The following is a 67,997-nucleotide window of genomic DNA, read 5'->3' on the forward strand; positions in this document are numbered from 1 at the left end:
CCCTGTGAGATCACAAGGTGTTGAAGGGATCAAGGATCAGGCATCAAAGACCAAAAAAAAAAAAAAAAGATCATAGGTTTGTGAATGAGGGGGAGTGCCGAATGGGTACACAAAGTCCATCTGTGGAAAATTGGACATCCCCTCACAGAAGAGCCGTGGGGAGGAGATGAGCAGTTGAGGGTGCAGTGTAGCAATGATGAAATATACAAATTTCCCTCTAGTTAATGAATGCCTCATCTCCCCTACTATCATGATCCCAATTCTACCTTGCAAATCAGGCTGGACCAGAAGATGTACACTGCCACAGATAGGAACTGGAAACAGGGAATCCAGGACAGATGATCCCTTCAGGACCAGTGATGAGAGTGGCCACATGGGAGGGTGGAGGGAAGGTGAGGGAGAAATGGGGAACCAATTACAAGGATCTACATATAATCTCCTCCCTAAGGGAGACGTTGGACGGTGTAAGATATGACAAAATAATAATAATTTATAAATTATCAAGGGCTCATGAGGGAGGGGGAGGTGGAAGGAAGAGGAAGACATGAAGAGCTGATACCAAGGGCTCAAGTAGAAAGCAAACGTTTTGAGAATGGCGATGGCAACAAATGTACAAAAGTACTTGACACAATGGATGGACGGATGGATTGTGATAAGAGCTGTACGAGCCCGCTATAAAATGATTTTTAAATAAATAAATGTGTGTATGTACATATATATATATATATATATATTACCTGGGTCTTTATTAGTTTAGTTAAGTCATGGTTTCTAGAAATTGATCCGTGTCTTCCAGCTTTTCAACTTTGTTGAAATACAATTCCCTGTACTGTTCAGTTATTATTATTTCTATTTAGGATGGGTCTGTAAGGTGATATGCTATCTTGTAGGTAGCATATCAATGGATCCTATTTTCTTATTCTCTTCAGTGGTACAGTCATATTTTTCTATTCCCTGGATTAATGATAGATAACCTTTGGGCTGCTGGTAACAAAGTTGGCAGCTTAAATTCATCAGAAGCTTTACTGGAAAAACAGAATTTGCCCCTGAAAAATTTACAGTCTCAGGAATCCTATGAAGATGTTCTACTGTGTCTTATTAAAAAAATCACTTCCATTGAATCGATTATGAATCCTAGTGACTCTATATCACTTGGCCGAACTACCTTTGTGAGTTTCCAAGAAGAGTCCAGGAAGTAAAGAGCCTCAACTCTATGGAATTAAAAAGTCTCATTGTTCTCCCTCAGACCAGCTGCTAGTTTTGAAATTCTGGCCTTGTGGTTAGCATCCCAGCATGTGACCATGAAGCCTACAGGGCTCCTCTGTGTCCCTTTGGTCATTATAAGACAGAATTGACTCAGTGGCAGTGGATTTTGATTTTATGAGCTTCTTGCTTATATTCTTTTTTCTTTAGTTGTAAAACTGATGTCTTCTTTGTTCTGTTTTTGTCTGTGCTGAGCTCCTTTTATCTGATTTTCGTTGTTGTTGCTGATATTTACTGTCATTGTTTCTTCTTTCATATTTTTTAGAAGTGTATTAATAATTTTGTGATTAGCCTTTCGCTCATTTTTATCATTCTAGCTTTAAAACAAGCTTTTTATCTTGATACTATTCTGGGTCTTTTTATCATTAGAAAGTTCCATATTTTATAACATGTATTCAATCTTTTCCCTTAGTTGTCTGTCTGTTTGTTGCACTGTGGTGCTTGCATGTGGCTATGATGCTGGAAGCTATGTCACTGCTCTTTTCAGATTCCAGCACGTTCACCAGAAATTCACAGATTTCAGCGGAGCTTGCAGACTAGGAATAGGCTACAAAGAAGAAATAGAGAACTTAGCCACTGAAGACCCTGTCAATGAAATGGAAATGTCATCAGATGCTGAAAGCCTAATGAACAGCAGCAGAACATCCTCAGGGATATTGCCCCAAGATGGGCTCCTGAGGTCAGAAGGCACTCAAAATATGATTTAGGAAGAGCTGCCTTCTCAAAGTAGAGTCACCCACGATGATGTGGATGGAGGCAAGGCTGCAGGCATAGTCTTTGAGCCCTCCATCAGCGATGAGGCCTGACTCCAAATGCAAAGACGCAGCTGCAAGTATCTATCCATAAGTGGAACTTTGAATGTACACAGCATGAATCTATGAAAATTTGAGGTCATCAAAAATTAAATGGGATGCATAAAGACTGATATTCTAGAGATAGGTGAACTGAATAGACTGGCAGTGATCCCTCTGAATAAAAACATCCTATGGTTTACTATGCCAAGAATGAGTGATTCAAGATAAATGACTGCACTTACCATCGCTGTACAAACGCTGTCTGTGATAGGAGTCTATCTGTCCACATGCAAGGAAATCCTGTCAATATAACTATTATTCAAACTTGTGCACCAGCCACTAAAAGCAGTGATGCAGAAATTGAAGAACTATATCAACGTCTTTAATTGGAAATTGAAAATCATGCAATCCAGATGCATTGAGAATTATTGGTGATTGGAATGAAAAAGTTGGAAGTGAAGAGGAAGGACAGTAGTTGGAAAATAGGAACTTGGTGATAGAAAGGAACCTGGAGTTTGCTCGATAAAATTGTTCAAGGTCTTCATTGCCAATCCTTGTTTCCAACAACACAAATGGTGACTGCGTGCGTGGGCTTGTCCAGATGCAACACAGAGAAATCAACTTGACCACATCGCTGGAAGAGGTCATGGAGCTCAATATCAACAGCTACAGCAGGTCAGCGGCCAACTGTGGAACAAACCATCAATTTCTCATGAGCAAGATCAGATGGAAGCTGAAGGTATTCAACCATGTGCTTGAGAGCCCAAATATGAGCACAATGTAGTCTTCCAGAAGTCCCAGTTTTCTCAAGTTTATCCACAGTATATTTTGGTCTCCATGGGTGAATTCCTTTGCTTAGTAAATGAAATACAAGTAAACATATGTCTGGTCTTCTCTGCTTTGAGTGGAGATTGGTCTGGCATCAGGAATGATATTCCTTGTTCCACCTCCGTCCTCTTCTGAATCTGGCCTGAACTTCTGGCCAAGTTCCCTGACAGTGTACTCCTGTAACCGTTGTTGGGTGATCCTCGGTAAAATTTTAATTGAGGGCATATCATTGATATCATTCTACAGCTTGACCATTCTGTTGGGTAATCTTTCTTTGGAATGGACACTCTCCAGTCAGGGGGCCAGGTAGCTAGCTGTCTTCCAAATTTCCTGGCATAGATGAGTGAGTACTTCCAGGGCCTCTTCAGCTTTATGACACATTTCAAAGGGTATTACATGAATTCCTGGAACCTGTTTTGGGTCAATGCCTCCAATACAATTGGAAGTCCTTCCTTCAGCACCATTGGTTCTTGTGCATATACTGCCTCCTGAAACTGTACACTGTTGACGAGTTCTTTTTCGTACACTGATTTTGTGTATTCTCTTGATGCGTCCTTCATCATGCAATATTTTGCAATAGAATATTTCCAAAGATTCAACCACTTGTTTGTCAGTTTGTCTGTGGTGGCCTGTAATGTCGCTGTGATTCTGGAAGCGATGTCACTGGTATTTCAAATGCCAGCGGTGGCACCGCAATTGAACAGGTTTCAGGGCAGCTTCTCTAATGCCATTGAGTCACTTCCGACTCATAGAAGCCCAATAGCACAGAGCAGATCTGCCCGTGTAGGGTTCTGAGCTTATAACCTTTTTTTGAAACTCTTACCTGAAAAGCAACTGGTGGTTTCAAATGGGCGACCTTAAGCTTAGCAGCCCAATATGCTACCAATTCATAAGCAGGACTCTGATAAATTGAGTTGCAAATAACCGGCTGAGTAAAATCCTCAATTTCGCCAGCAGATGGCCATAGAAGGAAATGATTTTGATTACTTTTGTAGTTGTCCTACAAACACCTTTACTGAAATTTTAAAAATATTTACATTTAATCTTTTCATATTATATTGATGAATTCTGTGAGTCTCAGCTTGTAAGAAGGTGAATACTAGAACTTACAGCGAAGGTAAAAATCAATGGGCAGAAATTAACTTTGAACCTTGTTTATATCACAAAGTTCAGTCCCGTATGCTCTTCGATGTGTCTGACGTGACCTGTATTTTGGAACACAGCCTGTCATACAGCACCAGAGAGTGTAAATGAAAACACAGGAAAAGCAGGGCAGGGAGAACAGAACACTATAGTACTAGAGTAGTTCTATCCAAAAAGAACAACAAAAAACATTATCAATGTCTCGGAGGAAATACAGCCAGAATGTTCCTGCGAAGCAAGGATAGTGAGATTTCATCTCAAGTACTTCTGACATGTTATCAGGAGGGACCCGACACTATCGAAGGTCACTGAGAAAGAGGAAGGTCATCAACAGGATGGATCTGGCCGTGGCCACAACAGTGGCCGTGGCTACAACAAGAAGATAGAACACCTGTGAGGATGAGCCAGGACAGTGCCGGGTTTTTCTCCTTTGTACAAAGGGCCCCTATGAGTTGGCGCTGACTCCACAGCACATACAAACCAGACGCCTTCTACATTTTGTGAAAATTAATTAGTTACAAAAATCATTAACCTTTTATTACATTTGAATTCCTTCTTTGAACTAAGTAAACCATTATGATGTGAACCACGTGGCCAGAGTTGCTGTGGTTTGGTATGAGCCTGTCAGTGCTCTAACCAGTCACCATGGACAGCTCCTTATAGGCTGTCTTGTGCAGAGCACACAGTCTTGCTGTTTGAAAGCATAGAGGACTGGAAGAAAATGCTGATGATTTTTTTAAAATACACCCTTCCGTATGAATTACACAACATAAAACAAAAATTCTGACAATGGATGAATTTTTTAAACGTTGTATTAGGGGCTCATACAACTCATCACAATCCGTACATACATCAATTGTGTAAAGCACATCTGTACATTCATTGCTCTCCTCATTTTCAAAACATTTGCCCTCCACTTAAACCCTTGGCATTGGGGCCTCTTTTTTCCCCCTCCCTCCCAACTCCCCGTTCCCTCATGAGCCCTTGATAATTTATAAAATTATTATTTTGTCACATCTTGCAATGTCTGACGTCTCCCTTCACCCGCTTTTCTGTTGCCTGTCCCCCAGGGAGGAGGTCACATGTTGATCCTTATAATCGGTTCGCTCTTTCCAACCCACCCTCCCTCTACCTTCCCAGTATCGCCAAACACACCCTGGTCCTGAAGGTATCATCCACCCTAGATTCCCTGTGCCTCCAGCTCCTATCTACACCAATGTGCATACTCTGGTCTAGCCAAATTTGCAAGGTAGAATTTGGATCATGATAGTGGGAGGGGCGCATTTAGGAACTAGTGGAAAGCTGTATTCTTCATCGGTGCTACATCACACCCTGGCTGACTCATCCCCTCCCCTATACCCCTCTGCAAGGGGATCTCTAGTGGTCGACAAATGGGCTTTCGGTCTCCACTCTGCACTTCCCCCTTCAATCACTATGGTAGGATTTGTTTGTTCTGATGATCCCTTATACTTGATCCCTTGACATCTCGTGATCGCACAGGCTGGTGTGCTTCTTCCATGTGGGCTTTATTGCTTATGAGTTATTTGGCCTCTTGTTTACCCTCAAGCCTTTAATATCCCAGACAGTATACCTTTTGATAGCTGGGCACCATCAGCTTTCTTGGCCACATTTGCTTATGCACCCGTTTGTCTTCAGCAATCATATCATGGAGGTGTGCACCCAATGATATGATTTTTTGTTCTTTGATGCCTGATAACTGATCCCTTTGGGACCATGTGAACACACAGGCTGGTGTGTTCTTCCATGTGGGTTTTATTGCTTTTGAGCTAGATGGCTGCTTGTTTATCTTCAAGCCTTTAATATCCCAGACAGTATACCTTTTGGTAGCTGGGCACCATCAGCTTTCTTCACCACATTTGCTTATTCACCCGCTTTTTCTTCAGTGGTGTGCTGGGAGGGTGAGCATCATAGAATGCCAATTTAATAGAAGAAAGTATTCTTGAATTGAGGGAGTACTTGAGTGGAGACCCAATGACCTTCTGCTACCTTAACACTAAACCTATAAATATAGGCACATATAACTATTTTCCCATCTTCATATATATTTGCATGTGTACTTGTCTTTATCTAGACCTCTATAAATGCCCTTTGCCTCCCAGCTCTTTGCCCTATTTCCCTTGACTTGCCTCCTGTCCCACTATCAAAATGGATTCATTTTTAAAAGATCACAGTAAGTGAAAGAAAGATGAAATGACAGTGATTTCATTTTGCATGGATTCATAGCTTCAGCCCATGGAAACAGCAGTCAGAAGATCAAAAGAAGTATTTCCTGGTCAATCTGTTGCAAAGGACCTCTTGACCGCGTTCAAAGGGCAAAGGTGTCACGTTGAGAAGTAAGGTGCGCCTGACCCAAGGGAAGTCCATTTTAATCACCTCATTTGAATGGAAAACCAGAGGAGAATTGATGTGTTCAATTATGGTGCCAGGGAAGAATGTTGAAAATGCCAGGGGCTATCAAAAGAAGAAGCAGACCTGGCCAGTGCGATTATGAGGTGCCAAAGGGACCAGGTATAAAGGCATCATGCAAAAAAAAAAAGATATATGTGTGTATATGTATATATATGTGTGTGTCTATATATATATACCATATTGAATGAAGAGGAAAGTGCAGAGTGGAGACCCAAGGCCCAAGTGTCGGCCAATGGAGATCCCCTCACAGAGGGGTTCAGGAGAGGAGATGGGTCAATGAGGGTGCGAGATAGTACCAATGAAGAACACAGCTTTCCCCCGGGTCCTGGATGCTTCCTCCCCCAACTACCATGATCCGAATTCTACCTTGCAGGACTGGATAGGGCAGAGGTTTTACACTGGTGCATATGGGGGCTGGAGGCACAGAGAATCCTGGGTGGATGATACCTTCAGGACCAGGGGTGTGAGGGTCGATGCTGGGAGAGCGGAGGGCGAGTGTGTTGGATAGGGGGAACTGATTACAGGGGTCCACGTGTAACCTCCTCACTGGGAGAGGGACGGCAGAGAAGGGGGGGGGGCAGGGAGATTCCGGATAGGGCAAGATATGACAAAATAACAATGTATAAATTACCAAGGGCACATTGGGAGGGAGGAGCGGGGAGGAAGGGGGAAAAAAAAGAGGACCTGATGCAAAGGGCTTAAGTGGAGAGCGAATGCTTTGAGAATGATTGGGGCAGGGAATGTGCAGATGTGCTTTATACAATTGATATATGTATATGTATGGATTGTGATAAGAGCTGTGTGAGTCCATAATAAAATGTAAAAAAAGAAAAAAAAAGAATGACGAGTGCAACAAATGTATAAGGGTGCTTTGCTCAATTGATGTATGTATGGATTGTGATAAGGGTTATATGAGCCCCAATAAAAATCTTTATTAATTAAAAAAACACAATGATGGTGAGACTTAATCTCACATGCACTTTGAATATCTTCTCAGCAGAGACCAGTGGCTGAGGAAGGACATCAGGCTTTGTAGCAGGGTCAGTAAAAAGAGAAAGCCCTTCAATGAGATGGATAGACACAGTAGCTTTAACAACGGACTGATCCATAATACCAATTGTGAATTTATGATCAACATTATTATAATAATACTCTTATACTGACACTTGCCAATGGGTCTTTTCGGAATCATTGCAACTGTTTAGGACACGGTGGAACTGCCCTGTGGATTTCCAAGGCTCTAACTGTCCACGAGCGTGGGAACCTCATTTTCTCCCAAAGAGCAGTTGGTGTTTTCAAATTGCAGATCTGCGGGTCACAGTCTACTCAGTGACACCTTACTAAAGCAACACCATTCATGGAAAATATTGTTCATTTGTTGTGTGCCTACCAAATGTCATCCAGCTAATTACATTCTTTGCTTTCACGTGTGTTTGGAGGTTCATCTGGATTGGTATGTATGAATCTAGTCAACTCTAGCTATTGTATTCAATAAACATAGCACATTTGTTTTAAAACAGAGAAAGAAGTCAGTAACACCAGGATAAATAACTGTATGAAATAAACAAATATATGAAAACATACGTTTGTTAATGATTGCCAGGCATAAGGAGGAGGACAAAAAAGAAGAGCTTTGTTTGGGATGCAATGAGTTCATGTTCATGGTGGTCTGATGTTTTAGATGAGACTAGTGTTTATGATCATTAAATATGAAGAGAAATGTCACTGAGTTGCAAATGTGGAAGTTATGTTGGCAGGTAGTGTGTCCACATTTCCTCCAACATGGGAGACAGAGAAGAGAGTCTTCTGGAAGGAAATTTATTGTGGGCTTTTGTTTGCTTTTGTTTGGAATTAGGTGAAGGTTTAGAAAGCAGATCAGTTTCACATTCAACAATCACACATTCAGATTCAACTCCTCCATTGCAATCCCCTCCATTTTGATCTAGCAATTCTACTTGCAGGAATTAGCACCAAAAATATATGTAAACTCAATATAACATGTGCCAGGATTTTTCATTATATTATTTATAATGGTTAAATATTTATAAAAACCTTAAAATACATTCAAGGAAATGGGTTGAATAAGTTTTGTTCATCTATATGGGTTCACTATAAGTCACAATGAACTCAACACAAATGAGTTTGGGTTTTTAGTTTGCATGCGAACCACTCGATTAGAGATGAAATTCTATGAAGTTTCACAAAGGCTAAGTTTATCGTGAAAGTGTTGCAGAAAACAGGGGAATGAGATTTCCTGTTACTCTTTCAGCCAGAGACACAGACCAGATTGATTTGAGAAAGTCTAAGTTTATGTTGAAACATGGGACAGCAGGAAAGAGTGGGGCTCGCTACCCAGAAACTGTTTCCAAGATTCAGTGATAATCAATCGTAAGGTATGTGACGTTGAAACGGAGACACAGCACAAAGAGAGAGCACAGCGAGAAATAAAAGTAAAGAATAGCTTTATTGAGGGTAGGAGAAACTCCCGGGGAATTCCCACGACCCAGCGAGTTAGGTTGGAAAGTCCAGCTTGTGGGAGAGGTGGTGGGAGATATCGAGGGCTCGAGCCAAGGAGTGTAAGTGGACAACAGGAGGGGAGATTTTTTATCGCTTGCTGCTGCAGGGCCTTCAGTCAAGATGTGATTGTGGGAAGTCATCTTGTTGTTTGCAAACCTGCTCTCAGGAGTGCTGGGAAAGGGGGAATAGGAAGCAGGCCTGAGAAGATAAATTGCTTCCTGGGGTGCAGGGGAAGGGGCTACACCAACCAGGCTTGGAGAGACAAGCTCTTTGGAGTTTGGGGGCAGGAGTTGCATTGTTCAATAGGTCACCCATCCTCCTGAGAGGCTGGGAATGGGGGCTTTGAAGTTTCATCTTTTTGAGGACCCAAGAGGAGGTGGAGGCTGCACAGTCCATACCTGGCCCAAACAATATATAGTTTAAGCTATATGGCAAAGGGAAAAAAAAACCCACCAGGATTTACAATAATCAAAGGACGTTATTAGCAGGTTTTGCAATCATCACAGGATATAATTGATAGTCTAAACACCATGACCCTCAAAGCCTAGGGCAGGTTTTGCAATGACTATGGGAAATTATTTATACTTACTTTGTCCAGAGGTCATTAGAACCACCAAAGCCTGAAGCTGCATGCCCTCTATCCCCCACCCCCTTTTGGGGGCAGAATAATAGGGTTCATTATGAAAGTTAAAGCTAACTCCTGTCCCATTTTTTTTCCATCTAAATTGGAGGATGCTTTCTTCCCTGGCCTTATCAGACCACATCCCTCTAGGGATAGGCCACTCAATGGGTGGATACATGTCTTAATGACCTTGCTTACCACCTTCCTGAGTGAGAACCTCTCTACTAACTGGCCTTGAAATGGAGAAGGCTGTTACATTTAGGATTTCTAACAAAGGACACCATAAATTACACCACATTACTAGTATTTTGATTAACAACTGGCTAACTCTTTCACCCCCTCAATCAAAAGCCAGAGATCCACACTGATTCTCTGTATGGATTACAACTCGATCGACTTTCTGAATCCTCACGGACAATGTGAATAGGCAGAGTTCATAAGAAACTGGAATGCTACCACTTCCCAAGCCAGTCCAGGCATAGGTGGCTTGGCCCTTGTGGACTTGCCTGGGCATGTCCTCGATAGAATTTAGGGGTACTGGGGTCATATGATCATGAGTCATACATTGGTGCCTTGATCAGAGGGCCCTGAAACAGCCTTGTAAACTTTTCTGTTATTCATGATGTATGCGTGTCCCTATAAGAGTCCCAGGACTCCTACCTCTGTACTCCCACCAGCAGCTGTGATGTATTAATCTGCCACCAATCATACATTTGTGACAATGTCATTGACCTCACATGTAAACAGTTTCTGGTTGTCTGTCAATCATCCAAGTATGAGACTTCACACTAATGGCCCCCTAGAATTGTTTATGTCTTTATCCAATTTAAGACTTAATAAATGTATCTCTATAAATGATTGGCACGTAGCATCTCTTTGATCCTTTACAATATCATAAGGTAGGCAGTTCAAACCCGGTAGCAGCTCCACAGGGAAAGATGAGGCTTTTATACGGAATTACAGTCTGCAAAATAGATTGTGTGCTTCCACTGTCACGCATAACATTCTACAAATCAGGTTTTCTCAATTTAAGATTGATACAATTCTTTCCTTCAGATTTGGATTATATTACTTTTATTCCTTGGATCACATAAACCGGTGTGCTTCCTCCATGGGAACGTAGTAGAAGCTGTGTTAGATTCCTCGCTTGGGAAATACCGTACCTTGGTTCTCGGCTTTGCATGAGAAAGAATTCACACCAAAGCCTGGGCTGTGATCCACGTGGAATTTTGTAACGCATGAAGACGTTTCAGGCTTTACAGTTATGGAACCCGGCAGCCTCATGGGACTGTGCACCCACATGTGGCGGCCTGAGGCCAGAGAGGGAGACCGAGGCACAGCCAAGCAGAAAGGGGACAAGCCGAAGGGCAGGGGCGGTGGTCTCCAGGTTCTGGCCTTTGGGGCCTTCGGCTGGGAGCAATGGTCGATGGTGCTGGTTGCCAAATTAAGCTCACCTGTCCTAGTTTGAGCCAACCCAAGAGTACCGCCCACCTGGGGCTTGAATTGACACATTCCCCTGAGCCTGCATTGGCTTCCAACCTCCTGTAGGGGGTCCCTAGGCATGGAGAGGAACAACCCCCTTTCCTGCTACCTATCACCTTCACTTAGGAGGCTGCTTGTATGAAAACAGCCTTCAAGGGCCCAGACACTGTTCTTTCTAAGAGCAGGCCACAATCTGATTTCTTCACCAGATTTTGCTGTAGAACGTCTTTCAGGGATCTCTTCATGAGGGGAAGCATGAAGCACAGTAATGCCATAACCGACCTTTGCACTTTAACTGTTCTTAGAGAGGGACCGGAATTGAGTGAGTCAAAAATCCACTCATATGGATGTTAATGAATACACTAGTTTATATTATAAACATACTTATAATTTGATGATCACTCACTCACTGCCATCAAGTCGATTTTGACTCAGAGATCCTATAGGACAAGGTAGAACTCTCCTGTGAGTTTCTGAGTTGTAATTTCTTCTGAGGAGCAGCTGGTGGTTTTGAACTGCTGACCATGTGGTTAGCAACTCAACCTAAAATCTCATTTTATGATGAGGAACATTATCAATCATCCCCCCCCAAGACATAATGTAGTTTAACTGATAGTGACATTAATTTAGTCCATTAGTATATGTCATAAGAAAACAAAGAGGGCATTAAAATAGTAAATATATGACAGTCCAGGACCACCATTCATTGGGAACTTTGAAGGCCAATGATCCAAACCCAAGTCCAATCAGCGCTTGTAAAGTCTATTAGCTTCAAAGCCAGTCATCTGCTTTTTCTCACACGAGGGACTGTCAGCCTTGAATCGAAGGACTGCAAATGAGTTTGTGGTGACAGTTCACTTAGTGGGGCTTCCAGCTCGAGTCTTCCTGGGGTGGCCTGTGAAGCAGGTTGTGCACCTGACAGGAACAGAGTCGGAAGCCCCACCGCCCTGTAGCACACAGCCTGGGTCACCAAGCGCTGGAGAGAAACTAGGTTAAGTGTCCAATTAGGAACATAATACCAGGCATCTTCTCCCCCTGAGTTTTATATAAGTACTGTTCAGCGCTTTTCCCCTGATGGAGGTTGACTTCTCCCCATTTTCCCACCAACAGAAATGTAGTCACCTTCTCTGAGACATACATGTCCCCCTGCCTTGGCCTGAATTTCTAGTAAAGTGCTTATAACTCTTTCAAGAGTTTCTATTGATTTGGGATGGTCTCAGCACAATGCTTTTTGCCAGCCACTTCATGGTCTTCTCCCTCCATCCCACCCTTAGAAACTGGCCCTGGCTAAGGTGAGGTCTCCCGTGTGGAAGAGTAGGTGTTAAGATGTTCAGACAGAGGGAGCACCCAGGTTCATGGCTGCTGGGAAGACTCTGTCCCTCCTGGCTTGAGAAGCTGCATTAAAAGAATAGGATGCACGACCTGAGAACAGAAGTCTGCCTTCGTCTTTGGGTTCACCCTTAAAGCAGTGAGCTCACACAATATTTGCCTTTGGTGGTTGACTAACTTCAGTCACCATAATGGTTGCATAACGTATTTTATTCTTTCATTGCTGTTTCTCAGGGAGACATGATGTGTACAACACAAAGTATCTTTATCCATTTTTCTATTGATAGTTGTTTGAGCATTTTCCAGGTTCTTTCTGTTGTGAACTGTACCTCAGTGAACACGGGAGAGCCTATGTCTGTGTTTCATCTCATTTCTTTGATATATATGCCCAGCAAAGGTCTAGCTGGGTCCTATGATACTTCTGTTGCCAGTTGTTAAATGTATCACCATAATAGTTTCCACAATGTGTGTGCACACTTACCGGACACCAGCAGTGTCTTGGAACATGGGCTCCTGTCTCTACACAGCCTCTCCAGGACTTGTCCTCTGTTTTTGTTCCATTTGACTGTGAGTGTAAGGTTGTGAGTGTAAGGTCATCCCTCATCCTTATCTTGATTTGTATTTCCCATTAGCATTTCCTCATGTGCTTGTTAACCATTTGAGTGCCATCCTTTCTGAATTGTCTATCCATGTTCATTATCTAACTTTTAATTAGATTATTTGTTGGTTTTCTTATTGAGATGTTGTACAATTCTATCGATTTTAGCCACCAGTCAATTGCCATTGGGTCATTGCTAATGATTTTTTTCCCCAATCCACGGGTTGTCATTGTACACGTTTTTTTTTAATTAATTAATTTATTTATTTACATTTTATTAGGGGCTCATACAACTCTTATCACAATCCATACATATACATATACATACATCAATTGTATAAAGCACATCCGTACATTCTTTGCCCTAATCATTTTCTTTCTTTTTTTTTTTAATCTTTTTATTGGGGCTCATAAGGCTCTTATCACAATCTGTGCATACATCAAATGAGCAAAGCACCCTTATACATTCGTTGCACTCGTCACTCTCATAATTCACCTTCCACTTGGGTTCCTGGAATCAGCTCGGTTTCCCTATTTATGCATTTTTATACACATAACTTTTTTGTTTTTAATAGGTGTCAGAGATTCGCTTGTCTTCCTCTGTGTGTGCTTCTTTATTGTATTTGTCAGCCATGTATGCCCTTTATTAGGGACTTGAGATTCTCTCAGCTTCTTAGTTGATGATTCTGATAGGTCAGTGGTTACATTTAGGTCTATAATCCATCTCAGGTTCATTTTTGTGCATAGGGGGAGATATGGGTCCTGTTTCATTTTTTGCACACAGAGATCCAATTTTTCTAGCACCATTTATTGAAGAAGGTGTCCCTTTACCATTTAATGTTTTGGGGTCCTTTGTTAAACATCAGGAGCCTCTGGTTAAACGCTTTTATATTTTGGTGTTCTATCCTGTGCTGTTGATCCATGTATCAATCATTATCCCAGTTATTGGCCGTTGGATTACTGTCGCTGCATGATAGGTTCTGAAGTCAGGTTGCTTAAGGCCTACTCCTCTGCTCTTTGTGAGAAACGTATTGCTTGACCTCTATCTCGTTCCTCCCTGTATGGAACTGGCAATGTGGGATACTTCTTAGTATCTCATGAATAATGCAAGGCCAATCATCTCCACCCCAGCTATCTTGCCTACTCACTGTGTTATCAGACAGCCTGCACACCACCAATTCACCGCACGCCACCATAGTAGACCCCTTGCTTCTTGGCTTGCATCCTACCTAAGCTGACTCTTGGCCATTCCAAGCACATGACTTGGCAGATTCATTCCACCACGGATCACTGTTCGCAAGTGTTCATATACTCCTCACCTGTTTTCCTTGAACCAGTCCTGGGCCTACCTCAGGGCCCCATTCTTCTAGAGGTAACACAATTTTCTCTTGTCCACCCAAATTGTAATGCTCTAGGGCAGAGCTTAGATCCCAGCTAAACATAAGTGCTTTTTCCTTTTAAAATTAGTACTAACATTCTTTTTCTGTTTAAAAGTGTATTATGGGGTCTTACAGCTCTTATTACAATACATAAATATATCCATCATGTCCAGCACATCTATACATATGTTGCCATCATCTTTTTCAAAACACTTTCTTTCTACTGGAGCCTTGGTATCAGCTCCTCACTCTTTGTCCTCCCTCTCCCATACTCACTCCCCCATGAACTCTTGAAAATCTATGAATTTTTTATCATGTCTCACACTGACTGCTGTTTCCCTTCACCCACTTTTCTCTTTCCGTTCCCCTGGGAGGGGGGCCATACATCGATAACTGTGATCGGATCCCCATTACCCACCCCCTTCCTTTACCCTCCTTGTATCGCTATTTTCCTTATTGGTTACGTGGGTTTATCTGTTCTGGATTCCCTATATTGCGAGCTCTTATCTGTACCAATATACATGTTCTGGGCTAACCAGATTTGTAAGGTAGAATTGGGGTCATGATAGTGGGGGAGGGAGGAAGCATTAAAGAACTACAGTTAAGTTGTGTCTTCTGTCAGTGCTACACTGAACCTCGACTGGTAAATCTGTTCCTTGTGGCCATTCTGTTAGGGGATGTCCAACTGCCTACTGATGGCCTTGGGTCTCCACTAAGCAGCGCCCCCTCATTCACATGGATATGATTTTGAATTGCATCGTTGATTCCTGGTACTTTATCCCATCTACACCTCATGATCACACAGGCTGTCGTGTTTTTCCTTGTGGGTTGTGTTGCTTCTCAGCTAGATGTCTGTTTGTTGATCTTCAAACCTTTAAGACCCCAGATGCTATATCTTTTGATAGCTGGGCACCACCAGCTTTCTTCACCACTTATGCACCCATTTGTCTTCAGTGATCATATCGAGGAGGCGGGCATCACAGAGAGCCATGTTAGTAGAACAAAGTTTTCTTCCCTCGAGGGTGTACTTCAGTGGAGACCCAATGTCCATCTGCTGTCATAAGACTTTATAAATAAGCACATGTACATAGATTTGTTCCCCTATCATTATATATAAATGTGTTTACATATGTACATGTGTATATCTAGACTTCTATAAATGTCCTTTGCCTGCCAGTTCTTTCCTCTATTTCCTTTTACTTTCCTCCTGTCACACTATCATATTTGGCCTTCATTCGGTTTTTCATAATTCCTCTCGGTTACATTGCCTTTGTTCAAACCCCCATCCCTACCCCGAGCATCCTGTGCTCTTCCTCGCCATCAATCTTTGCCCCGGACCAGCGGGACTCAGTTATTCGAGAGGTTCCAAGGGGGATCCAGCCTGAAAGAGAAACGGGCGAGAGAGAGGAGCGAGACCAAGCAGATTCTTGTCAAGGTCTCCGTTTATTGCTACACAAGCCTCTTTTTAAAGGGTGAGGCAAACAAAGGAATTCCAAGGGAAGGTTAAAAAAAAGGAATGGAGGGGCTGTAGAGCACACAGGGCAGAGAGACACAAATCTACGGTTGGAATGTCCGGTGCTGGAGTAAACAAAGGTGGGCCATCTGGTGTTTGTCAGGATAAGATAAGGTTGAGGCTGCCGGGCAGGCAATATGGAGTTGGTTTTGTCAGGCCGATTATGTCCGGTTCCCAACAAATCTTAGAGCACTTGCTCTTCCCTGGTCCCTGGTTTGGTGGCACCCTCCTTCCTTTCCCCCACCTCCTGCTCTCCTGAGTACCACTGGAACCCTCAGTCCCATGGTTTCTCTCCTCCAGATTTTTCATCCCGCCTATCTTGTCCAGATAGAGATGCATAGACAAAAAATGCGCACACAAACAAAGCAAAGCAGAACAATTTTAAAAATTCAAAAACAAAACAAAAAATAACCAAGAGGAAAAAATGAAAAGCCTTCCAGTTCTGAAAATTCAAAAAAAAACAGCTCTAGGTCTGTCCTGTGACTTTTATGAGTGTTTTCCATTCGAGTCCACTGAAGAGTCACGTCCTGGCCCCCAAACCCACCTTTGCCATTCCTCAGGGACTCTGTTCCTTTGCTCTCCTTGCTGCTGCACTGCACGCCCATAGAGTACTACATTTTCTTTCATCATTAATAAAGCCTTGTACAACTTTTACAGGTCTTAAATGGGCACTAGCATTTCCTTTTCCTCTCATTCTTCTTGTCTCTCTCCCAACTCCTCTCTTCTTTCTCCTTTCCTTCTCCATTTGTTCTGAAGGTTATATTGTTTTTCTGACCACTCAATGGCGTTAACTACACCCACATGACCCAATCTCTCAGTCACTCTTTGCAACTACACCAAGATGTGAACAAAATTGCATAAAACATTGTTCCATACACAACCCAAACATGTAAAACTGCAAAGTAAGAGGACAAAGCTCAGATTTTTAAAAAAGACTGAAATTAAACAGGCTATGGAAGTCCCAGGAAGGACACAGAAGAATGATGATGAAGTATACGCAAATGATAGAGAAAAAGCTGCAAAGGGAAATTGAAAGAGGAGAAAAACTCTAAAGCTTACAAGAAGACTTATAAGAATGATGCAAATAGAAACACAAATGAAGAATGCCAAGAAAACAGAATCAAACAACACAATAAAAGGACACAGAAATAGAATTAAATAAATGGAAATATAAGGTAGTGAGCTCAAAGACAAATGTAATGATCAGAATATACAAAAACCAGTAATGGAAAATAAAGCAGTCTGTGTGAAGCCTAAAATTTATGTAGAACACTATCAAGAAAAACAAACTATATTTCAGACAGCTTTCAGAAGAGGAAAAAAATTTTCTTTAATCACAGAGAATAAAGGTAAGAACTCCTGGAAAAATCATTATCCAAAAGAAAAAAATAAATCTATCCAAAAATCTAGACAACCTCCAACAGGGCAGATCAAAAAGGGGGGGAAAAGGGGTTTATTGTAATCAAACTGTTCAATGTAAAAAATTAGTAAAGATTTCTGAGAACAGTCAAAGAATGAAGAACATTTTGAAAATGATGAGGCAACAGATGTACAAATGTGCTGTAGATAAGCGATGTATAGATTGTTATAAGAGCTAGAAGAGCCCCGCCCTGCCAATAAAATGATTTTTTTAAAACAAAAATCTAAGGTGTGCCCAACTGAAAAAACAATAAAGAACAGTCACATACCAGTGAATATAAAAAAGGTTAAGCTCAGATTTTCCATCAAAAGCCCTGCATGGAAGAAGAAAATAGAGGAGCATACATAAACACTTGAAATACAAACCACCAACAAAGAATATTGTATTCAGGAAAATTATCATCCACATAAGAAGGAAAAATGTTCAGACAAGGACAAATAAAGATGTTTGTAAAAACATGACCATAATTTTATGTCAACTTGATAAATCAGTCTAGGGGTGGAGTCTAGTCTGTCAACCATATGACAGCCTGATGGTGCATCCTCTAGGTATGCCCTTCTCATGAGGAATCTGTGAACTTCCTCTCTCTCTGTCTCTGCCTTCCTCTGCCTGGTGACAATCCATTCAGAGAGTTGCTGAGACCTGCTTCACCTTCCTGTGAGAAGCCACATCAAAGGGCTGGAGGAGCCACGTGGAGACCCATGCCAACATTGAGATGCTTCCATCAGAATTGGATCCACAAGACTTTCCAGTAAGCAGCCTGTGATCTTCCTGCATTCAGCATCATTTCATGTGCTGTGGGAGTCTGAAGAATTTATCAAGTAATATCATACATATGGACTAATATCAGACTAATGGACTTGATATGGATTGGGCTGGGATGTTTTCTCAATATACTATTGCTCTTTGACATAAAGCACTTTCATATACATATCTGAATGTCCCTGAATTTGTTTCTGTAGTCAACCCGGTCTAATACAACTATCATTTAAAAAATATTAAGTAGGGTATTATGGTAATGAAAAAAATCAACAAATATGGAAGACAAACCTGAGACCAATATTCAAGACAATTGCAACCTACCAAGAGGCTTGGTAGGGCTTGAGCAAGTGTAATGTAACTGAAGCCCAAATGAAGGCTGAGCATGATAGTGGAACAAGAGGAAGTCCAAAGGAAATAGAGGAAAGAACTAGGAGGTTAAGGGCATTTATAGAGGTCTAAATACAGGTATGTACATATGTAAATATACTTATTTATGAAGATGGGGAAATAGATCTATGTGTATATATTTATAGGTTTAGTATTAAGGTATCAGATGGACACTGGCCTTCCACTCAAGTACTGCCTCAATGTAAGAACACTTCATTCTATTAAGCTGGCATTCTGTGGTGCTCACCTTTCCAACACAATCTCTGAAGACAAAAGAGTGCATAAGCAAATGTGGTAGAGCAAGCTGATGGTGCCCAGGTATCAAAAGATAGCATGTCTAAGGTCTTAAAGGCTAAAGGGTAAACAAGCAGCCATCCAGTTGAGAAGCAACAAAGCCCACATGGAAGAAACACACCTGCCTGTGTGATCATGAGGTGTTGAAGGGATCAGGTATCAGGCATCAAGGAGGAAAAAAATCATGTCATTGTGAATGAGGGTGGGGGCAAATTGGGGACCCAAAGCCCATCTGTAGGCAACTGGACATTCCATTACAGAAGGCTCACGGGAAGAAGATGAGCCAGTCAAGGTTTAGTATAGCAACGATGAAACATACAACTTTCCTCTAGTTCTTAAATGCTTCCTCCCCACCAACTCCCCACCTTCACACACATGATCCCAATTCTACCTTACAAATCTGGCTAGACCAGAGAATGTACACTGGTGCACATAGGAACTGGAAACACAGGGAATCCAGGGCAGATAAGCCCCTCAGGACCAGTGGTGAGAGTGGCGATACTGGGAGGGTGGAGTGAAGGTGGCATAGAAAGTGGCAACTGATAAAAGGATTTCCTTATAACCTCCTCGTTGGGTGTTAGACAACAGAAAAGTGGATTAATGGAGCCGTCGGGCAGTGTGAGATAGGACAAAATAATAATTATTCATAAATTATCAAGGGCTCATGAGCAGGGAAGGAGAGGAGAAAATGAGGAGCTGATACCAAGGGTTCAAGTTGAAAACAAATATTTTGAGGATGATGATGAGAAAAATGTTCAAATATGCAGGATACAATGGATGGATGGATGGATGGATGGATTGTACAAGAGTTGTATCAGCCCCCAATAAAATGATTCAAAAGAGAAAAGATTGTACTTAAAAAACGTTGAAAACCTAGAACATATGGACCAATTTATAGAAGCACAACAACTACTCAAATTAATGTAAAAAACTTAGTAGACACATAACAAAGGAAAAGATAGATGAGGTCATTAAAAACTCTTCACCACCACCGGATGACTTCAAAGGGGAGTACCACCATGCATTGAGAGAAGAGCTCTCACCAGTTTTACACAGACTATTCCAGAGTATAGAAAAGGACAGCAAGACCCAAGTTCATTTTTTGAAGAAAGTATAAAAGTGGTACAAAAACCCAGCAAAGTCTTTGCAGGGACAGAAAACTATAGGCTAACATTCCCTAGCAATACTGGCAGGAAATATCTCAGCAAAATCCTTGATCATAGAATCCTACACAAAAAGACACACGATCCTATGGGATTGATACCTGAGACCTAAGAACAGCTCAACCTTAGAAAAGCAATCAATGTGATTGATCACATGAATAAATGCCAAATAAGAACTATGTGTTTCATGAGTGTGAGGAGGACTTTGTAGATTGGTATCGACATGCGGGCTAATATCAGACTTACGGCCTTGGACTGGACTGGGTTGAAATGTTTTCTCAATGTCCAATTCCTCTTGTATATAAACCTTTCCCTTAGATTCATATGCGTGTTTATGAATTTGTTACACTGGTCTGCCCACACTAACACGTAGAGCTTGTCTTAAAGTGCACAGCATACTGCCTAGAGACCACCAGAAGGTCTGAGTCCCAAAACTCACTAATAATACAGATATGATGATAAAACATTGCATAAATTCTGCTGCACATTTGAGGAACTGATACATCCCTGGAGTGGAAAGCTGAAATGTCCTCCTGGGAGTAGAGGAGGAATGCTGCGATCCAAGGTGGTGGATTTGGCGATCATTGGGCTTTGCTTCAAATTGCAAGCCCTTGAGGTCATCCAATAATAGGACACTTAACGCTCTCAAATATTTGCCCGTCTCTTACTTTCTTTGCTTTTAAAGACACATGCCTTAACTCTGCAGCATAGTTCTCTCATAGTGCGTATCATTGAATTTTATGATCTTTAGCCCTCGTTGTTTTCTTAGACAGGTTTCAATAGTTTAAGTTTTTAAATAGGTGTAAGCGAACACTCCATGTATTTGATCCCCAATGGTGTTCCTATATATAAATACTTCACTAGTCACAATTGTATGTTTAAACCTATACCATTTGCCTGCTTAATGATACCACCATGAGAATTAACAAGTTCCCTGGACAGGCTCCGTATATTAAGTATCAAACAGTTCATAATTTAATCCGTGGCACCATTTGCTCTTGATTTGGATTTTATCATTTACAGTCCTTGCATCACACGGGCTGGGGTGATTCTTCTGGTTGGACATAGTGGATGCTTCACTTAGATGGTTACTTGTCTGAAGACAAGCCTTTACGGTTGTAGACACTATTCTTTCTGATAGCCAGGAATCATTTAGCTTTCTCGCCACATTTTACTATATAGCAACTCTATCTTCAATGATCTCTTTGTTAAGTGGAGCATGGCTCAGGGACATGTCATAAGCAGTTATTCTTAGATTGGGGCTAGAATCAAGTGCAAGCTGTGATCAATCGATGTATCTATGGTTTACATATGTCTTTGGTTCACTTTGGAGACTTCATTATCATTGTGTGACCTAGAACATTCTCAGTCTGTCCCTAGAGCACATATACAGTAGTTCTGTTGATAGTGTCATTACTTTAGCCAACAATGTAGAATTTAAAACACTATTGAGAAAAGGAGGTTACTTATATAGAAGCTGGCTGTGAATTGCAATACATGCATTGCTGATTGTAGCGCTGGACCCCTTAAGTGACTGGACACCTTCTACACAATGGCTTGTCTGAAAGTCATAATCCTCCTAATCTTCATGGTTTAATTTTGCCATTTTCCATCTCAATCTATGCTTTCACTCATATTGTCTCTCTGAGGTAAGGACACACAGACAAGCCCAGCAATATCCCTGGGATTCTATCAGCTAAAGTCTCTGAAAAGGCCCTACTATATTCTCGTAAACACAGCAAGACATGGACAAAATTAGCCAACATGATGCATAGCAAACTTAGTCAATCTTACAAAAATCTATATTTTAAAAAACACCATTATTATAAGAAAAAGACGTGGTTTATGCATTAAAAGATACAACTTCGAGGACTAGGAGGAGGCCAGGGACGTAGGTGGAACTAGGACGAGGGGAAGGTAGGCTGTTGAGGAGGGAGGGAAGAATGGCGATGGAGAATGAGACCCACATATAAGGGGGGTTTAACAGGATATTGTTCTTTATTTCATTTTTTGAGATGTGCTGCATAAATATTTGCAGCGTGTCCTTTAAAACCAAAAGCAACAAAAATCTCTTTAGATTCTTTATCCCATCTAAATAGTGGTCAGGGTGGCTGAAAAGGGGGTTGGATGAGAAAAGTAAAGCTGAAGTGGATTTGGGGTCTTTAGTTACAAACTATATCATCTCAAACAAACATTTTTATAAGGAAAGGGCCCTGTTAAGAATGAAATTGTGGCCCCAAAATTCTTATTATACACTCTAAGTCTGATGCCTTAGGCTACAATTCCATTTGGGAATGAGTTTATCTTTATCATGTTAAGAAGCCATACCTGTGGAGGGTCTGTTTTAAGGCAATCACCTTTCAATCATAAGAAGACTAGAGTTGAGGAAGAGATGGCATGCCAAATAAGATAGAAAAGGACCCTAGATGCAGATGCTTGGAAGTGACAAAATTCTTCCCTCGGAGATGAGAGAGAGAGCTGCTCTTTCCTAAAGCTCAGGCGCTGATATCAGACTTCTAACTTAACTGTGAGAAAATTAATTTCTGGTTTTACGACTGTTTTCCATTCCCGTCTGTTGATGTTTTGTTGGTTGATGCCTGATACCTGACCCTATCGACACCTGGTGATCACACAAGCTGGTGTGCTTCTCCAATGTGGGCTTTGCTGCTTCTGAGCTAGATGGTGCTTGTTTATCTTCTAGCCTGTAAAATCCCAGACACTATCTCTTTTGATAGCCGGGCTCCATCAGCTTTCCTCATCATATTTGCTTATTTACCCGCTTTGCCTTCAGCGAATGTGTTGGGAAGGTGAGCATAATGGAATGCCAGTTTAATAGAACAATGTGTTCTTGCATTGAAGGAGTCATTGAACAGAGGCCCAATGTCCATCTGCCACCTTAATACTAAACCTATAAATATATGCACATAGATCTATCTCCCTATCATCATATGTAAATATATATACATATTCAAATGCCTGTATTTAGACCTGTACAAATGCCCTTTGCCTCCTAGTCCTTTCCTGCATTCCTTTTACATTCCTCTTGTCCCACTCTAATGTCCAGACTTCATTTGGGTTTCAGTAATTCCTCTTGGTTCCATTGCCCTTGATCAAGCCCTAGCAGGCTCCTACACCCTCCACGCCATCAATTTTAGATCACTTGTTGTGCCCTTGTCCCTGGGTTTGTTGACACCCACTTCCTTTCCCTGGCCTCCTCCTCTCCCATGTTCCCCTTGTCCCCCTGGAACCATCAGTCCTATTGTTTTCTCATCCAGATTGTTTACCTTACCTATCTTATCTACATAGACCTGGAGAGATAATAATATGCACAAAAACAAAAACAAGTATTTGGGTTGGGGCGGCCCCTCAAACTTCTCTATTGGTTCCAGGCTTTATTCCAGTATGTTGCATTCACATCTTGGATCCACCAGGTTGAAATCTGGTCCCTCTTTACATGTGGAGATATAAACAATACCCTCTCCTTCAGTTGGTTAGTGCCCTGTTCCCCCACTACCCATGTATTTTTTTCTTTCTTTTCTCTCCCTCCTTTTTAGGTGGCTACCATATGTACCCCTGGATCTTGTCTAGCCCTTGCCATACTGCCTGGTCCTCACCCCAGAAATGTTTGTATACAGTAGCTTTTCCCCAATCCCCCTTTTGCATTTTTAAGCTGCCCTAACCAGACTTGTACTTGTCCTTTTGTGCTTGGCTTACATCATTTAGTATAATTTCCTCCATTTCTAGCCATTCGACCATGTGCTCATGCACACATCACTGCTTTTTAGGGATGCGTAGAACTCCATTGTATGTACGTACCACAGTTTTTGAATCCATTCATCTATTAATGGGAATTTGGATTGTGTCCACTCCTTGCAATTTTGAACAGTTCTGTGATGCATATTGCAGCACAGATGTCTGGCCGTGGCTTGTTTCTTGCCTCTTCTAGGTATATGCCCAGTAGGGGGGGGTTGCTGGATCTTATAGTAGCTCAATTTCCATTTGTTTTAGATGCCATCAAATTGATTTCCAAAGTGGCTATACGTACGTATAGGTCCACCAGCTGTGGATGAGAGTTCCTATTTCCCCAGAACCCCTCCAACATTAGTTGCTTTCTGATTTTTTGAGTTGGGCTACTTTTGAGGGTGTTAGGAGCTTGCTCATTTTTTTTTCTAACTTGAAAATTTTTAAAATTTTATTTTTACTTTCACATTTATCCATATATAACAACCAAAATATATTTTAAAAATACAAAATTTGCAATGTTTTCAAAATGTAACGAAATTGTCACATTTATAATTAATCATTTTTGTACCAGATATGTTTTAATTAAATGATATGAAAACATCGTGCTTGGCGTTATAGGGATAAGGCCTTTGTTTGATGTGTCATTGCTAAAGATGTTTTCCCAGTCTGTGGGCTCCCTTATTACACTCTTGGTGAATTCTTTCTATGTACCCAAGTGTCTTATATCTTCAGCATATCCCACTTGTGAATTTGTGACTCATCTGTATTTACGTCCTTCCTATTTTTAATAGCCTATGGATTCCCTTCGCCAAAGTTCTCATGCTTGTCCCAATCCCCTCATTGATGGCCCTAATAGTTTGGGGTTTTACCTCGAGGGATGTGACACCCCTCCTTTAGTTTATTCTTGTGCCTGGAGTGAGATAAGAATCCTGCTTCATTTTTCTGCAGGTAGATATCCATTTTTCCCAGCACCACTTGTTGAAGAGGGCATCACTTCCCACTTGATAATTTTTGGACCCTTATCAGTTGTCTCTATGCTGCTGATTTTAGTTCTGGGTTTTCAGTTCTTTTCCTTTGGTCTGAGTATCTGTCATTGTACCATGGGGTTTTGACAACTGTGGCTGTATAGTATGTGCTAAAGACAGGTAAAGCAAGCCCTCCTACTGTGTCCTTCATCTTGAGGAGTTCTCTTCTAATTCTGGGCTTCTTCCTTCTCCATATGAAGTTGGTAATCAGTTTTTCCAATTCTTGGAAGAAAGATAATGATAATTGTATCGGGACTGTGTTAAACTTATAGTGCCAAAAAAAAAAACAAAACCAAAAACGTATAGTGCCTTCAGTAGAATTGACTCCTATATTGAGCCTTCCAATCCTCAAGCATGGGATGTTCTTCCATTTGTGGGGGTCATTCTTGGTTTCTTGTAATCAAATTCTGTAGTTTTCCTCATATATATCATTTGTTCTTTTAGTCAGATATATCCCTAGATCTTTCTGTTTGTGCTTGGCTATTGAACAGATTTCCACCTTTTTTATCTCCTTTTCTGTGGACTTCTCTGATCTGTGTAGCAGTCCGGTAGACTTCTGTTTACCGATCTTGTATCCTGTCCCTCTGCCATATTCCTCTATTGCTTCCATTGTGGAGCATTGGGATTTTCCATATATAAAATCATATCTACAGTGAATAATGATATTTTCACCTCTTCCTTTCCCAGGTCAATACCTTTGCTATCTTTTCTTTGCCTTATGTTGTTAGCTTAGACATCCAGTATGATGATAAATAAGAGTGGGACAAGGGGCATCCTTGTCTGGTCCCCTTTTTCAGTGTGATTGTATTAGTCTTTCTCCATTGACTACCACATTGGTTGTTGGTTTTTCAAATGTTGCTTGGAATTTTCCTTCCATTCATATCTTCCTGAGTGTCTTAAGCAGAAATTTGCGTTGGGTGTGGTGGAATGCTTTTTCTGCATCTATCGATATCATCATGTAGGTCTTACAACTTTTCATGTCAGTATGGTGAATGCTACTAATGGTCTTCCATATGCTGAACCATCCCTGCATCCGTGGGATGAATCCCACTTGGTCATGGTGAATGATTTGTTTTATATACTTTTGTATTCTATTGGCCAGTATTTTAAGGATTTTTGCATTGATGTCCATTAGGGATATTGCTCCATAGTTCTCCATTTTTATGGGATTTTTGCCCCGCTTTGGTATCAGTGTTATATTATCTTCAGAGAAAGAGTTCAGGAGTTTGCCATCTTTTCTATGATCTGGAAGAGTTTGTGTAGAATTTGTGTCAGTTCTGCCCTGAATACTTGGTAGAATTCTCCTACGAATTCATCTGGTCTAGGGGATATTTTTGTTGGTAATCCCTTGATGACCTTGTCTTTTTCTTCTTTTGCTATGGGTCGGTTGAGATTCTTCATGTCCATTGGGAATAGTCTACGGAGGGATTGTTTTTCCATGAATTTTCCCATGTCTTTCAAGTTGTTGAATTCATTGAAGTACAGTCCTTCGTAGTACTATGTAATTATCCTTTTAATTTCATTAGAGTTTGTTGTAATGTTGCCTCTCTCATCCCTCATCCTTGCTACTGAAATTTGTTCCTTCCTTTCATTGGTTAGGTTTACCAGCGGTTTGTCAATTCTGATTATCCTTTCAAAGACCCAACATTTAGCAGCATTATTTTTCCATTGTTTTTTACTTTCCCTCTTCTGAATTTCATCCATGATTTTACTATTTCTTTTCTTTTGCTATTAGTATAGATGTCATGATGACTCTGTTCTAGTTGGTGAAAATGTGCCATCGAATCAATTATAACACTCTCTTCCTTCTTCGTGTGTGCATGTATTGCAATGAAACTTCCTCTTAAAACTGCCTTTGTTGTGTCCCCTAAGTTTTTGTATGTCATGTTCTCCTTCGCATTGGTTTATATTAATTTCCGAATCATCTCTGATATGGGCCAGTACATACTCCTTTTGCAAAAAAAGAATTATTCACCCTCCCATTGTTTGTCCTTATTTTCATCTTTCTTTTGTTGATTTCCAGCCTTTTGGAACGGTGGTCAGAGAGAGGCCTCTATGATATTCAATGTGCTTAAATTTATGCAGATTCAACTTTTACCATAGCATATTGTCTGTCTTCAATTATGTGCCATGTAGGCTTCAAAAGAATGTGAATTTATTTTAATTTGGGTGAAGAGCACTGTAAGTATCTATCAGGTCAAATTTTCTCATTGTACTGTTTAAATCTGTAGCCTCTTTGTTCAATTTCTGTTCCTGTGATCTATCTTTCTCAGAGGGTTGTGTATTGAAGTCACCTACTATAATTGTTCAGCCTGTGATTTCTTTTTTCATCTTTTTGGGGTGTTTGGCTGACATATTTATCAGGTCTCTCATTCAGGGATTATATGTTTAAAATGCTTAATGGTTCTTTGTCTACTGTTCCCTAGAGCATTATATAGTGTCCCTCCTTATCTCTTATAATGGTTTGCACTTTGAAGTCAATTTAATCTGAGATTAGGATTGCCAAGCCTGCTTTTTTTGAATTGCTGTTTTCTTCGTATGTTTTTCTCCAGCCTTTGATTCTCAGTCTATATTTGTCTGTCATGTTAAGATGTATCTCTTGTAGGCAGCAGATTGAGGGTTACATTTTTTAAGCCAGTCTGCTGGCAACAGTCTTTTAATGCTTGAGTTCAGTCCATTGATATTCAGGGTGGACTATATGAAGTCATCTTATACCTTTTCTGTTGGGTATTTTCCTACCTCGCTTTCTTATCTGTGTTGTATGTGTGTGTGCGTGTGTGTGTTTCATTCCATCCTTACAGTAATGCTATATTGTGGGTTAGTTTCTCTTAGTTGCACTCTGGGTGGGGTTGTTGTATGTGGCAGTCTCATATTTGTGCTTGTTAAGAGCTGTTCTTCTTCCCCTACTGGGTTGACAAGAATCTTTGGTAGACCTGGGTTTATTTTAACGTATTCTTTGAGTTTTTCCTTGTCTTGGAAGACTCTTACTTCTCCATTTTCATGATAGATAATTTGGCTGGATAGAATATTCTTGGGTTTGAGTTATTTTTTCTTCAATTTTTGGAATATTACTCCACTCTCTCATCTTCATATTGTCCAATTATAGGTCTGAGCATATTCTTATTTGGGAACCTTTATATGTGATAGCTTGTTTTTTCCTAGCTACTTTCATGATTTTCTCCTTTTCCTCAAAGTTTGATAGTTTAGGTAATATGTGCCTCGGTGACTTCTAGGGAGTCAGCCTAGCTGGTGTTCTTTCCGCCTCCTGAATGTTTGTCTGGTTTTCATTCATTAATCTGGGGAAATTTTCCTCCAAGAATTCTCTCACTATTTTTGCATATGAAATCTTTGTTGCTTCTCCTACAGGCAATCCACTTATTCTGATGTTGTTCCTATTCATAGCATCAGACATAGCTCTTCTTTTTTCTTCAGCTTCCCTGATGATCTTATTAGACTTTTGTTCATGTTTGTTAAAGTTTGATTGGCTGTCCTCTAGGTCACTGGTGGGGTTCTCTGCCTCCTGCAGTTGATTGACATAGTCCATGAGTCTGCTACTGGTTTTTCTTATATGGTCCCTAAGCTTTTGTACTTTCCTTTGGTGTATGGCCTTTATATCTCTATCTTTTCTCATTTTTCTTTATTAATTATTCATAAGCTGTGTGACTCTAAGTAGCATTCTAAAAATTTCTTTGTGTGGCAGATCAATGTCTACTTCTTCTTTACATATCATTAGGTTAAGGGTATCTACTACTTTTGTCTTTTGTATCTCCTGGTTTGTTTGTTTTTTTCATTGAGGTCGTTGGGGTTGATTGTTGTTGCGTTAAGTTGTTTAAGAGGAGCCAGGTTCCATTTTACAGAGAGTTCAAGAGCACTTGCTCTCTCTGGGATAATCTTAGGAATGCTTCTTCTTAGTGCCTGAACTAATTGAAGTATGGAATTGTCCTACCACTTTATCCTCCTGAAGCTACACTCATTCCCTAGTCAACCAGTACTCTGGTATTTGGAAGGCAAGTTGGAGGTTCCTCAGGGGACATAGGTTGGGTGGTTGTGGACCCAATAGGATGATGCTGCACTGAGTGATTTCTCAAGACACAGTGACGGTGTGACCCCCAGAAGCTTAGGGTGCCACAGAAAGCATGTGGGGCTGCCTACTGCAACAGGAGTAACACGAAGGCTGATGGGTGTGCCCGCTTTGGTGTAGAGCACGGTGAATGGTGGCGGAATTTCCCTGGTTAACTAGATCATGCATGCTGGGGTTGGGCAGAGGTTCCCACAAGAGCGTGCTGTTTTCACAAGTGTTGGCCAAGCTCCCTTAGACTGTGTGAGGCTGTACATCACGTGGGAGGAAGATTCCTCATTCAGGTAGGATCACAGAGGATAGGTAAGAGCACCACCAGTCATGCAGGCAGGAATTTTCACGTAAGAATGTGGGTGGCATTTCACCTGGAAGAAGGTGGGCGGGGTTTTCCCTGGAGGAAGGTTGGTGGGCTTTCCCAAGCCATGGGTCACTCTGTAGAGAGTGGAGTTCTCTCAGCTGGATGGAAGGTAGACATAAATGCTGTAGGCTAGGGGAGTGGCCTGGAGGTCTCTCCAGTAGTGTGTGAGAAAAAAGGGAATCTAAAACGAAAGGAAAAAGAAATAATAAGAATTTTTTTAAATGGAGCCACTGAAATTATGGGTGGAGAGAGAAATGGGGGAAACAACGTAACAGTATAGCTGAGCCCTGGAGGAGGTTAGCCCTTCTACAGATGTGGCGGCAAGCTGTGGCTGTGTTGAGGTAAAGCCATAGGGCCAGCTCCAAATGATCCTGGCTCTGGCAGGTTAATCCCTAACTGGCCTCACTGGGTAAGCCAAAAGCCATAAGTTCCTCAAGACCCAGTGGATCTGTGCCTGCTTATCTGTAGGATGCTCCTCCTGTGACCCGGCAATGTGGAATTTCCCTGTTAGTAACACTCCTGTGCTGATTTCTGCAGAGTCCCTCCCTCTCTTATATGTTACTCAGATGCCATCTTGCCAGAATTTTCTCTGTCTCTTGTTTTATATTTTTTAAAATTAGGACAACTGATACAATATTTTGAGACATTGAACTAATTATGGTGACTAATTATGTTTCTCCAACCAATAAACCATTTTACTGGTTGAATAGGGTATAAAGGGTAGAGCTTAGATAAAATGGAAGGAGCCCTACAAAAATTAAGGCAGTGTGAACTGTGCTTTGTCACTTGGGTGAAAGGCCTGTATGTGTCCTGGACTTGGGAAGTAGAGGAAGAGGTGAGATGAATACAAGAGTGAAGTGCCTCATGGGCCATTGCAGGGGAGAGACAGGAAAGGACAAGTGAGGTCACCACTTTGGGGAAGGGGGTTTGTCCATCCATGTTTTCTCAGGAAAATGGAGTCTCCCTGGTGTCCTAAAGAAATAAGAGGTTACACCAAAGTGTGAATCTATAATGAGTAAAGGTCTGAAATTTGGGGAAGGAGATGCTCAGACTTAAGGCTGAAGAACAAGAATGGGTGGCTCTCAGAGCTTGCTTGGAACTTACTACAGTTCTCTAAAACCTCTCAGAATTCTCCACCACCTGCCTCAGTCTGTATGAGAAAATCAGGAGGCCACACAAGCCTGCAGAGAAGATGCTGAGAATTACATCTGCTCAGCAGCTGCCTGCAACCAGCTCTGTAGAAGGGTGGCCCCTCCCCCTTTGTGTCCCACATTTCACATGGCCCCTCCTACTGGAAAACTATTACTGAAAAATACACAGACAAGGGGACTGTGGACATGGATCTCCCCCTTCTCTGCTACGGAGAAGATGCTAGAAGAAGGATGCTAGATTGACAACACTGTACAGCATAGGAGGTAATAACAGTGAGTGAACCTGGGTTAGCTGACAAGTTCAGGTTCCATTAATTGATGTAAACCATTGATGAGTTTAAGAAATTCTTTCTAATTTGGAAAATATATTTGGTAGCTGAGGGCATGACGGTTGCTACAGTGTCAGAGAGAAGGAGGAAGACTTCCAAGAGATGAATTGGCACACAGGCTATAACAGTGAGCTCACACATAGCAACCATTGTGATGAAGATCAGGATTGGACAGTTTCCTTGACAAGTGAAAGGAGGAAGAGGGGACAGAGAAGCCTACTCACCAGTGGTGTGTGTGTGTGTGTGTGTGTGTGTGTGTGTGTGTGGTAGGGGGGAGGCTGTATTGCTAGGCCAAGTCAGTGAGCCAGGGAGTCAGGCTTGGTAGAAGGAGGGACTTGATGACAATCCAGCACCACTAAGCAGACCAGTGCTGTGCTGCCGTGTCAGTGGACTGGAGGGGCACACAGCTGGTGGCTGTGGCTGAACCTAGGCAGTAGGCTCCGCAGCTCTGCACCCGAGTCATACTCCAGCATCGGCTGCCAACAATGGAGATGACAAGCATACATACACTATCTGCATGATTGCTCCCCACTGACCAGTGGGAGAGTGGCCTGAGCGGTGGTACACAGGGAGATGCAACACTTGGAGCCAGTGGTGGTGATGAAGGGTCAGATGGACTTCCTGGCATGGGGAAGGAGGCAGCAGAGGGCATCAAAGGTGATGATGGAGATGGGACCGTGCCCACACCTCTGCTCACCAGGAGGATGGGGGTGGGAAGAAGGGAGGACACACTCTACTTTCTGTCACCAGCTTGCTCATCAGGGCACTGCTGGGTGATTCCAGCCAATTTAATACAAGTAAGGGGGCACCTAGAGTTTAGTATCTCTGATAATTTCCCCAGAGTCCTTCCTGTCCATGTGGATCCCTCATTCAAATGGCCAAGGACCCCTCCTGGTGGGTGGTTCTTTCTATGGTGGTCTCCTCCATGCTCTGTGGTGGCCCGAATCTCAAGTTCTTGCCTGTGTTCCTGCACGTTCTTTCCTGGAACCTAGTTTATATTCTAATTCTCTTTCATCCATGTTTGCCTGAGCTGCATTTTTATCTTACTGGGATGCCCTGAGGTTGCCTTCCTCTGCTTCTCATTGCTTGCTTTGATTCACACCGGTCACGCTGTGCTGGGCACGGTGGCTGGGCACCTCCTCTCAGCCTCTGTCCCCATCCGCAGCTTTCCCACAGCTTCTTCTGCCACACTGTTGGATCCAATTCTTTACCTTTTCACTTGATGCTCAGGATTCCAGAGTGATCAGCTCCAGTGACCAGCTCCATCAGTGTCACTTGGTTGATGAGGACATTGTTGGAGGAGGATGGTGCAATGTGTCTGACTGGGTCATCCTCCACCTTAGCTCCTCCAGCCAAAAAATTTTTTGTAGATTGACAGGGAAGCAACCATCACCAAAATTAGTTTGGCATCTTTTTCATCATCTAAAAAGTGATTCATTCCCATTAAAATAATCACTTCCCATTTTCTTGAAAGCCCCCAACCCTAGGCAACCACAAGTCTACTTCCCATCTCTAGTGATTTGCTTATTCCTGATATTTCCTATCAGTAGGATCAAGCACTATGTGCACCATTGACTGGGGTCTTCCACTAACATATGTTCTCATGTCCCTCCCACTATAGCATGCCTCATAGCGCCCTTCCTTCTCCTGGAGGAATAAAGTCCATTTCATAGCTACAGTACATCCTGAGGATCCATTATCTCCTGAAGGATGTTTAGGAATTTTCATCTTTTGACTATTATGAATAACAGAACTGTGATGTAAGTGAGGCTTTGGTGTCATATTTAAGAAATATTATTGTATTATTTTAAAATATTCTTTTAAAAATCAACTAGATTATTTTTCTTTCTAATTTTTACTGGTATTTTTTTTTTTTTTGCTGTTTATACCACTTTATTCAAACCTGAGCACCTCAATATAAAACTAAACACTGGTGAACTGTTGTCCTTACTAATTCTGAATTACTGTAAATGTACAAGTTCTGCTAGCAGTTCATCACTTAAATAGATTAAATCATCTCTGACACATGGTAGCTTTCATACAATGAGAATAACTAAAAGAATTAGTGCAACATACTGAACTGATCAAAGTAAAAGGAACTTTGGAAAACAAAGCTGGCTGAAGGAGCTTTTACTAACATTGCAATACTTATGTTACAACTTGCAGATACCTTGTTTATTATGGTTTTAGCAATGTGTAGGAGCAATTGAAGCCCCTCCCACTGAAAGGGGGAAGAGAAGGAAATAATTAGCTGTTTTAGTAACTGTACATTTGTATGCTTATAAGCAACCCTTAAATATTACAGAAAAGTATTAAACATACATGGAGGCTACAATGCAGTACCCTATTTACAGTACATCTGAAGAATGGGTTTAAAATAATCAAGTTTGAATGTACATAATTGTTAGTGCATTGACTATATTATGTCCAAACTGAACGAGCTCCCTCCCTGCCCTCAGACAAAACCACCTACGTAAATGGCCAGCAGTGATTACACTGAAATCACAGACACCTGGTCTGTTACATTTCTGTTGACGGGCTCACATGTTTGAAGGGAACACTATCCGTCAAACTGCATTTATTAGCTCTCATGTTTCTAAAGCAAGATGGGTTTACATTTGACTTTTTTAAACCACCATTTAAGAAATGACGGGCTATAACTTAAACACAGTATGCCATCAGTGTGGGCTTTTCCCACTGAAGATGTGGGGCTGTGTTCTTGTGGCTAATTTATTAAAATGTGGAATGTGTACTTTAAATACAGATACCAGGAGAAATGATCAATTGCCTGAATACTGTAGCTAAGCATAAATATCTTAGTCTCCTAAAATGAGAATTTTTTTTAAAAGCCCAAATTAGTTAAGTTCCAAATCTTTCTCCAAGACCACTAGACGGTACCAGTTTGCAAGAACTGGTTGGTTAACTGTGGGTACAGATAGTCATATCTCTCTTTGTCCCCACTGATAAATGATCCCCCATCATCTTCCAACAAAACAAGTGTACACACCGCTCTTACTTTCCCTTCTATTGCTGAAACTTTACTCAGAGGGACACATGCATGTTATTAAAAATTAAGTTCAAAACACTTAAAATAATTCTGTATTAGAAATGACTCTATCATAAGTCTCTTCTTTTTGGAAGTCATACTGGGCTGGTTAAATGCTCCAATTCCATTGTTAACATTTAGGAAGCAGATTATTCCACCTCGTTTGGATGAGATGTTAGTTACTACAACACTGACTCCTTGTTGGCTGTGTGGGTTCAGTAAGGTCTACTCCTCTTCCTCTGGCAGAAGTGGCTCCTGGATTTTGTGGTTCATTCTTTGGCAATTTTTTAGCTATTGCCATAAATATTTCATTTACATTCATTGATGTTTTCGCTGATGTTTCCATGAATAATAAACTGTTATCATCTGCATAGGACTGTGCTTCCTGGAAATCTACTGCTCTTTTATTTGCTAGGTCAGCCTTGTTTCCTGATAAAGCTATTACAATGTTAGGACTTGCTTGCCTCTGAAGCTCTTTAACCCAATTTTTTGCTCTTGCAAAGGATTCCTCATTTGTGATATCATACACGACTATGGCTGCTTGTGCTCCTCTGTAGTACATTGGGGCGAGGCTGTGGTACCGCTCTTGACCAGCTGTGTCCCATATTTCAAACTTTACTGTTGTGTCATCAAGACACACCGTTTGGGTTAGAAAAGCAGCCCCAATGGTACTCTCCTGAAATTCATGAAATTGGCCCTTCACAAAACGAAGCACTAGGCTTGATTTGCCAACAGCAGACTCTCCCAGAAGTACTAGTTTAAACTGGCATATTTTATTTCCAGTATTTGGCCCGTTGGGTCTTGTTGCTCCTCGATTAGCCATGTCCAAATTTGATAAAAGTCCCTAATTTCAAACTTTAAAATGAACGTCCAGGATGCAGGGTGCCGAGTTTTCTTGTTGGAGGTAGTAACCTGAGAGTGCAGCACGGGGTTCATGGGGCCGGCGCTTCCAAGCAGCAGATCCTCAGCGCGGCCCGAAGGATGAAACTGAGGTCGAGGCTGGGCCTTGGGTGGCAGCGTCTCCTCCTCGCGCCGCTCCCCTCAGACTCTTTACTGGTATTTTTTAAAGTTCTCATCTTTGTGATCACCATTGAGTACCTTGAAGTTTAACTCCCTATAGTATAGTCTTTTTCAGTATGTGGACCACTTCCTTAGATAAATTTACAAGAACAAGGAAATATAGAAAATAATATAAGACACACACAGCCTACCAAGTGTAATGCAAGAAGCACACACAGTGTTAGACAAAATGGACGGATCCCGCGCCGCTAAGGGCGAAGGGCAGGGGGTCCCGGGGACGCGGGGTGACGTTGGGCGGGGAGACGCGGCGGGAGGCTGAGGGAGGGCGACCGCGCGTGGGGTCGTGGGCTCGAGCCCTGCGCCCCGGGCCGGGTCCCTCACCGGCCTCGCTCTGGTTGTAGTAGCGCAGCGCTGTCAGCAGGTTCACTTGGTGGGTCTGCGCGCTGCTCCTGCAGTTCGCGGTCTCCTGCTCCCAGTACTCGGGCCCCTCCCGCTGCACCCAGGGCGCGCGCGGCTCCATCATCGGGTCCGGGGCGTCGCTGTCGAAGCGCACGAACTGCGTGTCGTCCACGTAGCCGACGGCGATGAAGCGGGAATCCCCGCCTGGCCGGGACTCGGAGGTCTCGAAATACCTCAGCGAGTGCGAGCCTGGGGGGAGGGGACCAGAGCGGCTGAGACCCCGACCCCCGCCCGCCCCGCGCCCCCGACCCCGCACTCACCCGCCCGGGTCTGGGTCAGAAGCAGGAGCCCCGGGAGCAGCAGGAGGAGGACCCGGGGCGCCATGACCCTGGGAAACCTGGGTTCCTCAGAGAGTCTGACGCTGGTGCCACTGACGAGACCTTGTAACCGGGAACCGCGGGGACGGGGATTGGCTGCTCCAGGAATCGGAGACCCAATAAGGGTGAGAAGCCGATCCGCGTCACGTGTATCCAGGCAGAAGGAGCTGACACAGGTTGTGGGGGGGGGGAGTGAAACTCCACAGAAGGGGAATCCCCAGCGCTGGGTCTCCCCGCCCCCTGACACCCCCAATCCCGGCCTGAGAGCCCAGTGGGCGCCCTGGGACGCTGAGAGGGGTCTCCTCCTGCACGGAGCCTTCTTTCCACACTGTCTCCTTGAGCCATGGGCCCAGCCTGCTGCAAACAAAGGCTTTTTGACTCAGAATTTCTGTTGTCTAGATCCTGGGGTGCATTCAAAGCCACCCTATAGGAGGGACAACTGCTCTTGGGATTTCTTTCCTACATTATAATACTTCAAAGAAGCCCGTCGCCAGTCTTTTCTCCCGCCTAGCCACTTGGACAAGCCGATAGGAGCGCCTTAGAGGTTCTGTTCACAGTCACACAAATTGAGGAACCCAAGGGATTTTACTTCTGTGGATTCTATCTACTGAGAGTAAGCCCATGGGAAAGGGAAACAATTAACATTGTAAAGCTAGGGTAAAATACTACTGATAACCCTTAACGGTAACAGATCATATGTTTTCAGGAAAAATAAACGCGTTTCAAAATAAAACAATCATGACAAGAGGAAATCACTTTATAGGTCTCTTTGTGTGTCAGTTGGATACCTCTGGATTTTCATATCAGCTTCTGCATCCACTGTGCCATCCTGTTCGTAATATAGAGCATCCACCATCTCACAGGTACAATGTTGGAGAGGGGCGTCTTTCAACAGGCTCTCCAAGTTACTGTGAAAGCCCATCCTTCATATTGCACTGCTGTTACAGAAGAGGGAGTTCCTTAAAGGTTAGTTGCAGTTGGAAAACCGTTGTGAAAGATTTCATAGTCTGTTCATTAAACCCAGAGATCCATCTTGCACACCGCATGACTCGTGTAGTAATGGATGACGTTTCTCTGAAGTGCTGCGTTAGTCTATTGAGAATACAAATATTCCAGTTTGGGCACATTCCATTAGGAAATATCACATTAAAAAACCACCTTTGTTAGTATCACCACTGATCCAAGCCCCCTCCCCACACTCCACCCCCAGGAAGAAGTGTTTCATTTTGAAAAGCTCTCACACTTTTACTCCATACAAGTGTTCCATTCTTAAAGGCTAGTTTCATCATTGGCAATAATGCTCTTAGTAGATTTTTCTCGCCCCCCCCCCGCCTAGATTTGTTAATTCCTGAGAAAGTGTCAAATAGTCAAGATAGTTCCTCTGTCATTCCTTCCTCCAAATAAAAAACATCTTCCTTTTTTAAAAGTGGCTAGTTCAGGTCATACAAATCATTTTCCTTGAGATAAATGTCACATTTAAGAATACAAAAGTGTTTACATTTACATTGATTTCAGAGATGCAATTAAGAGGTATGGATTCTCTATTTGAGAATGTAATGACGGTAAGAAATGTCCAGGCTTCCATAAGTGACCTGTAAGTGCAGCTGGTTCGGTTCCGTTTCCCGACAAGGGAGAGATGGCCCAGGACACTGACTACTGCAGTCTGACGGCACAGCTGGAGTCCTGCTCAGTTCCAGCTGACTTTCCTCTGCAACTGTCCACACATTGAGAAACACTGATCACCTCCATGAGTGCTGTGCAAACAACTTTGACTTCACGGATCTTGTGGAAGAATCTCTGTGACTCCCAGAGTTCCACAGATGACACTCTGAGAACTGCTGTTCTGACTAAACCCAGAAGTCTCCTGCCTGGCTTCTGCCTCTTCTTCACTTCCCAGAATTCCTCTCCCTGAGCTGGACTACCTGCTCCCTTTGTGAGCCACCCCTACCCCCACCCCCAATGCTTAGCTTAGTCCTTGTGTTAGTCTGGGTAGACCCTTATGTGTATAAGAAAGGGCTTTATATTTAAGAGCAGTTGAATATTGAGAACACATCCCAACCCAGTCCAGGTCAAGTCCACAAGTCTGATTTTAGCCCATATGTCCAATACCAACCTATAAATTACTCTTCAGACTCACGAAACACAGGCAATGATGCCGAATACAGGAAGATTACAGGCCAGTGAGTGGACAGTCTTGTGGATCCAGTGGCGGTAGAGGCATCTCAGCACTGGCAGGGGTCCCTACGTGGCTCCTTCAGCTCCAGGGCTCTAGCTTAGCTCCAGGTGTCTTGTCAGCAAGCATGTTGGGCAGGTAGTGAGTATTTGTCCGGCCTCCAGAGAGCTATGTGTCTCCTTAGCGCCTCCAAATGAGATCATCAAGCTGTGAACTGATTGACAGCCAAAACTCCACCCCTTCACTCATGTCTCAAATTGACAACAGATTAAGTAACTATCACAGTCTTTTTCCCATATGCTCTTCCAAACAAGAATTTACTACCTGGAAATTTAATGCCAGAGCGTATGCACAACCAGACATCTGATATGCGGGAAACAACGTATCCTTTTGGAACTGGAAATATTTATACCTGATCCACCACACAGGGCTGTGTTTTAATTCATCAAGTGTTTTCATTGAATTACACGCGAGCTGAATGTACATCCATACTTCAGATGGTTGGAAATCTGATGGTCTCTGTGGGAAAATTCATAAAGGCAGCTTCATTATAAATTGTTCTTTGGGACCTGACATGAGGTCCATAGTCCATTTAAGAGAAAGGCTGTCAATAGAGCTTTCGGTGACAGAGAGACTGTATATCTGGGCTGTTCAGTAGAGTCACCCCGGCCCTGAGTGAATGTGGAGCATTTGAAATATGGCTGGTATAAAAGTACAATAGAATGATCAATATATATATTCATTTAAATGCCCACACCCAAATATTAGGTACCATATTCAACATTATCTAGAGTGTTCTGAATTTTCCAACTTTTCCCAAAAAGATACTGTATGATTTATAAATCTCAGTATATTAAACTTATTGAAAAGCCAAGGCATTTCTTTTGAGGATCTTACATATATCCATAAAATAAAAAGTATCCATCAAAATTTAAAAGGTACTTATTTAACTAGCTTTTAAAGACATTAATCAAAACATGCTCAATCCCCTCAAGATTACAAATGTTCAATTTCGGTTTGTATTTCATAGAAAATATTGGTGTTATTCATTTATGACAAGCTTACCTAACCCACTGTCATCAGATGGATTTGGAGCCATGGTGAATCTCTGCAGGATCCACGGCTGCACAAAGTATAAGAATAGTCGGTGTCTTTATAATTCCACAGTGTACACTTGTTCTGTGTTTCTAGCTGCTTCTTGATCCATGTCCACGTTCCCCATGAGCACGAGGAGAGGCTCTGGAGCTACCATTCTTTCCGAGGTCATCCCCAGTCGGTTAGGAGCCACACAGGGGAATGCCTTTGCATTGTCAATAATGTACAAATACACATCTTTCTGGTAGTCTCTGCTTTCAGACAAGATCCGTCTGACATCCCCAAGGATAGCCTTGGTGCCTTGGCATCTTTTGAATCCAGCCTGGATTTCTGGCAGATCCCTGTCAAGATACTGGTGTTGGATGATTTTCAGCAAAATGTATCTTATATGTGATATTAATGATATTGTTCTCTATTTTTCACATTCTGTTAAGTCACCTTTCTTTGGAATCATTATAAATACAGACTTAGTCAGCTGGCCAAGCAGCTGTCATCCAAATTTCTTGGCATAGGCCAGGGAATGCTTCTAGTGCTTCACCAGCTGGTAGAAACACTTCATGTGGTGTTCCATCAATTCCTGGAGCTTTGTTTCAGCTAATGCTTTCAGTACAATTAGAAAATCTTCCTTCAGCACCATGGGTTCTTGCTCATAGGCTACCTGCTGAAATGGTGAACTGTCGACTAATTATTTATGGTACAGTAACTCTCTCTCTCTCTCTCTCTGCTTCATATTTTTATATTTTGAGTTTATTTTAATAAAATTTAATTTATTTTAATAAATCATTTTATTGGGGACCGTTACGGCTTGATACATCCATTGTATCAAGCACACTTGTGCATATGTTGCCATCATCCGTTGTTGTCTTTTAAACGGAAACTCCGTGTTCTTTCCATCTTGGATGGATGTTTTCTGCATTGCTCAATATTTCCCCTGTGTTGATGCTGCTAGGTGCCATCGAGTCAGTTCAGAGCCACAGGAACCCTGAGCACACCAGGAGGAAACAACACTCCCAGGCCTGGGCCATCCTCACAATCTGTGAAAGTTACATAATCTCATGTCAACCTGATAAATACAGGGAAGGGGTAGACTCTGCCTGTCAGTCAGGTCACGGCCTGCTGAACGTGGCCTTGTCATAAGTCGGAACCTAGGTACTTCCTCGCTCTCTGTGCTTTTCCTTCCTGTTAAGGAGCCACTTCAAGCCACATGGATGGCAAGCAGAGCCCTGTGATGATGCCATCACCATTGAATCCAGAAGACTTTGCGCCCACTGGCCAGTGATGTTCCTGCGTTCTGCGTCATTGGGTTTGGCTGCACGAGTCTGAATAGGGACTGATGGAATAGTGACAGACTTAGGGACTAGCAGTGGACGTTCAGGCTTGATCTGGATGGGACTGGGATGTCTGCTTGATATAGAACTACTTCTAAATATAAAGCTCTCTCTTACACATATATCTGAGTGTTCCTGGATATGTTTCTCCGGTCAAACCAGCCTGACACACAGCTGTTCCTATGCACAAATGTATTGTTGGAGCCACTGTGTCAATCCGTTTCATTGAAGACCTTCCTCTTATTTGTTGCCCCTCCATTTTACCAAGCATGATATCCTTCTCCAGAGTCTGATCTCTCCTGACAATATCCCCAAAGTAAGTAAGACAAAGTAAGTACGTAAGACAATATGTCCAAAGTAAGTATTGCCATCCTTGCCTGGAAGGAGCACTCTGGTTGTCCTTCCTCCTAGACAGATGGGTTTGTCATGGTACTTTCAGTGTTTTTCTCCAGCAGCACAATTCAAATGCACTAGGTCTTCCTTATTCCATGTCCAACTTTCACATGCACATAAGACGATTTACTGTACTATGGCTGTCCATGGTGACTGATTTACTTTACTCAGTACAATATCCTCCAGGGTCACCATGTAATGAAATGTTGCATGGATTCCTTTTTATTCTTTAACATTACACGCTATTCTATTGTGTGTCTGTACCACAGTTTGTGTATCCCACATCTGCTGATGACCACTGAGGTGTTTCCATCCCTTTGCTATTGAGAATGATGCTGAAATGAACATGGGTGTGCATGTATCTGTCTGAATCCTATCTCTTATTTCTTTAGAAGGTATGGGGACATTCAAAGCTTCATGGAAATATTTCATTATATTTTGTTTCTTTTTTCCTTCGAAGTTCAGAGTCCTCATATATCTGGAAATGGGATTCGGGGTGAAATGATATTTTATTTACATTTTTAAAGGGAGCACCACACGCTTGTCCACAGCTGTTGCATCGCATCACAGTCTCACCAGCAGTGTATTGGGGTTCCACTTTCTCCACATCCTCCCCAGGACTTGTTATTTTCTGGCTTGTTGAATTTTCCATTAGTTCTGGGGTTTAAGGATCTCTCATAGTGTTCTGATTTGCATTTCTCCAATGGCAAATATGGGTGAGCTATTCTCCATGTGTTTATTAAACACTGACATATCATATGTATATAGTAAATATAGGATATTATTTACATTGTAAATATTATTTAGTAAGCAGTCCAGTCCTCTACTCACTTTAAAATTGGATTGTTTTTCTCTTTATCGTTGAGGATTTCAAGTTTTCTATAAAATTGTTGAGTCTGTGTCTTGTCAGATAGCATGTTGTAAAATATGCTCTCACAATTTATGTGTTTCCCCTTTAATCTTAGATGATTTCTTCTGATGCTTATATTTATTTAGATTTTTTGAGGTCTGAGTTATCTAGTTTATCTTTGGTGATTTGTGTATTTTTCTTTATAGGTGACGGATGGTTTATTCCATTATCCCACAATTTGTTCCTACTCTTTCTTTGATCACATTTATAACTTGGGGTTTTATATTTACATCTTTGATCCATTTGATTTAATTTTTCTGTATGATGTTATGTATGCATCTGTTTTTCATCTCGCTCCTGATGGCTATTCTATTTGCCAGTATCCTTTGTTAAAAAGACTCTCTCCACTTCACCCACCCCCAATGAATGGATGTCCTGCTTTTGTCAAAGGGGAACTGCTACAGGTAAATGGGTTAAGTTCTGAGTTCTCGATTCTGATCCAATGGTGTGTGAGTCTGTCGATGGACTAGTACCAAGTGCTTTTGAGCATCATAGCCGTATAGTAGGTTTTGAGATCTGCTTGTTCTTCTCCAGTATTGCTTCATTTACCCCGTGTTTGGACACGGTTCTCTAGAGAGACAAACCAGATTGCTAGTAATTATATATAAATATGTTTATAAAGAGAGATATATAATTCAAGAAATGAACCGTCAAATAATATACAAATAGATAATACAAGAAATTAACAGTTAAATTATAAAGCAGTGAGACACTAGCAGTCCTTCAAGTTTTGAGAGCTGCCAGTTGCCAGTCCCCTTCTGTAGAGAGAGCTGGGCTATATATATATCCAGGCAGCAAACAGCAAGGCAGGTCCCCAACTGTCATCAACTGTCAGTCCCCAGCTCCAGAGATGAACATTCCAATCGTGTGGGCTTAAAGGGACCTCAACTTACAGCGACACAGTCCACAGGCCAGGCATCCCACAGGTGGTGTACCCCTTTAAACTGAGGCACAGAACAACCAAGGTGAGGCTCACCGAGCCATTTATCCCTCTGCCCTTCAGTTAATTCTACTTGTGTTTATCGGCCAGGCTGGCAAAATAAACTATAGCACCCAGAGTCTCCTTCCTTTCCATACAAAATTAGTGATTGTTGCAACTAATTTTGTGAGATCCCCCGCCCACCAACTCCTTAAAGAATATTGATGATGGTTGGATCATAATTGCATTATATATAGAGAGATTGCATTTTATAGAGAGAGATTGCTTTATATAGAGACAGGTTGCTTTGGGAAATATTGACACTTTTGGAATGATAAGTCTTGCTATCTATGACCATGGTATGTTCTTCCATTCATGGAGGTCTCTAAGTTTATGTTAGTAGTATTTTATATTTTTCCTTGTGTAAATCTTTTATGTGTTTGCTTATATTTACTCATAAATATTTTCTTTGATGCCTTATTGTAAATAAAACTTTTTGTCCTTATTTTCTTTTCAAAATCCACTTTTTGGTAAAAAAGGATTCAGCTGATTTTTGAATATTGCTTTGTAGCCTTATCACATGATTGATTTTTTTCTATTAGTTCCAGAAATTTTCTTACTGAGTCTTTGGAATTCTCTACATATAAGACCACATAATCTGACAATAGGATAGTTTTGTTCCTCCTTGCCCATTGGTGTGCTTTTCACTTCCCTTCCTTGCCTTATTGCCCGGCTGGAATTCTTATGCCGTCTCCAAATAGAAGTGGTGATAGAGTGTATCCTTGTCTGCTTCCACACTTCATTGGAATATTTTCAGTCTATCACCATTTAGAAAATGGTAGCTGCTGGTTTTTGCCTCAAATACAAACCAAAATAAACAAACAAATGCATTGTCACTGAGTGGATTCCAAGTCATAGCGACCCTCAAGGAAAAGGTAGAACTGCCTCTGAGGGTTTTTGGGATTGTAACTACAGGAATAGAAAGGCTCATCTGTCTCGCAGAGTAATGCAGGTGGTTTCCACCTACTGACCTTGTGGTCAGCAGCCCAATCTATGACCACGATGCCATCAGGGTTCCTATTGGTTTCGTCTATAGACCCTCATGCAGGAATTTCTCCTCTATTTGTATTTTGCTGAGAGTTATTTTTCTTTAATCAGGGTTTGGTGATGGATATTACCAAATGCCTTTTCTTTATCAATTGATGTGACCGTGTGGCTCTTTCCTTTGTTTTAATTGTTTACATAGTAGAGTGTATTGGTTGTTCTTCTGCTGGTGAATCATCTTTGCATATTGTTGTTATCAAGCACCATTGGGCGAGTTTGAACTCATAGTAACCTTATGCACAACACAAGCAAAGCATGTGCAGCCCGACACCATCCTCACAATGCTTGTTGTATTTGAACACATTCCTGCAGCCAATGGGTCAGTGCAGCTCACTGAGGCTCTTTCTCTTTTTTGCTGGCCCTCCATTTTTTGCTTAGCATGTTGTCCTTCTCCAGACACAGGATCCTCTCTGCATACCTGGTATGGATCCCTTAGTCAGGATGTGTTGTTTTTTACATATGGTGCTTGATTCTGTTGCTAGGATCTTACTGAGGATTTTTGCATCGATGTTCAAGAGTAATCAATAGGTCATTTTCTCTCCTAATATAGTCTTTGACTGATTTGGATATCAGGTTATGCTTGCTTCATAGAACAAATTTGGAAGTAGCCCATCATTTTCTATGTTCGGGATTAGTTTGAATAGAATTGGTGTCAACTCTTCCCTGGATGTATGGTCAGTATTTTCAATGAAGCACTCTTGGTGAGGACTTTTTGGGGAAATTTTTATATTAGCATTGAATTTTTCCATTTGTTTTGGACCTGTATAAATTTGCTACCTGGCCTGAAGTTAAACAAGGGGCCATCTAGCTGAGAAACACTGAAACCCACATTGAAGAAGCACACCAGTTTGCCCTGACTCTATCTCTGAAGACAAATAGGGTGCATAAGCATATGTGGTTAAGATAGTTGATGGTACCCGGCTATCAAAAAATATAGTGTCTGGGATCTTAAAGACGTGAAGATAAACAGGTGGCCATCTAGCTGAGAAACAACAAAGCCCACAAAGAAGAAGCATACCACCTTGTGAGATCACAAGGTGTTGAAGGGATCAAGGATCAGGCATCAAAGACCACAAAAAAAAGATCATAGGCTTGTGAATGAGGGGGAGTGCCGAATGGGTACACAAAGCCCATCTGTGGGAAATTGGACATCCCCTCACAGAAGAGCCGTGGGGAGGAGATGAGCAGTTGAGGGTGCAGTGTACCAATGATGAAATATACAAATTTCCCTCTAGTTAATGAATGCCTCATCTCCCCTACTATCATGATCCCAATTCTACCTTGCAAATCAGGCTGGACCAGAAGATGTACACTGCCACAGATAGGAACTGGAAACAGGGAATCCAGGACAGATGATCCCTTCAGGACCAGTGATGAGAGTGGCCACATGGGAGGGTGGAGGGAAGGTGAGGGAGAAATGGGGAACCAATTACAAGGATCTACATATAATCTCCTCCCTAAGGGAGACGTTGGACGGTGTAAGATATGACAAAATAATAATAATTTATAAATTATCAAGGGCTCATGAGGGAGGGGGAGGTGGAAGGAAGAGGAAGACATGAAGAGCTGATACCAAGGGCTCAAGTAGAAAGCAAACGTTTTGAGAATGGCGATGGCAACAAATGTACAAAAGTACTTGACACAGTGGATGGACGGATGGATTGTGATAAGAGCTGTACGAGCCCCCTATAAAATGATTTTTAAATAAATAAATGTGTGTATGTATGTATATATATATATATATATATATATATATATTACCTGGGTCTTTATTAGTTTAGTTAAGTCATGGTTTCTAGAAATTGATCCGTGTCTTCCAGCTTTTCAACTTTGTTGAAATACAATTCCCTATACTGTTCAGTTATTATTATTTCTATTTAGGATGGGTCTGTAAGGTGATATGCTATCTTGTAGGTAGCATATTAATGGATCCTATTTTCTTATTCTCTTCAGTGGTACAGTCATATTTTTCTATTCCCTGGATTAATGATAGATAACCTTTGGGCCGCTGGTAACAAAGTTGGCAGCTTAAATTCATCAGAAGCTTTACTGGAAAAACAGAATTTGCCCCTGAAAAATTTACAGTCTCAGGAATCCTATGAAGATGTTCTACTGTGTCTTATTAAAAAAATCACTTCCATTGAATCGATTATGAATCCTAGTGACTCTATATCACTCGGCAGAACTACCTTTGTGAGTTTCCAAGAAGAGTCCAGGAAGTAAAGAGCCTCAACTCTATGGAATTAAAAAGTCTCATTGTTCTCCCTCAGACCAGCTGCTAGTTTTGAAATTCTGGCCTTGTGGTTAGCATCCCAGCATGTGACCATGAAGCCTACAGGGCTCCTCTGTGTCCCTTTGGTCATTATAAGACAGAATTGACTCAGTGGCAGTGGATTTTGATTTTATGAGCTTCTTGCTTATATTCTTTTTTCTTTAGTTGTAAAACTGATGTCTTCTTTGTTCTGTTTTTGTCTGTGCTGAGCTCCTTTTATCTGATTTTCATTGTTGTTGCTGATATTTACTGTCATTGTTTCTTCTTTCATATTTTTTAGAAGTGTATTAATAATTTTGTGATTAGCCTTTCGCTCATTTTTATCATTCTAGCTTTAAAACAACCTTTTTATCTTGATACTATTCTGGGTCTTTTTATCATTAGAAAGTTGCATATTTTATAACATGTATTCAATCTTTTCCCTTAGTTGTCTGTCTGTTTGTTGCACTGTGGTGCTTGCATGTGGCTATGATGCTGGAAGCTATGTCACTGCTCTTTTCAGATTCCAGCACGTTCACCAGAAATTCACAGATTTCAGCGGAGCTTGCAGACTAGGAATAGGCTACAAAGAAGAAATAGAGAACTTAGCCACTGAAGACCCTGTCAATGAAATGGAAATGTCATCAGATGCTGAAAGCCTAATGAACAGCAGCAGAACATCCTCAGGGATATTGCCCCAAGATGGGCTCCTGAGGTCAGGAGGCACTCAAAATATGATTTAGGAAGAGCTGCCTTCTCAAAGTAGAGTCACCCACGATGATGCGGATGGAGGCAAGGCTGCAGGCATAGTCTTTGAGCCCTCCATCAGCGATGAGGCCTGACTCCAAATGCAAAGACGCAGCTGCAAGTATCTATCCATAAGTGGAACTTTGAATGTACACAGCATGAATCTATGAAAATTTGAGGTCATCAAAAATTAAATGGGATGCATAAAGACTGATATTCTAGAGATAGGTGAACTGAATAGACTGGCAGTGATCCCTCTGAATAAAAACATCCTATGGTTTACTATGCCAAGAATGAGTGATTCAAGATAAATGACTGCACTTACCATCGCTGTACAAACGCTGTCTGTGATAGGAGTCTATCTGTCCACATGCAAGGAAATCCTGTCAATATAACTATTATTCAAACGTGTGCACCAGCCAGTAAAAGCAGTGATGCAGAAATTGAAGAACTATATCAACGTCTTTAATTGGAAATTGAAAATCATGCAATCCAGATGCATTGAGAATTATTGGTGATTGGAATGAAAAAGTTGGAAGTGAAGAGGAAGGACAGTAGTTGGAAAATAGGAACTTGGTGATAGAAAGGAACCTGGAGTTTGCTCGATAAAATTGTTCAAGGTCTTCATTGCCAATCCTTGTTTCCAACAACACAAATGGTGACTGCGTGCGTGGGCTTGTCCAGATGCAACACAGAGAAATCAACTTGACCACATCGCTGGAAGAGGTCATGGAGCTCAATATCAACAGCTACAGCAGGTCAGCGGCCAACTGTGGAACAAACCATCAATTTCTCATGAGCAAGATCAGATGGAAGCTGAAGGTATTCAACCATGTGCTTGAGAGCCCAAATATGAGCACAATGTAGTCTTCCAGAAGTCCCAGTTTTCCCAAGTTTATCCACAGTATATTTTGGTCTCCATGGGTGAATTCCTTTGCTTAGTAAATGAAATACAAGTAAACATATGTCTGGTCTTCTCTGCTTTGAGTGGAGATTGGTCTGGCATCAGCAATGATATTCCATGTTCCACCTCCGTCCTCTTCTGAATCTGGCCTGAACTTCTGGCCAAGTTCCCTGACAGTGTACTCCTGTAACCGTTGTTGGGTGATCCTCGGTAAAATTTTAATTGAGGGCATATCATTGATATCATTCTACAGCTTGACCATTCTGTTGGGTAATCTTTCTTTGGAATGGACACTCTCCAGTCAGGGGGCCAGGTGGCTAGCTGTCTTCCAAATTTCCTGGCATAGATGAGTGAGTACTTCCAGGGCCTCTTCAGCTTTATGACACATTTCAAAGGGTATTACATGAATTCCTGGAACCTGTTTTGGGTCAATGCCTCCAATACAATTGGAAGTCCTTCCTTCAGCACCATTGGTTCTTGTGCATATACTGCCTCCTGAAACTGTACACTGTTGACTAGTTCTTTTTCGTACACTGATTTTGTGTATTCTCTTGATGCGTCCTGCATCATGCAATATTTTGCAATAGAATATTTCCAAAGATTCAACCACTTGTTTGTCAGTTTGTCTGTGGTGGCCTGTAATGTTGCTGTGATTCTGGAAGCGATGTCACTGGTATTTCAAATGCCAGCGGGGGCACCGCAATTGAACAGGTTTCAGGTCAGCTTCTGTAATGCCATTGAGTCACTTCTGACTCATAGAAGCCCAATAGGACAGAGCAGAACTGCCCGTGTAGGGTTTTGACCTTATAACCTTTTTTTTGAAACTCTTACCTGAAAAGCAACTGGTGGTTTCAAATGGGCGACCTTAAGCTTAGCAGCCCAATATGCTACCAATTCATAAGCAGGACTCTGATGAACTGAGTTGCAAATAACCGGCTGAGTAAAATCCTCAATTTCGCCAGCAGATGGCCATAGAAGGAAATGATTTTGATTACTTTTGTAGTTGTCCTACAAACACCTTTACTGAAAATTTTAAAAATATTTACATTTGATCTTTTCATATTATATTGATGAATTCTGTGAGTCTCAGCTTGTAAGCAGGTGAATACTAGAACTTTAAGCTAAGGTAAAAATCAATGGGCAGAAATTAACTTTGAACCTTGTTTATATCACAAAGTTCAGTGCCGTATGCTCTTCGATGTGTCTGACGTGACCTGTATTTTGGAACACAGCCTGTCATACAGCAGCAGGGGGTGTAAATGAAAACACAGGAAAAGCAGGGCAGGGAGAGCAGAACACTATAGTACTAGAGTAGTTCTATCCAAAAAGAACAACAAAAAACATTATCAATGTCTCGGAGGAAATACAGCCAGAATGTTCCTGCGAAGCAAGGATAGTGAGATTTCATCTCAAGTACTTCTGACATGTTATCAGGAGGGACCCGACACTATCGAAGGTCACTGAGAAAGAGGAAGGTCATCAACAGGATGGATCTGGCCGTGGCCACAACAGTGGCCGTGGCTACAACAAGAAGATAGAACACCTGTGAGGATGAGCCAGGACAGTGCCGGGTTTTGCTCCTTTGTACAAAGGGCCCCTATGAGTTGGCGCTGACTCCACAGCACATACAAACCAGACGCCTTCTACATTTTGTGAAAATTAATTAGTTACAAAAATCATTAACCTTTTATTACATTTGAATTCCTTCTTTGAACTAAGTAAACCATTATGATGTGAACCACGTGGCCAGAGTTGCTGTGGTTTGGTATGAGCCTGTCAGTGCTCTAACCAGTCACCATGGACAGCTCCTTATAGGCTGTCTTGTGCAGAGCACACAGTCTTGCTGTTTGAAAGCATAGAGGACTGGAAGAAAATGCTGATGATTTTTTTAAAATACACCCTTCCGTATGAATTACACAACATAAAACAAAAATTCTGACAATGGATGAATTTTTTAAACGTTGTATTAGGGGCTCATACAACTCATCACAATCCGTACATACATCAATTGTGTAAAGCACATCTGTACATTCATTGCTCTCCTCATTTTCAAAACATTTGCCCTCCACTTAAACCCTTGGCATTGGGGCCTCTTTTTTCCCCCTCCCTCCCAACTCCCCGTTCCCTCATGAGCCCTTGATAATTTATAAAATTATTATTTTGTCACATCTTGCAATGTCTGACGTCTCCCTTCACCCGCTTTTCTGTTGCCTGTCCCCCAGGGAGGAGGTCACATGTTGATCCTTATAATCGGTTCGCTCTTTCCAACCCACCCTCCCTCTACCTTCCCAGTATCGCCAAACACACCCTGGTCCTGAAGGTATCATCCACCCTAGATTCCCTGTGCCTCCAGCTCCTATCTACACCAATGTGCATACTCTGGTCTAGCCAAATTTGCAAGGTAGAATTTGGATCATGATAGTGGGAGGGGCGCATTTAGGAACTAGTGGAAAGCTGTATGCTTCATCGGTGCTACATAACACCCTGGCTGACTCATCCCCTCTCTTATACCCCTCTGCAAGGGGATCTCTAGTGGTCGACAAATGGGCTTTCGGTCTCCACTCTGCACCATCATAGGTGATGATGGAGATGGGCCAGTGTCCACACCTCTGCTCACCAGGAGGATGGGGGTGGAAAGAAGGGAGGACACACTCTACTTTCTGTCACCAGCTTGCTCATCAGGGCACTGCTGGGTGATTCCCGCCAATTTAATACAAGTAAGGGGGCACCTAGAGTTTAGTATCTCTGATAATTTCCCCAGAGTCCTTCCTGTCCATGTGGATCCCTCATTCAAGTGGCCAAGGGCCCCTCCTGGTGGTTGGTTCTTTCTACGGTGGTCCCCTCCATGCTCTGTGGTGGCCTGAATCTCAAGTTCTTGCCTGTGTTCCTTCACGTTCTTTCCAGGAACCTAGTTTATATTCTAATTCTCTTTAATCCATGTTTGCCTGAGCTGCATTTTTATCTTACTGGGATGCCCTGAGGTTGCCTTCCTCCGCTTCTCATTGCTTGCTTTGATTCACACCGGTCACGCTGTGCTGGGCACGGAGGCTGGGCACCTCCTCTCAGCCTCTGTCCCCATCCGCAGCTTTCCCACAGCTTCTTCTGCCACACTGTTGGATCTAATTCTTTACCTTTTCACTGGATGCTCAGGATTCCAGAGTGATCAGCTCCAGTGACCAGCTCCATCAGTGTCACTTGGTTGATGAGGACATTGTTGGAGGGGGATGGTGCAATGTGGCTGATTGGGTCATCCTCCACCTTAGCTCCTCCAGCCAAATAATTTTTCGTAGATTCACAGGGAAACAACCATCACCAAAATTAGTTTAGCATCTTTTTCATCATCTGAAAAGTGATTCATGCCCATTAAAATAATCACTCCCCATTTTCCTGAAAGCCTGCAACCCTAGACAACCACAAGTCTATTTCCCATCTCTAGTGATTTGCTTATTCCTGATATTTCCTATCAGTAGGATCAAGCACTATGTGCACCGTGGTGACTGGTGTCTTCCACTAACATATGTTCTCATGTCCCTCCCACTATAGCATGCCTCATAGTGCCATTCCTTCTTCTGGATGAATAAAGTCCATTTTATAGCTACAGTACATCCTGAGGATCCATTATCTCCTGAAGGATGTTTGGGAAGTTTTCATCTTTTGACTATTATGAATAATAGAACTGTGGTGTAAGTGAGGCTTTGGTGTCATATTTAAGAAATATTATTGTATTATTTTAAAATATTCTTTTAAAAATCAACTAGATTATTTTTGTTTCTAATTTTTACTGGTATTTGTTTAAATTCTCATCTTTGTGATCCACCATGGAGTACCTTGATGTTTAACTCCCTATAGTATAGTCTTTTTCTGTGTGTGGATCACTTCCTTAGATAAATTTACAAGAACAAGGCAATATAGAAAATAATACAAGACACACACAGCCTACCAAGTGTAATGCAGGAAGCACACACAGTGTTAGACAAAATGGACGACTGGGACATGTTGAGAATACATCACTTATGCATATCAAAATACTCCATCAAAAAAGTAAAAGGAGAGCCCACAGATTGGGGGAAACATTTAACCAAAGATACATGGAATAAGTGTCTAACAAAATATATAAAATTCCACAATAGTGCAGTAAAAAAAATAACACACGACCCAATTAACAAGTGGGAAAAAGACGGGCACAGACAGTTCACCAAAAATTAAGTACAAATGGCTAACAAACACATGTGAAAAAATGCTCACGATCCCTAGCCATTTGGGATATGCCAATTAAAATAATACTGAAAATCCACCTTACGCCCCAAATCCTACCCCAATTTAGCAAAACAGAAAAGAAATGCTGGAGAGGTTGTGGGGAGAATGGAATTTGTATGCACAGTTGGACCTGTAAATACATGCAGCCACTTTGAAAAATGATATGGCAATACTTAAAGGAGCTGGGAATTGAAATCCCACCCGATGCAGCAATACCACTCATAGGCATTTACCCCAGAGGAAGAGGAGACAGACAGAACAGGAGGGGATGAACCACACAGCAGGGACCCTGAACCCCCCATTTTGGGTCTGAATCCTGCGGCCCTGAAGGACTAAGAGCCACGTGAGTCCCCGGCGATTCCGGTGAGGTTCGGAACCTCAGATGGGGATCAGCCGTCCATCAGGTTTAGCCGTCCATGGGGTTCAGGTGCTCCTGCCTGAGCTCCAACAGGGATCCCTCCAGGCCCCGCTGTGGTTGCAGCAGCCACGCAGGAGCAGCAGGTTCCCTGCGAGTCCGTGCAGTGCTCTTGCAATGCCCTTGCGAGCTTAGTCTGTCCTTCTCAGAAAGCCGGTGCCAGGTGGGGTGTGGGCAGGTTGAAATCACTGATCTCTCCCCCACCCTGCGTACCACTGAGGGTCCTGCGGCCCTGCCTAGCAGACTATGGATCCTCCATCCAGTCCTGCAGTTATGAGCAGGTGTGGGCCGGGATCAGGATCCTGAAGAGCACCAAGAGGAATGTCTGCAGGGAATTGAATTGGGAGCCACTGGGAGGGAGATTCCAAGGGCCTGGGGCCTGATCCAGTACTCTGACCTGGATGTGCCTTGGCATTGATTGGCTTCTCCAGGAATCAGAGAAAACAAAATCCATGTTGTCTGTCCTGATGTGGATTCCAAGACCCTAATAGGAAGGACAACTGCGCACAGGGTTTCTGTCCTTGGTTACTCCCTCCAGGAGGACTCGCCAGGCTTTTCTCCCACGGAGCAGCCTGAGGGAAGCGCCAGCAGCTTCAGGATTGTACCACCAGGGCTCCTTAGAAGTCCTGGTCACTTCTTGGAGAGGAGAAACTGTTCCTGTCTGTGGAGCTTCTAGCCCAGGGCTGAGGCTTGTCCCAGAATGAAATGAGCCCCAGTATCCCGCAGATCTGTGAAGGCTTTTCTGCTTCATTACACAGTGTTGGATGCCACTGTATGCACCTGAGGGTGGAAAGGAATCCATGAGGGAAGTGTTCAGACAGTGAGCATTCAGGTGGTTCCTGCAGAGCTCAGAGCCACTTTCCACACCCACACCTGGCTGCACTGTCTGGGACAGAAGTGGCCAGTATCTCTCAGCATCACATCTCCGCTCAGACTTGCCCTCATCCTTTCCAGGGAAAACACACCTGAGTGTGGTGTAAGAGCCCTCTCCACTCTGGGGGCCCTCTCATCAGTGCTCTCAGTAGTTTCACTGCCTGAGCATCAGGATTGCGTGTGGACGTGTTACCACAGCCTCAGCCCTCCCCTCAGATTTCTAGCTATTAGGACCAGAGCCCAGACCAAACTCACTTCGCCAGCCCTCCAGGTGAGGCTGATGCACAGCGATGTGGGCCTCCCTGCTCTAAGAACTTGTGATCTGAATCCAGCAACCCAGCACCAACCTCCTTACAAACACAGAGTCCCATGCTCTCCTCCAGAACACATGCGTCTTAAAGAGATTTCCAGCCGGTTCTTTGTACAGAATGGTGGAGGCATCCTGGGTGAGCATGGGGTGGGGGAGGGGCTGAATGCATTGCACTCTGGTTCAGGTGTGTGGTCTGATCACATCACTCAGCACTGGAGCATCCTGATAATATCTATTTCTTTTTTTCCCTATACATAATAATTCCTGTTTGAAGACAGGACTAGCTTATCCAATCCAGTCTCAACACTTCACATATTCATATCCTGTCCCCTTTCACATCTATTTCTCTAATTAGCATCATTACTAACATGGAGTAGGGCATGTCCACTTGCCACCCTGATCACTGCACTGGCGTTTCCATTGCACATCTCAGACTCCGCCTTGTCTGAACTGTGGGCTGGTGATGGCCTCTCCTCACCATGCCCCTTCCAGGGCCTTCCCATCTCCACTGATGCTGCTCAGCAGGCCAATTGGTGTACATTGTATCTTTATGAAACTCGAATTTGATCCATCAGGAAACCTTATAATTTCCACCTTCAAAATAAATCCAGAAACCAGTCACTTCCCACAATTTTATCGCCCAAATGTGAGAAAGCAAACATTTTGCATACAGTGCTTTCAGGCACCTTGCTCATCCCTCCCCTCTCATTTCTAGCCAAGGACAACCTGCAGAGCCAGATATCTCTTTGAACCTCCTCCCATCTCTCTTCTCCCCACTACTCTGTGAAATCCCCCATCTCGCTCTCACCAGCAATGAATTCCAGTGTCCTCAGTCCTCACATGTTCTGGCCACACCTCTGACCTCCTCTTAGTGACTGTGCTGCAGCCACACGGGGTTGCTGCTCCCACAACAGACTCTGCCCCGCCCTACTGGCCTTGCCCTGGACAGTGCCCTGCCTGCAACGTCTCCTGCGGTCCTCCTGGCCAATCCCTTCACACCCTCCACATCTGTCCTCAACAGCCACCTTCTCCTCGGGTCCCATCCTGCTACCTGAGTTCAAATGGTGTCTTCCTGCTCTCCACACACCACACTCTGATCCCCTTCCTCATAGCATGTGCCGCTGTCAACAAAAGCACGTCCATGCGATTTCTCCGGGGTAACCTGAAATAATCACCACACAGGACCACATTCTAATCTTTGGAACCTGGGAAAATATTACATTGTATGTAAAAGAAACTTTTAAAGGTATGGGGCTTTCTTAGGATTTGGAATTGGGTAATTATCTCACATTCTCTAGGTTCCCTCAGGATATGGTCTCAAGGATCTTCCTATCTGGGAGGGGGGGGGTGGGGCACAGGCACTAAAAGATGTAAGGACAGAATCAAGTGTCAAAAAGAGATCCTAAGCAACTGGCTTTGAGGATGGAAGAAGGGCCTACAACCAAGGCAGGCGGTCAGGCTCTGCAGGATGGAAGAGTCCTGAAATCTGATGTTCCCCTAGAGCATCCATGTGGAGCACAGCTCTGTGGGCCCAGGTTAAACTTCTGACCTGCAGAACTATAAGATAGTAGATGTGCATTATTAATATATGTTTTTTAATTTTTTGACACTTATTTTCTAGATCCAATGAATTTTCTTTATAATACTTATTGTCCCTACACTTAAAAATCATTTTATTGGTGGCTCGTTCAACTTTTATCACAATCTATACATATATCCATTGTGCCAAGCACCTTTGTACATTCATTGGCTTCATCATTCTCAAAACATTTGTTCTCCAGTTAAGCCCTTCGCATCAGCTCCTCATTTTGCTCCTCCCTTTCCGTCTCTCCCCTCCTTCACGAACCCTTGTCCATTTATAAATTATTATTTTGTCTTATCTTACACTGTCCTATGTCTCCCGTCACCCACTTCTCTGTTGTCCATCCCCAGGGAGGAGGTTACATGTACATCCTTGTAATTGGTTCCCCCTTTCTAACCCACCCTCACTCCACTCTTCTGGTATCGCCACTCTCACCACTGGTCCTAAAGCGAGAATCTCACCTGGATTCCCGTTGTTTCCAGGTCTTATCTGTACCAGTGTATTTCTTCTTGGCCAGCCAGATCTGTACGGTAGAATTGGGATCATGATAGTGGGGGGTGGTGGTAGGAAGCATCTAGGAACCAGAGGAAAGTTTTATGTTTTATTGTTGCTACACTGTGCCCTGACTGCCTTTTCTCCTCCTCATGACCCTTCTGTAAGGGGATGTCCAGTTGGCCAAACATGTATTTTGAGTTCTCACTATGCATTCCCCCTCATTCACAATGTTATGACTTTTTCTTCTTTGATGCATGGTAAGTGATCCCTTCAGCACCTCATGATCATACAGGTTGGTGTGCTTCTTCCATGTGGACTTTGTTGCTTCTGAGCTAGCTGGCTGCTTTTTTACCTTCAGTTGTTTAAGACCCTAGATGCTATATCTTTTGATAGCCGGACTCCATCAGCTTTCTTCGCCATATTTGCTTATGCACCTGTTTTGTCTTCAGCAATCATGTTGGCAAGGTGAGCGTCATGGAATGCCAGTTTAGTAGAACAAAGCATTCTTGAATTGAGGGAGTATTTGGGTGGAAGCCCAATGTCCATCTGCTACCTTAGTACTAAACCTATAAATATATGCACATAGATCTAGTTTCCCATCTTCAAATATAAATATTTTACATATGTACATGCTTTTATTTGGACCTCTATAAATGCCCTTTGCCTCCCAGCTCTTTCCTCCATTTATTTTTACTTTCCTCTTGTCACACTATCATGCTCAGCCTTCATTTGGGTTTTAGTAATTCCTCTCGGTTACATTACCCTTGATCAAGCCCTACCAGGCCTCCTACACCATCCACACCACCGATTGGATCACTTGTTGTTCCCTTGTCCCTAGGTTTGTTAACACCGACTTCCTCTCCCCCCATCTCCCTTGTTCCCCCAGACCTATCACTCCCATTGTTTTCTCCTCCAGATTGCTCACACAGCCTACCTTATTTAGACAGACCTGCGGAGATAATAACATGTGCAACCATAAGACAGAGCAAAACAAAGCAACCAAATAAAACAATAACAAAAAGACAATGACAAAAAAAAGCAGCCACCACAAAAAAGAAAAGATTGTAGCTAGCTCACGGACTCTTTGTTGGCCTTCAGGAGAATTTTCCAGGTGAAGGGGTGCCAAGACCTGGTTCCAATGTCTATTTTTGGCATTCCTTGGGGACTTCATTGCTCTGTTCCCCTTGCTGTTCTGTTGCACGCCCTTAGTGGTTTGCCTGTGTGGTAGGGTCAGATTGGGGAATTCCACACTGTGTCTACAGTGCTGTCCCCCATAGGGCTATGGGTCAGTGATGGAAGTCATGTCTCATAGAGGGGCCGGCCATATGGTCTTCCCTGTGCATTGGCTGCTCTGAGCAGGAATCTCATCGTCAAGGCTTGGTTGGCCAGGATGTTTTCCCCTCTCTTCATCCCCATTCATTTGCTCCTGTGATATCTGATCACACTTGTCCTCCCCCCTGAGCTGGAGCTTAAGTGCTGTCCTCTGAATTAAATTCTTCTGGGGGGAAGGGCAGGTGTCCACGTGGTTGGGATTGGGCTCTGACCTCTGATCATCATTTTCAAAACATTTTCTTTCTACTTGAGCCCTTGATATCAGCTCTTCTTTGTCTCTCCCTCACCCTCTCTCATGATACGAGATAATTTATAAATTATATATTTTTTTCATGGTTTACACCAACCACTGTCTCACTTCACCAACTTTTCTGTTGTCTGTCCGTCTATGAGTGGATTATCAGAAAATGAGATCAGATGCATACACAAAACAGGAGCAGGTATAGTGTCTATGAAAACAAACACACAAATATAAAAACAAACAGCAGGAACCGAGGCCCAAACTTTAACCTGAGCCAGGCTGACCTGGCCACACCAAGCCCTTCATGCCCACAGCACCAAGACAGGAGAGACCAGATGATGTCTGAGGGCCTGTGGTCAGAGATGCTAATGGGACAAGGTGCTACTGAAGGAATAAAGACAAGACAGATGTGAAGATGACCCGGCTGAGAAGAAGTGTTCACCAAAATCACCTTGTCCTGAGCACTGGCTGAGTTCAGGCCCCACCCATTCTAGCTCCTCCCCCACCTTCTCCAGGCTCTGTCCAATACAGGCAACTGAAAATACACACAGGTTCTGGAATAGGCTTAAGTTTTTATTATTTCTTCTTTTGAAATTTCAGCATTTTATCAATTTAATTAACCCATATACCCATCTCATAACAAAAATTAGTAACCAAATTCATTATCAGGTCCCATTTTCAATAGAGAAGAGAAACTAAGCAGGTGAGAGGGAGGGAAGTTACACAGGGAGAGATGTTCTCACAGAGATGGGAAAAACTGATCAGTGAAGGGACATAGGTCAGCGGGGTGTTAGGGATCCTGGTGGGATGGGTTTGTCCCAACATCCTCCCATTATGCTGACAGGAGGGCAGACATATTCAGACCCCAGTTGTAGAGAGACAAGTCCAAGGCTCTTCAATCACAAAGCAGGCTGTGAACAACTCCTGTGTCACTCTGCCACACACAAGGACTCAGGCTGCAGATAAAAAGAACCACAGACAAATTCAGGTCCTTCACTCTGAGGAGTCCACGGCAATCTCAGAATGTCCCAATCCAAGAATTACTCTCACATAGTCTTGTCCCCTCTGTCTCCTCTATTCCGTGTCAGGGCCGCAGGCTCTCACCTTTTGAAATTGTGAGAGACACATCCAAGCCCTGGCTACCGTCATTGCCTGGAGAAGACAGAAACAGGATGTGGTCAGAGCACACAGGAGATGAGACCCAGAGAACAAGGATTATGAGTGAGAGGCTCCTCCCTGGGCTCCATCTACACCCTCCCAAGGGTCTCATCTCAGCCCCCTCCCCCATACTCACTTGCAGCTTGAGAGTAGCTCCCTCCTTTCCCACCTGTGGGAAGAAAGCATTCCGTGAGGGACTGGGGACGACACTAGACCATCAGGTCCTTTAAGAGCTGGTTAGTGCTGGGCTCCAGTTAGGTTTCCTGAACTGCAGGGCAGGGTAGGAGAGGGATGGATGTGCACAGATTGGACCACCATCCTGCTGAAAGTGTGTCTTCATCAGGAATTTCCCCTGAGACCTGGGACTTCTGGCAATCAGGTTTCCATCACTGGAACAATAAGGGTGAAAGATCCATCCTTTTCACAGGTACACAGAGGGAGGTGCAGGTACACACAGAAGAGTAATTGTTAGCACACAGGGCGCCACACGGGGGCAGCACGTAAATGGATGGTACTTCCCTTAAGGAAGCTGAAGATGGCCACTTCCTCCTTGGGACCTGACACTCCACAGGGCAACGAGACACTGGGAAAACACACACACACACACACACACACACACACACGTCTACCTGAGCACTTCTTCCTCAAGATCACTCATCCAACCACAGCTCCAATGAGCGCAGCTGCAAGGAAAACCAGGCCAACAACTTTCCCACGATGGGGATGGTGGGCTGTGAAGACGGTTCTGGAAAGAGACCGGATGGTGAAGAACCCTGTCCCTGTTGGTGCTGAGAGGGGCCCCTGCTTTCCCTGAGAGGGGGCCCCACCCCATGCCCGTCCTCACCCCATCTCAGGGTCAGGGGCTCAGGCAGCCCCTCGTGCTGCACTTGGCACGTGTATCTCTGCTCCTCCCCGGAGGGCACCACCACAGCCGCCCACTTCTGGAAGGTGCCGTCCCCCGAAGGCCTGGTCTCCACCAGCTCCGTGTCCTGGGGCTGGTCCTCGCCGTCCCGCTGCCAGGTCAGGGCGATGTCCGCCGGGTAGAAGCCCCGGGCCCAGCACCTCAGTGTGACCTCTCCCTCAGGGACATGGTGTTCGTGGTGGTGGGTCACCTGGGTCTTTGGAGGCTCTGGAGGGAGGGTCAGAGAGCTGAGGAACTCTGCCTGACCTCCCTGGGGTCAGTCAGCAGCGCTCCTGTGATTGCCCGGAGGATGGACTGACTGGGCAGTTGTGGTCGGAGAGGAAGGCCAACACCCAGACACCAGCCTGGAGCCCAGGTGCTCCATCGCCTACTCACGAACGGAAAGTTCTAGAATCAGCCTGAGGCAGCCCACAGGCCTGGGGTAAAGCTGCCTGAGAGAGAAAACATGGACTTCTACTTTAGACTTGGGTGGAGACTCAGAAACTGAAATAAAGTGAATCAGATCTGTGAACCCTTTGGGAGTGTGACGGAGAACAAGATATGACAGAGCAAGTCCCCTGTGGGTCCCAAGGTTAGTTCCCGAGTCAAAGGGCAGTGCTGTTCAGTCCGAATCATGTCCTCTCCTCTCTCAGGGAGACCGGGTCCCTCACTGTCTCAGGGAGAAGAGAAGTGCTCTGGGCAAGTCATTGTCCTACAGGACCTGGGGATGCAGGGGAACCCCTCCCTCTCCACACCCAGCAGCGGGTCTTCTGGAGTCTGTCCCATTTCCCTCCCCCCTGAGAGGCCAGCAGGGCGGACACACAGACCCGGGTCCAAGGGAGTTGGGGAGGCATCCAGGGCCCCTGTTACCTGCCCGCTGCAGGGTCTCCTTCCCGTTCTCCAGGTATCTGCGGAGTGACTCCACACACCTGCCCTCCAGGTAGGCCCTAAAGCGCTCCGCCTCCCCGGCCTCCTCCCACTTGCGCTGGGTGATGAGCGCGGCCGTGTCCGCCGCCGTCCAGGAGCGCAGGTCCTCGTTCAGGGCGAGGTAGTCGGCGCCATCGTAGGCGTGCTGTTCGTACCCGCGGAGCAGGCGCCCGTCGGGGCCCAGGTCGCAGCCAGACATCCTCTGGATGGTGTGAGACCCTGACCCGCCCGCAGAGCTGGGTCAGCAAAACCGAAAGGAAACCGGGCGGATCCCGCCCCAAGAAGGGCAAAGGGCAGGGGGTCCCGGGGACTCGGGTTGACGTTGGTCAAGGAGACGCGGTGGGAGGCTGAGGGAGGGCGACCGCGCGTGGGGTCGTGGGGTCGAGCCCCGCGCCCCAGGCCGGGTCCCTCACCGGCCTCGCTCTGGTTGTAGTAGCCGCGCAGGGTCCGCAGGTTCACTCGGTAGGCCTGCGCGTTGCTCCTGCAGGTCGCGGTCTCCTGCTCCCAGTACTCGGGCCCCTCCCGCTGCACCCAGGGCGCGCGCGGCTCCATCCTCGGGTCCGGGGCGTCGCTGTCGAAGCGCACGAACTGCGTGTTGTCCACGTAGCCGACGGCGATATAGCGGGAATCCCCGCCGGGCCGGGACACGGAGGTCTCGAAATATCTCAGCGAGTGCGAGCCTGCGGGGAGGGGACCAGAGCGGCTGAGACCCGGACCCCCGCCCGCCTCGCGCCCCCGAGGGTCCCGCGCCCCCGACCCCGCACTCACCCGCCCGGGTCTGGGTCAGAAGCAGCAGCCCCGGGAGCAGCTGGAGGAGGATCCGGGGCGCCATGATCCTGGAAACCTGGATTCCTCAGAGGATCTGCCGCCAGTGCCGCTGAGGAAACCTTATAACCTGGAACCGCGGGGACGGGGATTGGCTTCTGCAGGAATCAGAGACCCAATAAGGCCGAGAAGCGGCCCCGCGTCACGGGTATCCGGGCAGAAGGAGCTAACAGGTTGTGGGATGGAAAGTGAAACTCCATCGAAGGGGAATCGCCAGCTCTGGGTCTCCCCGCCCACTGACACCCCCAATCCCGGCCTGAGAGCCCAGTGGGCGCCCTGGGACGCTGAGAGGGGTCCCCTCCTGCACGGAGCAATCTTTCCACACTGTCTCCTTGCGCCCTGGGCCGGGCCTGCTGCAGACAGACGTTTTTTGACTCAGAATTTAGTTTGTCTAAATCCTGGGGTGAATTCGAAGTCACCCTGTAGGATGGACAACTGCTCTCTCTGGATTTCTTTCCTACATTATAATATTTCAAAGAAGCCCATCGCCAGTCTTTTCTCCCGCCTAGCCAGTTGGATGAGCCGATAGGAGCTTAATTATTCTGCCACAGGGCGCCTTAGAGGTTCTGTTCACAGTCACATACAATGAGGAACCCAAGGGATTTTATTTCTGTGGGTTCTATCTACTGAGAGTAAGCCCATAGGAAAGGAAAGCAATTAACATTGTAAAGCTAGGGTAAAATACTACTGATAACCCATTAACGGTAACAGATCATCTGTTTTCAGAAAAAAGAAATGTGTTTCAAAATTAAAAAAAAAACAGTGAATACAGGGAATCACTTTTTAGGTCTCTTTTCTGTGTCAGCAGGAGACTTCTGGATTTTCATATCAGCTTCTGCATCCAATCTGTCATCCTGATTGGACTGTATAAAAAAGAATCCACCATCTCACAGGTACAGTGTTGGAGAAGGGCGTCTTTCAACGGGATCTCCAAGTAACTGTGAAAGCCCATCCTTCACATTGCACTGCTGCCACAGAAGGATTAGTTCCTTAGAGGTTAGTTGCAGTTGGAAAGCTCTTGTGGAAAATTTCATATTCTCTTCATTAAACCCAGAGATCCATCTTGCACACCTCATGACTCTTGTGCTAATGGATGACGTTTCTCTGAAGTGCTACATTAGTCTATTGAGAATACAAATCTTCCAGTGTTGGCACATTCCATTAGGAAATATCACATTAAAAAGCCACCTTTGTTAGTATCACCACTGATCCAAGCCCCCTCCCCACACTCCACCCCCAGGAAGTAGTCTTTCATTTTGAAAAGCTCTCACATTCTGTTCCATACAAGTTTTCCATTTTTAAAGGCTACATTTTATCATTGGCAATAATGCTATTAGTACATTGCCTTTCCCAGCCTAGATTTGTTAATTCTTGAGAAAGCGTCAAATATTCAAGATAGTTCCTCTGTCATTCGTTCTTCCAAATAAAAAGCATATTCCTTTTTTTAAAAAAAAAGTAGTTAGTTCAGGTCATACAAATTATTTTCCTTGAGATAAATGTCATATTTTAGAATGCAGACGGGTTCATATTTACTTTGATTTGTGAGACGCAATTAAGAGACGTGGATTCGGGGCAACCTTCTATTTGAGAATGTAATGACTGTAAGAAATGTCCAGGCTTCCATAAGTGACCTGTAAGTGCAGCTGGTTTGGTTCGTTTCCCGACAAGGGAGAGATGGCGCAGGACACTGACTACTGCAGTCTGACGGCACAGCTGGAGTCCTGCTCAGTTCCAGCTGACTTTCCTCTGCAACTGTCCACACATGGAGAAACACTGATCACCTCCATGAGTGCTGTGCAAACACCTTTGACTTCACGGATCTTGTGGAAGAATCTCTGTGACTCCCAGAGTTCCACAGATGACACTCTGAGAACTGCTGTTCTGACTAAACCCAGAAGTCTCCTGCCTGGCTTCTGCCTCTTCTTCACTTCCCAGAATTCCTCTCCCTGAGCCAGACAATCATCCAAAAAAGAATTTACTACCTGGAAATTTAATGCCAGAGAGTGTGCACAGACATCTGATATGTGGGAACTGGAAATATTTATACCTGAGCCACCACACAGAGCTGTGTTTTTATTCATCAAGTGTTTTCATTCAATTACACACTACCTGGATGTACATCCATATTTCAGATGGTTGGAAATCTGATGCTCTCTGTGGGAAAATTCATAAAGGCAACTTCATTATAAATTGTTCTTTGGCACCTGACATGAGGTCCATAGACCATTAAGAGCAGGGCTGTCTGTCAATAGAGCTTTCTGTGACAGAGGGACTGTATGTCTGGGCTGTCCAGTAGAGTCTGCCCTGGCCCTGAGTGAATGTGGAGCATTTGAAATATGGCTGGTATGATGGAACAATTCAATGTTCAATTTATTTATTCATACAAATGCCCAAAACCAAATGTTAGCTACCATATTGGACATTTTCTGGAGTGCTCTGAATTTCCCAACTTTCCCCAAAAATATATTGAATGATTTATAAATTTGAATATATTAGACTTATTGAAAAGCCATGGCATTTCCTTTCAGGGTCTTAGACATATCCTTAAAATAAAGAGTATCCATCAAAGTTTAAAAGGTGCTTATTTAACTAGCTTGTAGAGACATTAACCAAAACATGATCAATCACCTCAAGATACAAATGTTCGATTTTGTTTGTTTTTCATAGAAAATATTGGTGTTATTCATTTTTACACACTTACCTAACCCACTGTCATCAGACGGATTTGGCCCCATGGTGACTCTACAGAATCCATGACTGCACGAAGTATAAGAATAGTCAGTCTCATCTTTCTCCCCATGACTAGCTGTGCCATTTGAACTGCTGACCTGGAAGGTATCAGCCCAACACTTACTGACAGTGCACCTGAGATTCACTGTCATCAATTCAATTCTAAGTCATATCAACCATGTAGGATAGAGAAGATCTTCCCTTGGGGTTTATGAAGATGTAAAATTTTAAAAACATTTTATTAGGGGCTCATAAAACTCTTATCACAATCCATACGTATACATACATCAATTGTATAAAGCACATCTGTACATTCTTTGCGCTAATCATTTTCAAAGCATTTGCTCTCCACTTAAGCCCTTTGCATCAGGTCCTCTTTTTTCCCCCCTCCCTCCCCGCTCCCCACTCCATCAGGAGCCCTTGATAATTTATAGATCGTTATTTTGTCATATCTTGCCCTATCAGGCATCTGCCTTCACCCCCTTCTTTGTTGTCCATCCCCCAGGGAGGAGGTCACATGTAGATCCTTGTAATTGGTTCCCCCTTTCCAAACTACTCACCCTCTACTCTCCCAGTATCACCCCTTACACCCCTGGTCCAGAAGGTATCATCCACCCTGGATTCCCTGTGTCTCCAGCTCCCATATGCACCAGTGTACAACCTCTGCTCTATCCAGTCTTGCAAGGGAGAATTCGGATCATGGTACTTGGGGGGTAGGAAGCATCCAGGCTCTGGGGGAAAGCTGTATTCTTCATCGGTGCTACATCGCACCCTGACTGACTCATCTCCGCCCCTAGCCTCCTCTTTGAGGGGATCTCCAGTGGCCGACAAATGGGCTTTGGGTCTCCACTCTGCACTTCCCCCTTCATTCACTATGGATGTTTTTTGTGGATGATGCCTTTTACCTGATCCCTTTGGCACCTCGTGATCACACAGGCTGGTGTGCTTCTTCCATGTGGGCTTTGTTGCTTCTGAGCTAGATGGCCGCTTGTTCACCTTCAAGCCTTTAAGACCTCAGACACTATCTCTTCTGATAGCCGGGCACCATCAGCTTCCTTCGCCACATTTGCTTATCGACCCGTTTGTCCTTGGTGATCATATCATGGAGGTGTGCAGCCAATTATATGATTTTTTGTTCTTTAATTCCTGGTAACTGATCCCTTTGGGACCATGTGATCACACAGGCTGGTGTGTTCTTCCGTGTGGGCTTTGTTGCTTCTGAGCTAGATGGCTGCTTGTTTATCTTCAAGTCTTTAAGATCACAGACACTATCTCTTTTGATAGGCGGGCACCATCAGCTTTCTTCACCACATTTACTTGTTCACTCGCTTTGGCTTCAGCAGTTGTGTCGGGAGGGTGAGCATCGTAGAGTGCCAATTTAATAAAAGAAAGTATTCATGCATTGAGGGAGTGCTTGAGTAGAGGCCCAAGGTCCTTCCGCCACCTTAATAGTAAACCTATAAATATAGACACATAGATCTATTTCCCCATCCTCATATATATATATTTGCATGTACATGTCTTTGTCTAGACCTCTGTAAATAGCCTTTGACTCCTAGCTCTTTCCTCTATTTCCCTTGACTTTCCTCCTGCCCCACTACCATGCTCTGTCCCCACCTTGGTTACAGCAATACCTCTTCTTTATGTGACCTTACCTTTGGTCATTCCCCACCAGGCCTGCCACTCCCCCCTCACCACCAATTTGGATCCCTTTTTGTTTCCTTGTCCCTGGGTTTGTTTACACCACTTCCTTACCCTCTACTTCCCCCTATCCCAAGTCCCCCCAGAACTGTCGGTCCCATTGTTTTTCCTCCAGATAGTTCATTCAGCCTCTCTTATTTAGACAGCCCGGTGGAGATAATAACATGCACAAAACCAAGACAGAGGAAAACAAAGCAACAGTATACAACCAGACAACAAAACAACTACAACAAACCACTGACAAAGAACAAAACAAAACACATCAGGAAAAAAAGCCTGTAGTTAGTTCAAGGATCGTTTGTTGGCCCTTAGGAGTGTTTTCCAGTCCAGTCTGGTGGGGCACCATGCCCTGGCCCCAAAGTCCACTTTCAGAATTCCCTAGGGACCTTGCTGCTCCATTCCGTTGCTGTTCCGCTGCACTCCCCCAGTGCTTTGCCTCGGTGTGGTGGGATCATGTCAGGTGCAATTCCCACACTGTGTCTCCTGTGCTGTCCCCTGTAGCGCCATTGGTCACTGAGGGGCATCATGTCTCATAGTGGGGCCAGCCATGTTGTCCTTTCTGTGGACGGGCTGCTCTAATGAGGAACATCATCCTCATGGCCTGGTGGGCCAGGCTGTGCTCCCCTCTCTCCTCCTCCCCCTTCATCTGCTCCCGTGGGCTCTGATCAGATATGTCCCTCTCCCGGAGCTGTAGAATCAATGGTATCCTTTGAAACAAATTCTTCTCGGGGAAGGGGCAGGAATCCACTTAATTTTTGGTGCTGGGGCCAGCCTTTCAGATCTCTCCACTGGTTCACTACTCCACGCTGGGATGTTGCATTCACACCTTGTGGCACTGGGATGAAGTCTGGTCCCACTTTCCCTGTGGAGATATAAACAATACCCTCCCCTTGGGTGGATTAGTGCCCCATGCCCCCACTCCCCTTTTCTTCCTTATATTCATCCTTTTATTTTCCTTTCCCCACCTCTTCCCTAGTTGTCTACCATGTGCATCCCTGTTTTTGATCTGGTCTCTGCCATACTACACAATCTTCACCCCAAAAATATTTGTATACAGTAGCTTTTTCCCTATGCCCCTTTTGCTTTTTTTTTTTAATACTTCCCTCAGCGGGCTCATGTTATACTTGTCCTTTTGTGCCTGACTTACTTCGCTTAGCATGATTTCCTCCAGTTCTTCCCATGCCGTTATGTGCCTCATATGTTCATCACTGATTTTTAGTGATGCGTAGTACGCCACTGTATGTATATACCACAGTTTTTTAATCCAATCGTCAGTTGATGGAAATTTGGGTTGCTTCCAGCTCCTTGCAATTGTGAACTGTGCCGCAATGAACACTGGAGAACAGATGTCTGGCCTTGGTTTGTTTCTTGTCTCTTCTGGGCATATGCCCAGTAGGGGGATTGCTGGGTCATATGGTAACTCTATTTCCATCTGTTTTAGGTATCGCCAGATTGATTTCCATAGTGGCTGTACATACTTACAGGCCCACCAGCAGTGGATGAGAGTTACTGTCTCCCCACAGCCCCTCCAACACTTGTTGCTTTCTGATTTTTTGAATTGGGCTACCTTTGAGGGTGTCAGGTGGTACCTCATTGTTGTTTTAATTTGCATTTCTCTTATGGCTAAAGATCAGGAACATTTTTTCATGTTTGTTGGCCATTCAGATTTCTTCCCCTGTGAAACTTCTGTTCAAGCCCTTTGCCTACCTCTTAAGTAGGCTATTAGTTTTTTTTTCTTTTTAGAAGTTGCAGAGTATTGTAGATTTTAGTAATAAGGCCTTTGTCTGATGTGTCATTGCTAAAGATGTTTTCACAGTCTGTGGGCTCTCTTATTACTCTCTTGGTGAATTCTTTTGATGTACACAAGTGTTTTATCTTCAGTATATCCCATTTGTCAATTTGTGCCTCCTCTGTGTGTGTGTCCTTCCCTATTTCTGATAGCCTGTGCATTCTCTGTGCCAAAGTTCTCAAGTTGGTCCCAATTCCCTCATTGATGGCCCTAATAATTTGGGGTTTAGCTTCAAGGTCTGTGATTCACCTTGAGTTTATTCTTGTGCATGGAGTGAGATAAGGATCTTGCTTCATTTTTCTGCATGTTAATATCCATTTTTTCCAGCACCACTTGTTACACAGGGCATCTGTTTCCCATTTGATATTTTTGGGGCCCTTATCAAAGATCAGCTGTCTGTATGCTGATGCCTTTATTTCTGGGTTTTCAGTTCTTTTCCATTGGTCTGAGTATCTGTCATTGTACCAATACCATGCAGTTTTGAGAACTGTGGCTGTGTAGTATGTGCCAAAGTCAGGTAAAGCAAGCCCTACCACGGTGTCCTTCTTCTTGAGGAGTTCTCTGATAATTCTGGGCTTCTTCCCTCTCCATATGAAGTTGGTAATCAGTTTTGCCATTTCTTTGAAGAAAGATAATATTAATTGTGTCAGGATGGCATTAAATTTATATAGTGCTTTTGGCAGAACTGACATCTTAACTATATTGAGCCTTCCAATCCAAGAGCATGGGATATTCTTCCATTTGTTGAGGTTGCTCTTGGTTTCTTGTAATAGGGTTCTATAGTTTTCACTGTATAGATCTTTTGTTTTTTTTCAGTCAGGTATATCCCTAGATATTTCCATTTGCATTTGGCTATTGTAAAGGGTACCACCTTTTTGATCTCTTCATCTGTGGTCTTATCTGATGTGTATAACTGTCTGATGGACTTCTGTTTGTTGATCTTGTATCCTGCCTCTCTGCCAAACTCCTCTATTGCTTCCAATCCTTCCCCTTGTGGAACTTTTGGGATTTTCCATATATAAAATCATATCATCTGCAAATAATGATAATTTCACCTCTTCTTTCCCCAGATGAATACCTTTGATATCTCTTCTTTGCTTTATGCTGTTAGCTAAAACCTCCAGCACGATATTAAATAGGAGTGGGGACAAGAGGCATCCTTGTCTGGTCCCCTTTTTCAGTGGGA

General features: G+C 43.5%; 3 protein-coding genes across 3 annotated transcripts; all 3 read right to left on the reverse strand.

The window, feature by feature from the left end:
• Window positions 1-33,115: 33,115 nt before the first annotated feature.
• Window positions 33,116-34,628, reverse strand: LOC142428288 (ras-related protein Rab-5A). The gene has a single exon (XM_075533292.1). It carries the CDS (start codon window positions 34,476-34,478, stop codon window positions 33,831-33,833), a length of 648 nt encoding a protein of 215 aa, XP_075389407.1. The 5' UTR covers window positions 34,479-34,628; the 3' UTR covers window positions 33,116-33,830.
• Window positions 34,629-34,774: 146 nt separating this feature from the next.
• On the reverse strand, window positions 34,775-35,512 carry LOC142428304 (saoe class I histocompatibility antigen, A alpha chain-like). The gene is made up of 2 exons (XM_075533293.1): window positions 35,395-35,512; window positions 34,775-35,323 (listed from the first exon to the last, which is right to left on the reverse strand). The coding sequence occupies exons 1-2, from the start codon at window positions 35,456-35,458 to the stop codon at window positions 34,896-34,898; spliced, it is 492 nt and encodes a 163-aa protein (XP_075389408.1). The 5' UTR covers window positions 35,459-35,512; the 3' UTR covers window positions 34,775-34,895.
• A 21,869-nt stretch (window positions 35,513-57,381) lies between these two features.
• On the reverse strand, window positions 57,382-60,629 carry LOC142428272 (saoe class I histocompatibility antigen, A alpha chain-like). The gene is made up of 8 exons (XM_075533290.1): window positions 60,535-60,629; window positions 60,180-60,446; window positions 59,710-59,985; window positions 58,783-59,067; window positions 58,568-58,683; window positions 58,075-58,107; window positions 57,885-57,932; window positions 57,382-57,736 (listed from the first exon to the last, which is right to left on the reverse strand). The coding sequence occupies exons 1-5, from the start codon at window positions 60,596-60,598 to the stop codon at window positions 58,589-58,591; spliced, it is 987 nt and encodes a 328-aa protein (XP_075389405.1). The 5' UTR covers window positions 60,599-60,629; the 3' UTR covers window positions 57,382-57,736; window positions 57,885-57,932; window positions 58,075-58,107; window positions 58,568-58,588.
• Window positions 60,630-67,997: the final 7,368 nt, after the last annotated feature.

Source organism: Tenrec ecaudatus, chromosome 1, assembly GCF_050624435.1.
Source record: "Tenrec ecaudatus isolate mTenEca1 chromosome 1, mTenEca1.hap1, whole genome shotgun sequence".
Classification (NCBI taxonomy): Eukaryota; Metazoa; Chordata; class Mammalia; order Afrosoricida; family Tenrecidae; genus Tenrec; species Tenrec ecaudatus.

Excerpts from the sequence above, each read along its gene's own strand:
- LOC142428272 (XM_075533290.1), bottom strand. The coding sequence starts at position 60,598 with ATGGCGCCCCGGATCCTCCTCCAGCTGCTCCCGGGGCTGCTGCTTCTG. Across the intron at positions 60,447-60,534 it reads TCTGACCCAGACCCGGGCGG|GCTCGCACTCGCTGAGATAT; the intron begins GTGAGTGCGGGG and ends CCCTCCCCGCAG. Across the intron at positions 58,684-58,782 it reads GCCCCTGACCCTGAGATGGG|AACCGTCTTCACAGCCCACC; the intron begins GTGAGGACGGGC and ends GTCTCTTTCCAG.
- LOC142428288 (XM_075533292.1), bottom strand. The coding sequence starts at position 34,478 with ATGGCTAATCGAGGAGCAACAAGACCCAACGGGCCAAATACTGGAAAT.
- LOC142428304 (XM_075533293.1), bottom strand. The coding sequence starts at position 35,458 with ATGGCGCCCCGGGTCCTCCTCCTGCTGCTCCCGGGGCTCCTGCTTCTG. Across the intron at positions 35,324-35,394 it reads TCTGACCCAGACCCGGGCGG|GCTCGCACTCGCTGAGGTAT; the intron begins GTGAGTGCGGGG and ends CCCTCCCCCCAG.